The sequence below is a fragment of the Mobula hypostoma genome, chromosome 13 (genome assembly GCF_963921235.1).
Source record: "Mobula hypostoma chromosome 13, sMobHyp1.1, whole genome shotgun sequence".
NCBI classification, from domain to species: domain Eukaryota; kingdom Metazoa; phylum Chordata; class Chondrichthyes; order Myliobatiformes; family Myliobatidae; genus Mobula; species Mobula hypostoma.
In genome coordinates this window covers 1380879-1451686 of record NC_086109.1, presented here as the reverse complement: position 1 = coordinate 1451686, position 70808 = coordinate 1380879, and the positions used below count along the sequence as shown (strand labels likewise).

The 70808-nt window shown below is 47.1% G+C and overlaps 1 protein-coding gene across 1 annotated transcript; it reads right to left on the bottom strand.

The window, feature by feature from the left end:
• Positions 1-12551: 12551 nt before the first annotated feature.
• On the bottom strand, positions 12552-54012 carry LOC134355868 (T-lymphocyte surface antigen Ly-9-like). The gene is made up of 5 exons (XM_063066372.1): positions 53891-54012; positions 49738-49831; positions 34661-34981; positions 32027-32317; positions 12552-12822 (listed from the first exon to the last, which is right to left on the bottom strand). The coding sequence occupies exons 2-5, from the start codon at positions 49802-49804 to the stop codon at positions 12623-12625; spliced, it is 879 nt and encodes a 292-aa protein (XP_062922442.1). The 5' UTR covers positions 49805-49831; positions 53891-54012; the 3' UTR covers positions 12552-12622.
• Positions 54013-70808: the final 16796 nt, after the last annotated feature.

Sequence of the window (70808 nt, the reverse complement as noted above, 5' to 3'; positions counted from 1 at the left end):
GACTTGGACAGGTTGGGTGAGTGGGCAGATGCAGTTTAATGAGGTTATCCACTTTGGTTGCAAGAACAGGAAGGCAGATTACTATCTGAATGGTGTCAAGTTAGGAAAAGGGGAAGTACAACGAGATCTAGGTATCCTTGTTCATCAGTCACTGAAAGTAAGCATACAGGTACAGCAAGCAGTGAAGAAAGCTAATGGCATGTTGGTCTTCATAACAAGGGGAGTTGAGTATAGGAGCAAAGAGGTCCTTCTACAGTTGTACAAGGCCCTAGTGAGACCCCACCTGGAGTATTGTGTGCAGTTTCGGTCTCCAAATTTGAGGAAGGACATTCTTGCTATTGAGGGAGTGCAGCGTAGGTTCATGAGGTTAATTCCAGGGATGGTGGGAATGTCATACATTGAAAGATTGGAGTGACTGGGCTTGTATACACTGGAATTTAGAAGGAGAGGGGATCTGATTGAAACATATAAGATTATTAAGGGATTGGACACGCTAGAGGCAAGATACATGTTCCCGATGTTAGGTGAGTCCAGAACCAGAGGCCACAGTTTAAGAATAAGGGGCAAGTCATTTAGAACAGAGTTGAGGAAAAACTTTTTCACACAGAGGGTTGTGGTTCTGTGGATTGCTCTGCCTCAGAAGGCAGTGGAGGCCAATTCTCTGGATTCTTTCGAGAGAGTTAGATAAAGCTCTTAAAGATAGCGGAGTCAAGCGATATGGGGAGAAAGCAGGTACAGGGTACTGATTGGAGATGATCAGCCATGATTGCAGTGAATGGCGATGCTGGCTCGAAGGGCCGAATAGCCTACTCCTGCTCCTATTGTCTATTTTAACACCAAAGCCTCCAAGATGCATTTGTTTCTTGATGATGTGGTTGGTGCTCTCCGAACTGGACGTGAAAGCCCTGCCCTTTTGGTGCGGTTGGTGCGGCTGCCGTGAGCATCATGAGGCGCCGCTGAGGCTGGCCGTGCGCATGCGTCGGGCTGTGGCTTCCCGATGTCCATGATGGCCGATGGGGTCTCGGGTGAAAGGCAGCCTGTTGATTTTTGGCGAGTGAGCAATTTTATACGAATATATAACCCTGAATTTTGCCTGCATTCTGTAAGTTAGCGCATTTTAATTAGACTTAGCCAAAAAAAAGTGCCACTGTCATGCACTGTTTGCGCCACAAACAGACAGACAGACAGCATCAGAGTTTTAGCAGTATATAGATACAGATGTTAATTGGTCCTTGTAAGTTGTCCCGTGATTAGTTTAGGGTTAAACCGGGGTTGTCGGGGGTTGCTGAGGCGGCGCATCCTTGTTCCACCTTGTATCGCTAAACAAAAAAAAGTTGAGGCAAATGGATAGACAATCTATGTCCAGGGCTGAGTGAATAAAAGGGTGAGCAAATTAATTGACAACAAAGCAGCCCCCGAAACTCTGCGGGCAGTCAGAACAATAAAGCCTCCCTACCAGCAGGACCCCAGACCTTATAACAATCCTTTACAACCTACCACCTGCTAGCCTCCGCGTCCACCACGTAATTCTCCAGAATCGGCCACCTCCAACGCGATCCCGTCACCAAGCACATCTTTCCCTCTTCCCTCACTTTATGCTTTCCGCCGGGATCGCTTCCTACGCGACTCCCTTGTCCATTCGTTCCTCCCCGCTGAACTCCCTCCTGGCAGTTATCCTTCTAAGCGGAACAAGTGCTACACCTGTCCCTTCAACTCCTTCCTCACTACCAGTCAAGGCCCCAAACAGTCCTTCCAGGTGAGATGACACTTCACTTGTGAGGCTGTTGTGGTCATATACTGTGTCCGGTGCTCCTGTATATGGGCGAGACCCGATGTAGATTAGGATACCGCCGCCAGAACAAGCGGGATCAGTGGCCATCCATATTAATTCCACTTCCCATTCCCATTCTGATATGTCCATCCACGGCCTCCTCCATTGTCGTGATGAGGCCACACTTAGGTTGGAGGAGCAACGCCTTATATTCCGTCTGGGTAGCCTCCAACCTGATGGCATGAGCATCGATTCTCGAACTTCCGGTAATGCCCTCCCACCCCACCCCACCCCACCCCACCTCACCCCCCTTCACCATTCCCCATCCCCTTTTCCCCCTCTCACCGTATCTCCTTCCCGTCCATCGCCTCCCTCTGGTGTTCCTCCCCCTTTTTTCCTTCCTTCCATGGCCTCTGCTTCTTTCGCCAATCAGCTTCCCAGCTCTTTATTACATCCTCCCCCTCCAGGTTTCACCTATCACCTTGTTCCCTCCCCTCCCACCCCGACCTTTTAAATCCATTCCTCAGCTTTTTTTCTCCAGTCCTGCCGTGGGGTATCGTCCCGACACGTCGACTGTACTCTTCCTAGATGCTGCCTGTCCTATTGAGTTAGAAACATAGAAACATAGAAACATAGGTGCAGGAGTAGGCCATTCGGTCCTTCGAGCCTGCACCGCCATTCAGTATGATCATGGCTGATCATCCAACTCAGAACCCTGTACCAGCCTTCCCTCCATACCCCCTGATCCCTTTAGCCACAAGGGCTATATCTAACTCCCTCTTAAATATAGCAAATGAACTGGCCTCAACTGTTTCCTGTGGCAGAGAATTCCACAGATTCACCACTCTCTGTGTGAAGAAGCTTTTCCTCATCTCGGTCCTAAAAGGCTTCCTCTTTATCCTCAAACTGTGACCCCTCGTTCTGGACTTCCCCAACATCGGGAACAATCTTCCTGCATCTAGCCTGTCCAATCCCTTTAGGATTTTATACGATTCAATCAGATCTCCCCTCAATCTTCTGAATTCCCAACGAGTATAAGCCTAGTTCATCCAGTCTTTCATCATATGAAAGTCCTGCCATCCCAGGAATCAATCTGGTGAACCTTCTTTGTACTCCCTCTATGGCAAGGATGTCTTTCCTCAGATTAGGGGACCAAAACTGCACACTCCAGGTGTGGTCTCACCAAGGCCTTGTACAACTGCAGTAGTACCTCCCTGCTCCTGTACTCGAATCCTCTTGCTATAAATGCCAGCATACCATTCGCCTTTTTCACCGCCTGCTGTACCTGCATGCCCACTTTCAATGACTGCTGTACAATGGCACCCAGGTCTCGTTGCACCTCCCCTTTTTCTAATCGCCACCATGAGTTCCTCCAGCATTTTGTGTGTGTTGCTCGGATTTCCAGGATCTTCAGATTTTCTCATGTTTTTAATCATTTTAAGATGATGGGGTAGGAGCAGTCCGTTAGACAGGGGCGGTGAACACCCGGTTATCAGTGGAAACCCCGACCAGCATTCCAGACCCCTGATGCCGGTTATGCGGGTCTATAATGAAGGCATGAGAAACAACGTTGCCTAGGAAGGGATCGCTGACGGAAGCCGAACATTGTTAGCCTCATCTCTTGGAACAAACGGTGCACAGTAAATTGGCGAAATGAAGAGTTGTCATTCTAAAGGAAACTGTTTTAGCGGGATTAGCAAAATGCGAGCTCCTCGTCATGCTCCTTCCCATTCCACCTCTGCACCGTGGAATATGGAGCAGTATAGGATACCGGAAGGACACTCGAATGTCTCTGGAACCAGAGTGCAGCCAGTAAAACAAGATATGATCAGTTTATAACCTCAGTGCATAACCATCTTGTCTGGCCACCGAAGAAATCAGACTGCAACTCAGGAATGAGAGTTAATGATCACAAAAGAATAAACGCGCCCTTTCATTGTCTGCTGCCGCCCGGGATATAGCGGCTTTGGTGTAAAGGATTTCACCGGGAGACAACGAGTGACATGCTGTGATAGATGTGGTCAGTGCATCTTTCTCCATTTCCCGTGTCGACATAATTACAGAGTCAACTTCTCTTTACTTGGGAGGAGAGGCGGTACAACTTCGCCGCATTGCCTCCGGTGCATATGCTCAGCCCTGTTCCGTGTCAAGGACCGAACGCGTGCGGCCTTGATGTATGTACTCCCTCACCTGATGTACAGGTAGCCCACCTTATCGATGACGTTTGCTAAGAAATTCCACTGAAGAGGGGGAATTGGAAGCGCTGTAAGTCACATGAAGGGCAGAGGATGGATGGGCAAGGGCCAAGTCAGACAATACAATATTTGAGTACGCAAACACGAGGAATTCTGCAGATGCTGGAAATTCAAGCAACACACATCAAAGTTGCTGGTGAACGCAGCAGGCCAGGCAGCATCTCTAGGAAGAGGCACAGTCGACGTTTCAGGTCGAGACCCTTCGAGACAATATTTGAGTATCTGGGAACATCAAGCGATCCTGGGTAAAGTACAAAACAAGATAGCTGAACTAGCTACCGCCACCAATAAGCAAGAAACAGAAAGGTTTGTGAGGTTATTTGGCTATGGGAGGATGCAGATGCCACAGAGAACGTCCCTGCTAAAAACCTCTATACAAAGCGACTGGAAAAATGGCGACCTTTGAATGGAGCCCAGAAATGGAACAAACATTTGAGGCTGCGAAGCTATATATTTCACTTAAGGTTGAATTTCATTTGAGAAATGTATTTCATTTGCAGTACATTGCAATCAATACCACGAGAACAAGATACTGTTGTAAAAGTGTCTACCAATTCTAAAAAGGCAGTCACTGTATAAAGTCCATATTGCCATGTTCCTTCCTGGTCCGCCTCAACTTCATTCTGCAGATGGCCCACCCTTGTCCTTTGTTGAGTATCGCCACTGTCTGCGACCGCTGCCCTCTAATCAATTTTTCTCGTACTGCTTCTGTCTTCACGGTCAATTCCGGCCTCCCAGTTCCTCACGTTGCCAGATGCAACACATCTGCCTGTCTTCCTTCGCCATGCACGGCTCTCCCTTCCCCACTCCGCGGGTCCGGGTTACTCGCTGCTCATGTTTCACCCCGGGGGCCATTTTTATCCTTGCTTTGCCGCAATTTCGCCCCGACGCCTGGCAGCAGCAGTGGGATGGGCAAGGGGAGCAGGAATGGGATGGGCAAGGTGAGAAGGAATGGGATGGGCAGGCAGCAGCAGCACGGAAGAGAGCGTTGCGAGAGCAGACCAGCGATCCATTCACAGCGCAGCGATGACGGGCAGAGCACAGCGCCGCAGAGGCTGCGACGTCGCAAGGCTGAAGTTGAAGCGGAACCGGATACAGGGCTCGTCCTTTTATGTTCACCTGAGAGGTTGCTGTGGGCTGACAAGAGGTTTTAATGATTAATATGCACATCCATTTTAATTTCAAAATTTAATTTATTAGTATTATATTACAGCAATACTGAGACATCACGGCACTTTGTTAATTATGGCCAGCACTGAATATTTGTTGGTATTTTAACACAACTAGCACTAACTCGTGAGGCCTTGCTGCCGGCCATCGATTCCTTAGTTCTGTCAATTCGCTCGGCCCAAGTTGTCTATTTCATCACGATGCGCTACCAGATCTCTTTTCACATGATCTTATTCTGATTCCGGTGCAACATCCGGCTCCGCGTGCTCTTCATATCAGGCTTGTCAATTCCTTGCATTATTTTTCGCTCTGCTCTCTTGGCACCTTCAATCACCTCGCTCTCTCGGTGCTTCCAATTTTAGGCTGTCCTCACTCGCAAATTCTCGCAGTACAGTATCGATCCGTTTTGTTCGCCGCTCGCGTTCTTGCCAATTCTATAAACCCAGACCTGCTCTTAATTTATCCTACAGGGTCCGCATTGCCGTGCTCCCCCCAGGTCCGCTTCAGCCTATGTCTTCAATGGAGAAACCGATTATGAATCTGAACTGGCAGCTCAGAGTAAAAATTGACTTTATTGTAATTTGCAGAAGTGCATTTATGCACAGAAGCAATGAAAAACATTTGTAGCAGCATCACTGGGGCATATACAGCTTCATATTCACAAGATTTACAAGAAAACATATGCAAGTTATAAAAATAACCCATTTAGACAAAGCAAAAAAAACTGAATGAAGTCCATTCTGGTACAAAGTAATTGTTGTGTTGCCTTTGTGTGGTTGTGCACGTTGGTTCAAGAACCAAATGGCTGAAGTGAAGTGACTGTTCTTGAACCTGATGGTAAGGTTCTTCCATTATGAATGTTGCCTTCTTGAGGCAGTACCTTGTGTAGATGCCACCGGTGGTGGGGAGGGGTGAGCCACTCTCTGCAACTTCTTACATTGCTGGGCATTCTGCTATCTCAGACCATGACACCATCAGTTCAAAAACTCTCAAAAATACACCCAAAGGGGTTTATTTGGGTGTCCTTAACCTTTTGAGAAAATAGAGGGGGAGGTGCTCCTTCTTGGTGATTGCATTTCTGTGTTGGCCCAGGACAGTTCATCCAGTGTACTAATAACCGAGAACTTAAAGCTGTTCACTCTATTCAAAGCCGAGCCACCAATGTATTCTAGCACATGGTCAGCCTCCTTCCAGCTCGTGAATCAGTTTGTTAGTTTTATTCATGTTGAATGAGAGGTTGCTGTATCGGGTATCCTATCTCACTCTGGTAAACTGACTCACTGTCACCTGTGATTTTTGAAACAATGGTGTCATCAGTCAATGGAGTTTGTGCTTCAACACACTGAGAGTAGAACAGGGGGCTCAGCATGCAGCCTTGAGGTGATAAACGATCACTGTGTCAGTACTTACCAAGGAGAAGCGTGTGGAGGACAGGGAGAGGATGTTACAATGGGGCGCTGGGGAGTGAACCCAAGTGCAGGACACAGACCCCGGGGTAACATTAACAGGTGTGTGTTTATTAATAGTTGCAAGGAAAGCCAGAGAGCAAGGATTAGATGCTTACGTGGACGTGAACATTGGACAACAAACCAGAGGAGCCTGGACTTGGACTCGGAACCTAGATTGGACACAGATACAGAACCTGGACTTGGACTTGGACTTGACTTGGACACGGTGCCTGGACTTGGACTGGACTTGGACCATGACGACAAAACCAAACAAATACAGACAATTTGTATCTTGGCTGAGAGCAGCAGCAAACGGCTTGCAAACTCAGCTGGACACAAGACGACAAAACCAACAATGACAGACAATTCATATTTTGATACGGAATAGCACATGAAGCGGCATATGGCCGGTAATCAGTCAGCTGAACACAAAGAGACAGAATTCCCGAGCAACCCCAGGCACCGAAGCAACTTAGAGTCCACTATTCTCGGCAGCCCAGAATGTGCATTGCTTCACTGGCTGAGGAGTCCATTCTTGGTGGCCCGGAACGCGCATTGCCGCACGGGCTGCGGTGTGATGGCCAGCCCCGAGTAGATGTAAGCTGGAGTTTTTATGCTGCTGGTTCAGATGAGGATCAGGTGCCCTAATCAAGGAGTTCGGTAGAACATGAGGAAAAGGAAATTAACTGAAATGAGGAGTCAATGGACCGGACCGTGACAGAGGGTAGTGGAGAGGTGTTATTGTATCGGGGCATTTTTATTTCATGAAGGAAGTAGTACTGAGGCTCTTGAAGAACATTAAGGCACTTCTTTAGTTCCCCAGAGCATGATAAGATATATCCCAAATTATGGAAAGGGGCGATGATATTGTGGGGCTGTTATGAAGATCCTTTATCCCCAACAGCAAAATTCAAGTAACCAGAAGAATAAAGATTAGCCAATACTGTCCTTTGTTTAAGAAGGACAAGAGGGATAATACAGGAAATTATAAGCCAGTAGCCGCACGTCAGTGGTAGGGAATTAACAAAAGGCTAACGGCATTAAATTGTAGGCCACCGGATAGTATTATAGAAAAGCATTTTTGTAGAAAGACCATATGACCAAAAGACATAGGAGTAGAATTAGGCCATTTGGCCCATTGAGCCTGCTCTACCATTTCATCATCTCTGATCCAATTCCCCCTCAGCACTGGCCTCCTGCCTTCTCCCTGTAACCCTTCATGCCCTGACTAATCAAGAATTTATTAGCTTCTACCTTTAATATACCCGGTGATATGGCCTCCAAAGCCACCTGTGGCAATAAATTCCACTGACTCATGACTTCTGACTCAAGAAATTCCTCCCCATTTTGGTTCTAAGTGGAGATCACTCTATTCTGAGGCAAGCAATTGCAAGACACGTAAGGTTGTTATAGTAGGCAATTTTTAACTTTCCACATGTTGACTCCGACTCCCATACTGTAAAATTGATGGATGCAATAGAGTCTCTTAAAAGTTTTCAGTAATGTTTCCTTAATCAATATATGTTTCAGCCTGGAAAGAGTCTCATCTGTGTTGAAAACATCATGCGTGGTCCCAGTACTGTACCCAAGAAGGGCCGACAGAAAGACTCAAATGAGTGCCGTCCAGTGGCCTGACTTCACACATCATGAAAATGCTAGAGAAGCTGGTCCTGACTCACCTCTGACCTCTGGTCAGATCAGCCTTCGATCCCTTACAGTTTGCTTACCAGGAGCACATTGAAGTCGATGATGCTGTCATCTACCTGCTGAGCAGAGCCTACTCCCATTTGGATAAGCAGGGAAGCACTGTGACAATCATGTTTTTTGCTTTGTCAAGTGCCTTCAATACCATACAGCCCTCATTGTTGGGGGGAGAGCTCCGTTCAGTGCAGGTTGGCACTTCCATTGTATCCTAGATAATGGGCTACCTGACTGGAAGACCATCATTTGTGCGGCTTCAGAGCTGTGTCAGACATGGGACTGTATTGGCTCCCTTCCTGTTTACCCTCAAGCCATGTCATCTGCAGAAACTCTCTGATGACTCAGCAATAGTTGGGTGTATAAAGGAAGGACAGGAAAATGAACACAGAGCCCTAAGAGAACTTTGCCAAATGGTGCAAGCTGAATCATCTGCAGCTCAGCATCAGTAGGACAAAGAAGATGGTGAGAGACTTTAGGAAAACCAAGCTGCATTGCTTCCTGTTACTATTGATGGTGAGGATGTGGATGTGGTGAGGACCTACAAGTACCTGGGGGTGCACATGGATGACAGACTTGAATGGAGCAGAGGCTGTGTATAAGAAGGTCCAGTGTTACCTCTACTTCCTGAGGAGAATGAGGTCCTTTGGTGTATGCAGGCCTCTTTTTCACATGTTCCACCAACCTGTTGTCACCAGTACAACCTTCTATGCGGTGGTGTGCTGGGGCAATGGCATCAACACGGGTGATGCCAACAGGCTCAATAAACTGATCAGAAAGGCTGGCTCTGTTATAGGAATCAAACTTGACACACTGGAGGCTGTGGCAGAACCAAAGACCCTTCAGAAAATCCCAGCAATTCTGGACATTGTTTCTCACCTTGGCTGAACAGAGGAGCACTTTCAGTAATAGACTAAGACAACTGCTGCTCCAGAGAGCGCTATATGAGGTCATTCTTACCCTTGTCCATTAGGCTCTATAATGAGTCAACCTATAGCTGGAGAAATGATGACTCCCTCCTATTAGACTGTTATTAACCACTGTTTGCCAGAGCTCTGCTTAAATTCTTTTTAGTTCTGTTTACCACACACTGCTATCGCAGACACCCTGTGCAATACTGTGCAGTACTACCATCAGTTCTTATCTGGACAGTGTGAATGCGCACCGTTACTGTATAATATTACAGTAATTCTTGCACTGCCATCTTATCAGTGTGAGCTTGGAAACCTTGCAAATCTTGTAATCTTTGATTAGTAAATCTTGTACATCATATTTTTAAGGTGACTTATCTTTTTATTCTTTCTCACTTCTCTTCTATGCACACATAATGCTACTGTGACACTGCAATTTCCTTTGGGATCAATAAAGCATCTATATTTCTAAAGGTCTCAACTAGAGAGGATGTGATACTGGATCTCCAATGAGGGAATGAGACAGGGGAGGTGCTAAGGCAAGGAAACCCATTTGGATCTTGAGATCACAATTCCATTAGCTTCAAGTTAATGATGGAAAAGGTTAGGTGTCACCCCCACATTGAGGTTATAAATTGGATAAAGGCCAGTTTTATTGCTATCAGGATGAATATAGAAAGTGCAGATTGGGGCAGGTTGTTTTCTGGCAAAGGCAAGCATGGTTAGTGGGAGGATTTCTAAATGGGAAGTTGGAGAGCAGAGTTTGTATGTTCTTGTCAGGATAAAAGGCAAAGCTGACAGTTTTAGGGAACCATGTTGTTGAAGGATATTCAGGCCCTGATGAAGCAAGAAGAAAGTGCATAGCTGGTTCTGGTAACAAGGAACAAATGAGGTCTGTACCAGAAAACCAGGTATGACTTGTAAAGGGCAATTTCAAGGGTGAAGAGACAATTTCAAACCAGGTTGGAGGTGACATCAGATGTACGACACCTCTGGCAGGGACTGCAAGACTTTACTTCCTACAAAGTGAAACCCAACAGCATGAATGGCAGCGATGCTTCACTACCAGATGAACTCAATGCCTTCTATGCCCGCTTTGAAAGGGAGAATATAACTACAGCTGTGAAGATCCCTTCTGCACTTGAAGACCCTGTGATCTCCATCTCAGAGGCCAACGTTAGGCTGCCTTTAAAGAGAGTGAACCCTCATAAGGTGTAAGGTCCCGAGGGAGTACCTAGTAAGGCTCTGAAAACCTGTGCCAACCAACTAGTGGGAGTATTCAAGGGCTACTGGTTCAAAAAGGCAACAATTGTACCAGTGCTTAAGAAGAATAACGTGAGCTGCCTTAACGACTATTGCCTGGTAGCACTCACATCGACAGTGATGAAATGCTTTGAGAGGTTGGTCATGACTAGACTGAACTCCTGCCTCAGCAAGGACCTGGACCCATTGCAATTTGCCTATTGCCACTAGGTCAATGGCAGATGCATCCTCAATGGCTCTCCACATGGCTTTAGACCACCTAGACAACACAAACACCTATGTCAGGATGCTGTTCATTGACAATGGCTCAGCATTTAATACCATCATTCCCACACTCTTACTTGTTAAGTTACAGAACCTGGGGCTCTGTATCTTCCTCTGCAATTGGATCCTCGATTTCCTAACTGGAAAACCACAATCTGTGCTGATTGGTGATATTACCTCCTCCTCATACTGGTGCACCTCAGGGGTGTGTGCTTAGCCCACTGCTCTACTCTCTCTATACCTATGACTGTGTGGCTAGGCATAGCTCAAATACCATCTATAAATTTGCTGATGATACAGCCATTGTTGGTAGATTCTCAGATGGAGAAGAGAGGACGTACAAGAGCGAGATATACGAAATAGTGGAGTGGTGTCACAACATCAGCCTGGCACTCAACGTCAGTAAAGACAAAAGAGCTGATTGTGGACTTCAAGAAGGGTAAGACAAAGGAACACATACCGATCCTCATAGAGGGATCAGAAGTGGAGAGAGTGAGCAGTTTCAAGTTCCTGGCTGTCAAGATCTTTGCGGACCTAACCTGGTCCCAAGATATCGATCGGCTATAAAGAAGGCAAGACAGTTAATATACTTCATTAGGAGTTTGAAGAGATTTGGTATGTCAACAAAAATACACAAAAACTTCTATAAATGTACTGTGGAGAGCATTCTGATGACTGCATCACTGTCTAGCACGGGGGGGGGGGTTGGTGGTGGGGCTACTGAACAAGACAGAAAGAAGCTGCAGAGGGTCATATATTTAGTCGGCTCCATCTTGGGTACTAGCCTACAAAGTACCCTGGACACCTTCAAGGACTGGTGTCTCAGAAAGGCAGCATCCATTATTAAGGACCTCCAGCACCCAGGGCATGCCCTTTTCTCACTGTTACCATCAGGTAGGAGATACAGAAACCTGAAGGCACACAGTCAGCGATTCAGGAACAGCTTCTTCCCCTCTGCCATCCGATTCCTAAATAGACATTGAACCCCTGAACACTACCTCAGTCCTTATTCCATGGAGTGTAGGTGAATGAGGGGAGATTTGATAGAGGTAGACAAAATTATAAGGGATATAGTAGGCTTTTCCTACTGAGGTTAGACGAGACTAGAACTAGATATCATGGGTTAAATGTGAAAGTTGAAATGTTTAATGGAAACGTAGGGGGAAACTTTTTATTCAGAGTGTGGTGTGAGGGTAGAAAGGGCTGTCAACGGAAATCCTCTCAATAATCCTGCTGACTATGGCAAGTTGTTCAACCTGGAGATAATGGTGTCCATAACGTTCTTTGAAAGTCAAGACTGAGGTGGAAATCTTTCGTTAGTCACTTTACACTTTATTAGATGCTGATCATAGTACATGTCAGAAATGTTCAGCCTGTAGCAGCAAGCAAGGCAAGGCTCCAAAGAAATGAGAACATGTCCTCATGATCTGAAAATTGGTGTCACAGGTTCGAAAAGGGAATCTTCTCATAATAACCTGTGAACAGGTGCTCTCTGAGTTACACTTCAAGTTTTTAGACCAGGTATACAGGAAAAGCCAAATATACTACAAGTTACTAAAAGTTTACAAACCAACAAGCGATTTTAAAAAATGGAAGTAAATACAAAGAAAGTTGAACAACAACAGTCCAACAGTCATGAACCCTTCCCCAATCAGTCCCCATCTAAACCCTCCCTCCATTCCCCAATGTCACCATCCTCCCAATCCTACCCTGCCCCACCCTCTCCCCCCCCACCTCCACCAACCACCACCCACACGGACTGTGTGTCAGATCTAGTCATCCTCGGTGCCTGAAGACGGTTCCCTTCCTGCAGCTCTTCTTTCTTCTGCAGGACGAAGCTAATCACAGCGAGAGGGAAATCAGGAGGGTTACCATCACTGCCAGTCCGACCAGTAGACTCATTTTCTGAGGTACCAATGGCATTGCTGTATTCCGCTCTCTTACCTTTGAACCGTCTCCTGACATATTATTTATTTTCCCATCTGTTTTCGTTGTACTGTGTGCTGCTGTGCATGGTGTTGTTATTTTATCAGGTACTGTATCTGGAAAGAGAGAAGATTCCATGATTAATACCATCCTCACACTCCCCAAGACATGGGATTAGTGTCTCCATCCCACCTCAGGCTGGGGAAATCTCCCTGTCACACCAACTCAGTGCCTCAGTCCCCTCAAATCACTCCTCCTATCACTCTCCGACATCGCTTTCCTTCCAATACCATTGAGACCCCTCTAGTCACCCCTCACAAACTCTGCTCCATCCAGTACAACTTTGCTGCACAGGAGACAGAACTTTGCTGAGACCTGTGGAGATCTTTGTCTACACCACACATGGAACAGTACAGCACAGGACCAAACCCTTGAGATCACAATATCTGCACCAAACTCAATGCTGAATTAATTACTCCATTTGCAGACTTCCCACTGACACACCGACATGTCTAACCATGGCCTCTTCTGCTGCCTCATTTAGGCAAAAGTCAGGTTGAAGGAGCAACACTTCATATTCCATCTGAGTAGTCTCCAACCTGATGGCATGAACACTGACTCCTGTCTGTATTCCGACCCTCACTATTTTTGCTCCACCCCCCTCAGCCTTTCTCTTCACCTCCCCGTCCTCATGTGAGAGAGGACCTGGCCAAAGTTAAGTGGAAGGCGATCCCAACAGAGATCATGGCAGAGCAGCAGTGGCTTTAGTTTCTGAAAGCAATTTGGAAGGCTTGCAATTGACACATCCCAAAGATGAAGAAGTGTTCTAAAGGTAGAATCATGCAACCATGGCTGACAAGAGAAGTCAAAGCCAACATAAATGCGAAAGAGAGAGCATATAATAGAGCAACAATTGGTGGGAAGTTAGAGGATTGGGAAGCTTTTATCAACCAACAGAATGTAATTAAGAAAGCCATAAGGATGAAAAAGATGAAATAAAAAAGTAAGCTAGCCAATAATATAAAAGAGAATCCCTAAAGTTTTTTTTTCAAGATATAAAGAGTAAAAGAGGGGCGAGAGTGGATATAGGACTGCTGGAAAATGATGCTGGAGAGGTAGTAACGGAGGCCAAGGAAATGGCAGATGAACTGAATAAGTATTTTGCATCAAACTTCACTGTGGAAGACACTACTGGTATGCTGGAAGTTCGAGAATGTCAGGGGCAGAGGTGAGTGTAGTTGCTACTATTAGGGGTAAGGTGCTTGCAACACTGAAATATCTGAGGTAAATAGGACATATGGACCATTTAGACTACACACCAGGATTTGAAAGAGGTAGCTGAAGAGATTGAGGAGGTATTGGAATCACTAGATTCTAACATAATTCCAGACGACTGGAAAGTTGCAAATGTTACTCCATTCTTTAGGAAGGGAGGGTGGAAATTGTAAGCCAGATAGCCTGACCATGGTGATTGTGATAATACTGGAGTCCATTGCTAAGGATAAGTTTTCAGGGTAACTGGAGGCAGCATGGTTTCCTTCCTGGGAAATGGTACCTGACAAATTTGTTGAAATTCTTTGAGGAAATATCAAGTAGATAAAAGAGAGTCTGTGGATATTGTGTACTTGGATTTTCAGAAGGCGGTTGAGAAGGTGCCACACATAAGACTGTTTAACAAGATAAGAGCTTATGGTATTCCAGGAAAGATACTAATATGGATAAGCCATTGACTGTTTCACAGGCGGCAATGAATGAGTGGGAATAAAGGGAGTCTTTTACTGTTTGAATGCTGGTGACTAGTGGTGTTCTGCAGGGGACTGTGTTGGGACCACTTATTTTTATGTTGTATGTCAATGATTTGGAAGACAGAATTGATGCCAGGTTTATGGACATTATGAAGATAATCATATGATGGAAGGGTAGGTAGTTTGAGGAAGCCGGGAGACTGCAAAAGGACTTATGCTGCTGAGGAGAATCAGCAAAGAGGTGGCAGATAGAATACAGTGTCAGAAAGTCTATGGTCATGCTCTTTGGTGGAAGAATACAAGTATTTTCTAAATGGGGAGAAAATTCAAAAATCTGAAGTGCATTGGGCTTTGGGAGTCCTCGTGCAGGGTTCCCTAAAGGTTAACTTGCAGGTTGAGCCAGTGGTGAGGAAGGCAAATGCAATGTTAGCATTCATTTTGAGAGGACTAGAATATAAAAACACAGATGTAATGTTGAGGCTTTATAAGGCACCGGGCAAGGCCACATTTGCAATATCGAAAGCAGTTTTAGAAACATAGAAACATAGAAAATAGGTGCAGGAGTAGGCCATTCGGCCCTTCGAGCCTGCACCACCATTTATTATGATCATGGCTGATCCTCCAACTCAGAACCCCGCCCCAGCCTTCCCTCCATACCCCCTGACCCTCGTAGCCACAAGGGCCATATCTAACTCCCTCTTAAATAAAGCCAATGAACTGGCCTCAACTGTTACCTGTGGCAGAGAATTCCACAGATTCACCACTCTCTGTGTGAAGAAGTTACTACTAATCTCGGTCCTAAAAGGCTTCCCCTCTATCCTCAAACTGTGGCCCCTCGTTCTGGACTTCCCCAACATCGGGAACAATCTTCCTGCATCTAGCCTGTCCAATCCCTTTAGGATTTTATACGTTTCAATCAGATCCCCCCTCAATCTTCTAAATTCCAATGAGTACAAGCCCAGTTCATCCAGTCGTTCTTCTTATGAAAGTCCTGCCATCCCAGGAATCAATCTGGTGAACCTTCTTTGTACTCCCTCTATGGCAAGGATGTCTTTCCTCAGATTAGGGGACCAAAACTGCACACAATACTCCAGGTGTGGTCTCACCAAGGCCTTGTACAACCGCAGTAGTACCTCCCTGCTCCTGTACTCAAATCCTCTCGCTATAAATGCCAGCATACCATTCGCCTTTTTCGCCGCCTGCTGTACCTGCATGCCCACTTTCAATGACTGGTGTATAATGACACCCAGGTCTCGTTGCACCTCCCCTTTTCCTAATCGGCCACCATTCAGATAATAATCTGTTTTCCTATTTTTGCCACCAAAGTGGATAACTTCACATTTATCCACATTAAATTGCATCTGCCATGAATTTGCCCACTCACCCAACCTATCCAAGTCACCCTGTATCCTCTCAGCATCTTCCTCACAGCTAACACTGCCACCCAGCTTCGTGTCATCCGTAAACTTGGAGATGCTGCATTTAATTCCCTCATCCAAGTCATTAATATATATTGTAAACAACTGGGGTCCCAGCACTGAGCCTTGCGGTACCCCACTAGTCACCGCCTGCCATTCTGAAAAGGTCCCGTTTATTCCCAATCTTTGCTTCCTGTCTGCTAACCAATTCTCCACCCACATCAATACCTTACCCCCAATACCGTGTGCTTTAAGTTTGCACACTAATCTCCTGTGCGGGACCTTGTCAAAAGCCTTTTGAAAATCCAAATATACCATATCCACCGGTTCTCCCCTATCCACCCTACTAGTTACATCTTCAAAAAATTCTGTGAGATTCATCAGACATGATTTTCCTTTCACAAATCCATGCTGACTTTGTCCGATCATTTCACCGCTTTCCAAATGTGCTGTTATCACATCCTTGATAACTGACTCCAGCAGCTTCCCCACCACCGATGTTAGGCTAACCGGTCTATAATTCCCCAGTTTCTCTCTCCCTCCTTTTTTAAAAAGTGGAGTTACATTAGCCACCCTCCAATCCTCAGGAACTAGTCCAGAATCTAACGAGTTTTGAAAAATTATCACTAATGCATCCACTATTTCTTGGGCTACTTCCTTAAGCACTCTAGGATGCAGACCATCTGGCCCTGGGGATTTATCTGCCTTCAATCCCTTCAATTTACCTAACACCACTTCCCTACTAACATGTATTTCGCTCAGTTCCTCCATATCACTGGACCCTCTGTCCCCTACTATTTCTGGAAGATTATTTATGTCCTCCTTAGTGAAGACAGAACCAAAGTAATTATTCAATTGGTCTGCCATGTCCTTGATCCCCATAATCAATTCACCTGTTTCTGTCTGCAGGGGACCTACATTTGTCTTTACCAGTCTTTTCCTTTTTACATATCTATAAAAGCTTTTACAGTCCGTTTTTATGTTCCCTGCCAGTTTTCTCTCATAATTTTTTTTCCCTTCCTAATTAAGCCCTTTGTCCTCCTCTGCTGAACTCTGAATTTCTCCCAGTCCTCAGGTGAGCCACTTTCTCTGGCTAATTTGTATGCTGCTTCTTTGGAATTGATACTATCCCTAATTTCTCTTGTCAGCCACGGGTGCACTACCTTCCTTGATTTATTCTTTTGCCAAACTGGGATGAACAATTGTTGTAGTTCATCCATGCAACCTTTAAATGCTTGCCATTGCATATCCACCGTCAATCCTTTAAGTGTCATTTGCCAGTCTATCTTAGCTAATTCACGTCTCATACCTTCAAAGTTACCCCTCTTTAAGTTCAGAACCTTTGTTTCTGAATTAACTATGTCACTCTCCATCTTAATGAAGAATTCCACCATATTATGGTCACTCTTACCCAAGGGGCCTCTCACGACAAGATTGCTAATTAACCCTTCCTCATTGCTCAAAACCCAGTCCAGAATAGCCTGCTCTCTAGTTGGTTCCTCGACATGTTGGTTCAAAAAACCATCCCGCATACATTCCAAGAAATCTTCTTCCTCAGCACCTTTACCAATTTGGTTCACCCAATCTACATGTAGATTGAAGTCACCCATTATAACTGCTGTTCCTTTATTGCACACATTTCTAATTTCCTGTTTAATACCATCTCCGACCTCACTACTACTGTTAGGTGGCCTGTACACAACTCCCACCAGCGTCTTCTGCCCCTTAGTGTTACGCAGCTCTACCCATATCGATTCCACATCTTCCCGGCTTATGTCCTTCCTTTCTATTGCGTTAATCTCTTCTTTAACAAGCAACGCCACCCCACCTCCCCTTCCTTCATGTCTATCCCTCCTGAATATTGAATATCCCTGAACGTTGAGCTCCCATCCCTGGTCACCCTGGAGCCATATCTCTGTGATCCCAACTATATCATAATCATTAATAACAATCTGCACTTTCAATTCATCCACCTTATTACGAATGCTCCTTGCATTGACACATAAAGCCTTCAGGCGCTCTTTTACAACTCTCTTAGCCCTTATACAATTATGTTGAAAAGTGGCCCTTTTTGATGCTTGCCCTGGATTTGTCGGCCTGCCACTTCTACTTTTCTCCTTTGTACTTTTTGCTTCTACCCTCACTTTACACCCCTTTGTCTCTCTGCACTGGTTCCCATCCCTCTGTTGTGAACTAACCTCCTCACGCCTAGCCTCTTTGATTTGATTCCCACCCCCCAACCATTCTAGTTTAAAGTCACCTCAGTAGCCTCTGCTAATCTCCCTGCCAGGATATTGGTCCCCCTAGGATTCAAGTGTAACCCGTCCTTTTTGTACAGGTCACGCCTGCGCCAAAAGAGGTCCCAATGATCCAAAAACTTGAATCCCTGCTCCCTGCTCCAATCCCTCAGCCACGCATTTATCCTCCACCTCATCGCATTCCTACTCTCACTGTTGCGTGGCACAGGCAGTAATCCCGAAATTACTACCTATGCGGTCCTTTTTCTCAACTCCCTTCCTAGCTCCCTATATTCTCCTTTCAGGACCTCATCCCTTTTCCTACCTATGTCATTGGTACCTATATGTACCACGACCTCTGGCTCCTCACCCTTCCACTTCAGGATATCTTGGACACGATCAGAAATATCCCGGACCCTGGCACCAGGGAGGCAAACTACCATCCGGGTCTCTGGACTGCGTCCACAGAATCGCCTATCTGACCCCCTTACTATCGAGTCCCCTATCACAACTGCCCTCCTCTTCCTTGCCCTACCCTTCTGAGCTACAGGGCCAGACTCTGTGCCGGAGGCACGGCCACTGTCGCTTTCCCTGGGTAAGCTGTCCCCCCCAACAGTACTCAAACAGGAGTACCTGTTGTTAAGGGGCACAGCCACCGGGGTACTCCCTATTACCTGACTCTTCCCCTTCCCCCTCCTAACCGTGACCCACTTGTCTGCCTCCCGTGGCCCCAGTGTGACCACCTGCCTTCCACTCCTCTCTATCACCTCCTCACTCTCCCTGACCAGACGAAGGTCATCGAGCTGCAGCTCCAGTTCCGTAACGCGGTCCCTTAGGAGCTGCAACTTGATGCACTTGGCGCAGATGTAGACGTCCGGGAGGCTTGGAGACTCCAGGGCCTCCCACATCCGACACCAAGAACAGCAAACTGCCCTCACGCTCATTCTGCCCCTCTCCTCAAATAACAACAGAAAATGAATGCCAATCCTTCCTCGCCTCGCCCGTTTCCGCCTAAGCCCATTGAGCCGAAGCCCTTAAGTCTTCACTCTGCTCCCGGCTCACTCTGCAGCCCGCAAACTACGCTGCCCGCTCTATGAGGCTCTGTTCCTTTTGCGCCCCTTATCTACAAAAGTATGCACTGACATCAGAGAAGGTTCCAAGGCCGTTCACAAAAACGATTCCTGTAATGAAAACCTTATCATATGAGGATCGCATGAGGGCTTTGTGACTGTACTTGCTGGAATTTAAACAATGGGGGGGGGGGAATCTCATTGAAACCTATCGAATCTTGAAAGGTTTAAGTAGTGTGGATTTGGAGAGTATGTTTCCTATAGTGGGGAAATCTGGGATCAGAGGGCATATCCTCAGAATAGAGGGACATCTAAGAACGAAGATGAAGCGGATTTTTTGTTAGCCAGAGGGTCATAAATTTATTGCCACCAGCAGCTGTGGAGGCCAGGTGATTGGGTGTATTTATGGTGGAGTTTGTTAGATTCTTGATAAATCAGGGTATGAGAGGTTACAAGAAGACAAGAGAATGGAATTGTATTGTGTTGTGGTCTTTTATCCTGCTCGTCGCCTCCTATACTTCCCCCACCTTCTTCCAGTTACTCCATTGTGCAGTCATCTCCTATTAGGTGCCTACTTTGTTTGCCCTTTGTCTCTTGCATCTATCACCCCATAGCTTCTCTCATTATCATCCACTACCTATCACCCGCCACCTTGTACTCCTTCCACTCCTGACTCTTTTCTAGTCTTGGTACAGGGTCTCAGCCCAAAATGTTCATCGCTTATTCTTGAGCTGCTGAGTTCTTCCAGCATTTTGTGTGTATTGCTCAGAAGTTCCAGCATCTCTGCAATCTCTTCTCTCTGAACTAAATTAAATCTTTTCCCCCTGTGCTATATCAATTTTCTTCCATTCATACAAGGAATGAATACAGTCTCTCTAGCACCTGACACCTATTGCACAAGGCAGTCATAATCCCAGAGGGCTGATCTGTCAGTCACTATTTTTTCAGTACTCTGTACATATGGCGACACCACGGTGGTTGGCCTGATCAGAGGGGATGACGAGACAGCCTACAGGGACGAGGTCCAGCACTTGGCCGCATGGTGTGCTGACAACAACCTGACCCTTAACACCCAGAAGACCAAGGAGATCATTGTGGACTTCAGGTATGCAAGGAGCCACACTCTCGTCCCCATCTACATCAACGAAGCTGTAGTGGAGCGTGTATCAAGCTTCAAATTCCCTGATGTCCACATATCCGAGGATCTCACCTGGTCCCTGAACTCCTCCATCCTGATCAAAAAGGTGCAACAGCACCTTTATTTCCTGCGGAGCATCAGGAAAGTTCACCTCTGTCCCAGGATACTGATGGACTTTTACTGCTGTACCATTGAGAGCATACTCACCAACTGCATCTCAGTGTGGTATGGCAATTGTCCCATATCGGACCGCAAAGCACTCCAGCGTGTGGTGAAAACTGCCCAGTGGATTATCGGCACCCAATTGCCCACCATTGAGAACATCTACCATAAATGCTGCCTGGGAAAGGTGAAAAGCATTATCAGGGATGTATCTCACCCTAGCCATGGACTTTTCACTCTCCTCCCAGCCGGTAGGCACTACAGGAGCCTCCACTCCCGCACCAGCAGGCACAGGAAGAGCTTCTTCCCTGAGGCTGTGACCCTGCTGAACCTCACATCACAGCGCTAAGCAGTATTGCATCCGTATTGTACTATCTCAGTACTTTTATATTTGTGTGCTGTAGCACTTTTTTTATTCACAGTTATTTTGTAAATAACACTATTTGCATTTATGGTTAGATGCTAACTGCATTTCATTGGCTTTGTATCTGCAATGGTAAGGGGCAGGTCATTTAACACTGCAGAATATTAGGATTGTAGAAACATAGAAAACCTACAGCACAATACAGGCCCTTCGGCCCACAAAGCTGTGCCAAACATGTCCTTACTTTAGAAATTACCTCGGGTTACCCATAGCCCTCTATTTTTCAAAGCTCCATGTACCTATCCAGGAGACTTTTAAAATACCCTATCGTATCCACCTCCATCACCGTTGCTGGCAGCCCATTCCACGCACTCACCACTCTCTGAGTAACAAACTTACCCCTGTCATCTCCTCTGTACCTACTTTCTAGCACCTTAAAACTGTGTCCCCTTGTGCTAGCCATTTCAGCCCTGGGAAAAAGCCTCTGACAATCCACATGATCAATGCCTCTCATCATCTTATACACCTCTATCAGGTCACCTCTCATCCTCCGTCGCTCCAAGGAGAAAAGGCCAAGTTCACTCAACCTATTCTCATAAGGCATGCTCCCCAATCCAGTCAACATCCTTGTAAATATCCTCTGCACCCTTTCAATGGTTTCCACATCCTTCCTGTAGTTAGGCAATCAGAACTGAGCACAGTACTCTAAGTGGGGTCTGACCAGGGTCCTATATAGCTGCAACATTACCTCTCAGCTCCTAAATTCAGTTCCATGATTGATGAAGGACAATGCACAATACGCCGTCTTAACCACAGAGTCAACCTGCGCAGCAGCTTTGAGTGTCCTATCAACTCAGAACCCAAAATCTCTCTGATCCTCCACATTGCCAAAAGTGTTCTCATTAATACTATATTCTGCCATCATATTTGACCTATCAAAATGAACCACCTCACAGTAATCTGGGTTGAACTCCATCTGCCACTTCTCAGCCCAATTTTGCATCCTATCGATATCCCGCTGTAACCTCTGACAGCCCTCCACACCATCCACAACACTTCCAACCTTTGTCTCATCAGCAAATTTACTAACCCATCCCTCCACTTCCTCATCCAGGTCATTTATAAAAATCACAAAGAGTAGGGGTCCCAGAACAGATCCCCGAGGCACACCACTGGTGACCGGCCTCCATGCAGAATATGACCCGCCTACAACCACTCTTTGCCTTCTGTGGGCAAGCCAGTTCTGGATCCACAAAGCAATGTCCCCTTGGATCCCATGCCTCCTTACTTTCTCAATAAGCCTTGCGTGCAGTACCTTATCAAATATAACCATATAACAATTACAGCACGGAAACAGGCCATCTCGGCCCTTCTAGTCCATGCCTAACTCTTACTCTCACCTAGTCCCACCGACCTGCACTCAGCCCATAACCCTCCATTCCTTTCCTGTCCATATGTCTAACCAATTTAACTTTAAATGACCACATCGAAACTGTCTCAACCACTTCTGCTGGAAGCTCGTTCCACACAGCTACCACTCTCTGAGTAAAGAATTTCCCCCTTATGTTACCCCTAAACATTTGCCCTTTAACTCTCAACTCATGTCCTCTTGTTTGAATCTCCCTCACTCTCAATGGAAAAAGCCTATCCACGTCAACTCTATCTATCACCCTCATAATTTTAGATACCTCTATCAAGTCCCCCCTCAACCTTCTACGCTCCAAAGAATAAAGACCCAACTTGTTCAACCTTTCTCGGTAACTTAGGAGATGAAACCCAGGCAACATTTTCGTAAGTCTCCCCTGTACTCTCAATTTTATTGACATGTTTCCTATAAATCGGTGACCAGAACTGTACACAATACTCCAAATTTGGACTCACCAATGCCTTATACAATTTCAACATTACATCCCAACTCCTAAACTCAATGCTCTGATTTATAAAGGCCAGCATACCAAAAGCTTTCTTCACCACCCTATCCACATGAGATTCCACCTTCAGGGAACTATGCACCATTATTCCTAGATCCCTCTGTACTACTGCATTCTTCAATGCCCTACCATTTACCATGTATGTTCTATTTTGATTAGTCCTACCAAAATGTAGCACCTCATATTTATCAGCATTAAACTCTGTCTGCCATCTTTCAGCCCACTCTTCTAACTGGTCTAAATCTCTCTGCAAGCTTTGAAAACCTACTTCATTATCCACAACGCCACCTATCTTATTATCATCTGCATACTTACTAATCCAATTTACCACCCCATCATCCAGATTATTAATATATATGACAAACAACATTGGGCCCAGTACAGATCCCTGAGGCACACCACTAGTCACCGGCCTCCAATCTGATAAACAGTTATCCACCACTACTCTCTGATGTCTCCCATTCAGCCACTGCTGAATCCATTTTACTACTTCAATATTAATACCTAACGATTGAACCTTCCTAACTAACCTTCCATGTGGAACCTTGTCAAAGGCCTTACTGAAGTCCATATAGACAACATCCACTAATTTACCCTCGTCGACTTTCCTAGTAACCTCATCAAAAAATTCAATAAGATTTGTCTAACGTGACCTTCCACGCACAAATCCATGTTGAATGTTCCTAATCAGACCCTGTCTATCCAGATAATTATATATACCATCTCTAAAAATGGTTTCCATCAATTTACCCACCACTGACGTCAAACTCACAGGCTGATAATTGCTAGGTTTACTCTTAGAACCCTTTTTAAACAATGGAATAACATGAGCAATACGCCAATCCTCTGGCACCATCCCCGTTTCTAATGACATTCGAAATATTTCTGTCAGAGCCCCTGCTATTTCCACACTAACTTCCCTCAAGGTCCTGGGGAATATCTTGTCTGGACCCAGAGACTTATCCACTTTTATATTTCTTAAAAGTGCCAGTACTTTCTCTTCTTTAATCATCATACTTTCCATAACTACCCTTCTTGTTTCCCTTACCTTACACAATTCAGTATCCTTCTCCTTAGTGAATCCCGAAGAAAAGAAATTGTTCAAAATCTCCCCCACTCTGCACATAGCCGTCCACTCTGATTCTCTAAGGGACCCTCACTATCCCTCACTATCCTTTTGCTATTAATATAACAGTAGAAACCCTTTGGATTTATTTTCCCCTTGCTTGCTAAAGCAGCCTCATATCTTCTTTTAGCTTTTCTAATTTATTTAAGATTCTTTTTACATTCTTTATTTTCCTCAAACACCACATTTACTCCATGCTGCCTATATTTATTGTAAATCCCTCTCTTTTTCCAAACTAAGTTTCCAGTATTCCTTCAAAACCATGGCTCTGTCAAACTTCTAACCTTTCCTTTCAACCTAACAGGAACATAAAGATCCTGTACCCTCAAAATTTCACCTTTAAATGACCTCCATTTCTCTACTACATCCTTCCCATAAAACAAATTGTCCCAATCCACTCCTTCTAAATCCTTTCGCATCTCCTCAAAGATAGCCTTTCCCCAATCAGAAATCTCAACCGTGGGTCCAATCCTATCCTTCTCCATAATTATATTGAAACTAATGGCACTGTGATCACTGGACCCGAAGTGATCTCCAACACATACCTCCGTCACCTGCCCTATCTCATTCCCTAACAGGAGATCCAACACTGTCCCTTCTCTAGTTGGTACCTCTATGTATTGCTGCAAAAAACTATCTTGCACACATTTGACAAACTCCAAATGATCCAGCCCTTTTACAGAATGGGCTTCCCAGTCAATGCGTGGAAAATTAAAATCTCCCACAATCACAACCTTGTCCTTACCACAAATATCTGCTATCTCCTTACAAACTTGCTCCTCCAATTCTCGCTCGCCATTAGGTGGTCTATAATACACCCCTATAAGCATCACTACACCTTTCCCATTCCTCAATTCCACCCAAATAGTCTCCCTGGACAAGTCCACTAATCTATCTTGCCAGAGCACCGCTGTTATATATTCTCTGACAAGCAATGCAACACCTCCTCCTCTTGCCCCTCCTGTTCTATCACACCTGAAGCAACGAAATCCAGGAATATTTAGTCACCAATCACACCCCTCCTGCAACCATGTTTCACTAATAGCTACAACATCATATTTCCAGGTATTAATCCATGCTCTAAGCTCATCCACCTTTCTTACAATGCTCCTAGCATTAAAATAGATGCATTTAAGAAACCTTCCACCTCTTACTCTCTGTTTGTCCTTAATGGAGCAAACAACTTTGTTATCTTTTTCTTCCTTCTCCCCTATATCTTCGGTCTGAATGCTCCCGATCTCTGTCCCCTGCCTATGCTCCCTCACACACTGTCTTCTAGCTTTCTCTATTTGGGAACTAACCTCCTCCCACCTAATCTCTTCAATTTGATTCCCACCCCCCAACCATTCTAGTTTAAAGTCACCTCAGTAGCCTTCGCAAATCTCCCTGCCAGGATGTTTGTTCCCCCTAGGATTCAAGTGCAACCCATCGTTTTTGTACAGGTCACACCTGCGCCAAAAGAAGTCCCAATGATCCAAAAACTTGAATCCCTGCCCCCACTCCAATCCCTCAGTCACGCATTTATCCTCCAGCTCATTGCGTTCCTACTCTCACTGTCGCGTGGCACAGGCAGTAATCCCGAGATTACTACCTTTATGGTTCTTTTTCTCAACTCCCTATATTGTCCTTTCAGGACCTCTTCCCTTTCCTACATATGTCATTGGTACCTATATGTACCACGACCTCTGGCCCCTCTCCCTCCCACTTCAGGATATCTTGGACGCGATCAGAAACATCCCGGACCCTGGCACCAGGGAGGCAAACTACCATCTGGGTCTCTGGACTGCGTCCACAGAATCGCCTATCTGACCCCCTTACTATCGAGTCCCCTATCACAACTGCCCTCCTCTTCCTTTCCCTACCCTTCTGAGCTACAGGGCCAGACTCTGTGCCGGAGGCACGGCCACTGTCGCTCTCCCCAGGTAAGCTGTACCCCCCAACAGTACTCAAACAGGAGTACCTGTTGTCAAGGGGCACAGCCACAGGGGTACTCTCTATTACCTGGCTCTTCCCCTTCCCCCTCCTAACCGTGACCCACTTGTCTGCCTCCCGTGGCCCCGGTGCGACCACCTGCCTGTAACTCCTCTCTATCAACTCCTCACTCTCCCTGACCAGACGAAGGTCATCGAGCTGCAGCTCTAGTTCCCTAACGCAGTCCCTTAGGAGCTGCATCTCGGCGCACCTGGCGCAGATGTGGACATCTGGGAGGCCTGGAGACTCCAGGACCTCCCACATCCAGCACCGAGAACAACAAGCTGCTGTCACACTCATACTTCCCCCTCACCTCAAATAACAGGAAAAAATGAAAGCCAAACCTACTTCACCTCACTCATTTCCACCTGAGCCCGTTCAGCCAAAACCCTTAAGCCTTCACTCTGCTCCCGGCTCACTCCGCAGCCCACAAACGATGCTGCCTTGCTGAAATCTATATGCACTACACCTGCTGCTCTACTTTCATCAATGTGTCTAGTCACATCCTCAAAAAATTCAATCAGGCTCATAAGGCACGACCTGCCTTTGACAAAGCCATGCTAACTAGTCCTAATCATATCATACCTCTCCAAATGTTCATAAATCCTGCCTCTCAGGATGTTTTCCATCAACTTACTAACCACTGAATTAAGACTCACTGGTCTATAATTTCCTGGGCTACCTCTGCTCCCTTCCTTGATTAGGGGAACAACATCTGCAAACCTCCAGTCCTCTGGAACCTCTCCTGTCCCCATTGATGATTCAAAGATCATCGCCAGAGGCTCAGTAATCTCCTCCCTCACCTCCCACAGTAGAGTGGGGTACATTTCATCCTGTCCTGGTGACTTATCCAACTTAATGCTTTCCAAAAGCTCCAATACATCTTTTTTCTTAATATCTGTACGTTCAAGTTTTTCAGTCTGCTGTAAATCATCTCTTCAATCGCCAAGATCGTTTTGCATAGTGAATACTGAAGCAAAGTACTCATTAATACCTCTGCTGTCTCCTCCGGTTCCATACACACTTTTCCACTGTCACACTTGATTGGTCCTATTCTCTCACATTTTATCCTCTTGCTTTTCACATACTTGTAGAATGCCTTGGGATTTTCTTTAATCCTGCTCCCAATGGCCTTCTCATGGCCCCTTCTGGCTCTCCTAATTTCTTTCTTAAGCTCCTTGCTGCTAGCCTTATAATCTTCTAGATCTCTATCATTAACTAGTTTTTTGAACCTTTCGTAAGCTTTTCTTTTCTTCTTGGCTATATTTACAACAGCCTTTGTACATCACGGTTCCTGTACCCTATCATCCATTCAGTGTCTCATTGGAACGTACCTATGCAGAACTCCACACAAATATCCCCTGAACATTTGCCACATTTCTGCCATACATTTGCCTGAGAACATCTGTTCCAATTTATCCTTCCAAGTTCCTGCCTAATAGCCTCATATTTCCCCTTACTCTAATTAAACGCTTGTTGAGGTGTTGAAATATCTTCTGGTAGAAGATGGTGAATCTCGGGAATTCTCTCTCCCGGTGCATGGTGGAAGTAATTATACTTTATACTTTATTGTCGCCAAACTATTGATAGTAGAACGTACAATTATCACAGCGATATTTGATTCTGTGCTTCCCACTCCCTGGATTACAAATATTAAAATATTAAAGATATTAAAATTAGTAAAAACTAGTAAATATTAAAAATGTAACTTATAAATCATAAATAGAAAATAGAAGAATGGAAAGTAAGGTAGCGCAAAAAAAAACCGAGAGGCAGGTCCAGGTATTTGGAGGGTATGGCCCAGATCCAGGTCAGGATCTGTTCAGCAGTCTTATCACAGTTGGAAAGAAGCTGTTCCCACATCTGGCCATATGAGTCTTCAAGCTCTTGAGCCTTCTCCCGGAGTGAAGAGGGACGAAAAGTGTGTTGGCTGGATGGGTCATGTCCTCGATTATCCTGGCAGCCCTGCTCTGACAGCGTGCGGTGTAAAGTGAGTCCAAGGACAGAAGATTGGTTTCTGTGATGTGCTGTGCTGTGTTCACAATCTTCTGCAGCTTCTTTCCGTCTTGGACAGGACAACTTCCATACCAGGTTGTGATGCACCCTGAAAGAATGCTTTCTACGGTGCATCTATAAAAATTAGTGAGGGTTTTAGGGGACAGGCCAAATTTCTTTAATTTTCTCAGGAAGTAAAGGTGCTGGTGGGCCTTCTTGGCAGTGAACTCTGCTTGGTTGGACCAAGTCAGGTCATTTGTGATATTAACCCCGAGGAACTTAAAGCTTTTGACCTGTTCCACTTGCGCACCACCGATGTAAATTGGGTCTTGTGGTCCGCGACTCCTTCTGAAGTCAACAACCAATTCCTTCGTCTTGCTGACGTTGAGGGATAGGTTATTGTCTTCGCACCATGCCACCAGGTTCTTAATTTCCTCTCTGTACTCAAACTCATCATTACCCGAGATACGGCCTACAATTGTTGTGGCATCAGCAAACTTATATATTGAGTTTGATGGAAACTTGGCTGCACAATCATGGGTGTACAGTGAGTACAGCAGGGGGCTGAGTACACAGCCTTGTGGGGCACCGGTGCTCAGAGTGATTGTAGAGGAGAGCTTGTCCCCTTTTTTTTTTTTACAGCCTGGGTCCTGTCTGTGAGGAAGTTGAAGATCCAGCTGCAGATCTGAGTGCTAAGACTCAGGTTCCAGAGCTTAGGAATCAGTTTATTTGGAATGATGGTATTAAAGGCAGAGCTGTAGTCAATGAAAAGGAGCCTTACGTCTGCATCTTTATTCTCCAGGTGTTCTAAGGAGGAATGTAGGGCCAGAGAGATGGCATCTGCCATTGACCTGTTGCTCCGGTTGGTGAATTGCAAAGCGTCGAGGTTGACCGGTAGGCTGTGGTTGATGTGTGCATTAACCAATCTCTCGAAGCACTTCATAGCAATTGATGTCAGAGCCACAGGTCGATAGTCATTCAGGCATGCCACCTTGCTCTTCTTCGGCACTGGGATAATCGTTGCCTTCTTAAAACATGAGGGGATCTTAGACTAAAGCAAGGAGCAGTTGAAGATGTCAGCAAACACTCCAGCTAGATCGCCTGCACAGGCCCAGAGAACCCGTCCCGGGACGCCATCTGGGCCCGTCGCCTTCCTTGGATTTATCTTCAGGAGGGCCCTTTTAACGTCCTCCTCGGTGATGATGAATCTTAATGCCACCAGGTCCGGTTCATCCGGAGGGAGCAGGACGCTCCTCTTTTGTTTGAATCTTGCGTAGAATATGTGAAGTTCATCAGGAAGAGAAGCGCCACAGTTATTGATATTCCCAGCCTTTCCTCTGCGCCCAGTGATCTCATTTAGACCCTGCCATAGTCTACTGGCATCCCTCTGGTTAGCCTGGGTTTCCAACTTGGCTCGATATTGCCTCTTGGCGCCCTTAATGGCTTTCCGGAGTTCACGCCTGGATTCCGTGTAGTGACTAGTATCCCCGGACCTAAAAGCCTCAGCTCTAGCCTTTAAAAGGGACTTGACCTCACAATTCATCCAAGGTTTCCCGTTAGCGAATACCCGGATCGTCTTGCGAGACACACAGTCCTCCGTGCATTTCCAAATAAAGTCCGTGACAGCTGAGGCATACTCATCGAGGTTAGCTGCTGAGTCCTTGAATACTAACCAGTCCACCGATTCAAAGCAGTCACGGAGGACCTCATCCGTTTTCTCTGTCCAACGCGACACTACTTTTATCACCGTGACCTCCCGCTTCAGTTTCTGTTTGTAAGCCGGGAGGAGGAGTACGGCCTGATGGTCCAATTTTCCGAAGTGAGGTTGTGGGATGGAACGGTAGGCATCCTTGACTGCTGTGTAGCAATGGTCAAGTATATTCGGGCCTCTAGTGGGGGCAGGAGACATGTTGGTATAACTTTGGCAGCGCCTTTCTGAGGTTGGCCCGGTTAAAGTCCCCGGCTGTAATGAGCAAAGCCTCCGGCTGCCTGGTCTCAAGTTCACTGATGTTGGCATACAGTATGTTCAGGGCACACTACACGTCCACCTGGGGGGGAATGTAGACTGCTGTCAGTATGACCCAGGTGAATTCCCGTGGCAGATAGTAGGGACGACACTTCACCGACAGGTGTTCCAGGTTCGGGCTGCAGGAGCTTGTCAGTGCCACCGTGTCCGAGCACCACGTAGTAGCAGGCAGACAGCACCTCCCCTCGTCTTGCCTGAAGACGCCGTGCGGTCCATCTGATGGATCGAAAATCCCTCCGGTCGGATGGCACAGTCGGGGGTGGCAGAGGAGAGTCAGGTCTCGGTGAAACAGAATACACAGCAGTTCTGCATCTCCCTGCAGTAGGGAGTCTCCCTTTAAGATCATCCACCTTGTTCTCTATGGTTTGCATATTAGCTAGTAGGATGGTGGGCATAGGGACCCTGAAGCCCCTCAGCTTCAATCTGACCATCAGCCCAGCTCTTTTCCTTTCTTTTTAAATCTTTTTATTAATTATTATTGAAAATCAACAAATGACAAAAATACATCAAAATAATCAAGACAACATATCCATATGTAGAGTAAAAGTTAAACTATCAACCAGGCTGAACAGTCTATCAATAATAATCTAAAAACAAAGTATTAAAGCTTTTTTTTAATGGAAATTGGGAAGAAAGAACCGCTACTAACTAAAACAGAGAAAACCCCTAAGAACTAAAAAAAAACGGGAAAAACCCCCATTTGGAGCACAAACCCGGAACTATGCGCATACAAGCTTCCATAAAAAAAAGACATTGATCCGCCAACCAAATCCATATACCCAAGCATCAGAAAAGGACCATCTTTATTAACTCAAGTCAAATGATAATAACGGCAAAAGAACCCCACCTTTTCTCCGTCAAATTTAGGATCAGAAGTTCGACTTCTAATTTTTTCCAAACTAAGACATAACATCACCTGAGAGAACCACTGTATCAAAGTGGAAGCAGAGGCATCTTTCCGTTTTAATAAAATAGCCCTTCTAGCCAATAATGTGACAAATGCAATTTGGTCTGATATAGAAATACCGTGAATATATTGGGGAATTATAACAAACAAAACTGTCAATTTATTAGCTCTTTTCCCACGTTTCCTCGGTAAATAGTGCATCTTTCCAGGTTTCCATCGATGCAGTGTGTTGTTGTCAGCTCTTTGAGGTTGGTGGACGCATCCCGTGGGGATCGATCAGCCGGTCGCGTCGTCGGACGCTCTGGGTCGGGCCGAGTAACAGGGGAGGCTCCGCTGCCACTTCCAGCTGCCGGGGGCCCGGGCTGTCGATTGGGTCGGACCCCGAAGCTGACACTGAATCCCGGAGGGCTCCTGGCTGAAACAAGTCCGTAAGCCAAGTCATGGTTGCGGAGGCCTCCGCTCCAGCCGAGCCTCGGGCTCGATTTCTGAGGTCGGTGGCGGAGGCCTCACTTCCGGCAGCTGTGGATGGCCACCAACGGGGCTTTACGGTGGTCGCTCCAGGGAAGCGTCTGGGGCACCTTGAGGTCTCCGCCGTCACTTCAGTGTGGCCGTCTGCTCCGGAGAGGTGCTGGTCGGAATGGGCTGTGTCTCCAAGCGTTCTGGCACGGTAGCAGGCCGCGGGTCTCCGGGAACGTGGTGGGCCTCGCTGGTCGGGTCCTGGTGCGGTCCAGAGTTTAAGAAGCAGTTCTGGCGCGGTGGTCTCCAGCTGGGTCAGTAGCTTCGCCGGGATGTTGTTGATCTTGATCTTGCTAGATTGGAGGTTTAGAAGGGTTTCTCGGGTTTAGGATAGTGGAGAGGACAGTGTGCTCGGGACAGCACACGCAAAGTCGCCAGTTACCGGCACCATCTTTAATGGAAACGATTAAAGTAGAGCTGGATAAATATTTGACCAGTCGAGGGGAAGAGGGAAATGAGACCCGCCCAAACAGGAGCTCTCCCATCCCCGCTGCGGAGTGGTTGCGGAATCTGCAGGGATGGTGTTGCTAATCGCAGTGCGGGAGGACCCTTGGTGAACCGTCACCCACCTAACTACCACTCACTGCAGTCTCACTCCCGCTGACAGATTGTCCCAGGCACAGAATCAAACCAGAGTATAGCTGCGTCTAAAACTCTGCTGGGGCAAGGGGACTGCCACAATCTGTGCGTCGCACTTGTTGCTCTGACACTCACCGGATGAGCGCAGTTTACAGGCGTGCCGCTCCAGTTTGATACCTGCCACCACTGTGTTGAGAGGGTTTCCGACCTCACAGTTGTACGGAACGTCCTTAGCCTCTGCTGTCTGACGAACCAGTAGCGTCTCTCCGAGTCCCCCGAGCTGATGGGTGCTGTCATTCCCCACAATTTCTCCTTCCCTCTGCCACGTGAAGCTGATGGCGTCGCCCGAAGTCACGGAGCAGGTCAGCTTAAGGTTACAAGTCCCAGTGCAGTTCTGAACCACGATGTTTGCTCCTGACACCAGCTCTGAGACGGAGAAGATGCAACTTTAATCTCTGCATGTTCCATTTCTCCCACCTCTGCCCTTACCGCCACCAACCGTTCCCCACCAGAAGAAGGGGATAATTTCACGGTTTCACCCCACCAACCACCACGTCCACTGGATCGTACCCTGACAACTCCACTAACATCAACGAGGTCCCATCACTGAACACATCTGACTTCACACTCGTACCAACGTCCTTAAGCTCTGCTGTTTGATGAACCAGGACCATCTTCCCTTTCCGAGCAGTCTGGGAGTACAGTGCTCCACTCCTCCGTCTCCACCCCCACACTGCTCCTACACCACCTTCTCCTGTAACCACAAGAGGGGCAACACCTGACTTTTCACCTCTTCCTTCCCCTAAATGCAGGGACAGGGGTCCTATCAGGTGAAGCACTGATTCAATCGCCCTCTTCCAGCCTGGGTAACCACATCGGGTTACCTCCTCACTGGAGAAACCAGACATTGATAAAATGAACACCTTGCAGAACACTTCCATTAAGGTGCTAGGATCAACCTGACAACGCAGACGCTCTGACTTTAATTCTCCATCCCACTCCCACTCTAGCCTCTGTGCCTTTGGCTTCCAACCATCTTTCTTTGAAGATCAATTATCAGACCAGACCACACCTTCCACCGAGACCCCACGCAGTCGACTGAAATGTCACACTCTCACAGTATCAGATGATCCCAGAACTGTGCGGAATATTATAGTGTGGTCACAGCAGGAAGGCCATTCAGCCCATCGGCTGGACTGGGTCTACGAAGGAGAAATCCATCCCATTGCCCTGTCCCTTATTCTCCACACAGACCTACCCTCACAATTATGTCATCTCTTATTCCGCCAAACTGAATGCATCTCTTCTCACCGCCCTATTGCGCACTCCATTTAATCTCTCCTGAACCCCATTGTCTGCTCCCTTTAATCTCACCTGAAACCTATTGCCCACTCCCTTTAATCTTATTGGAACCCTATTACTCACTCCGTTTAATCTCATCTCAACCCCATTGCCCACTCCCTTTAATCACACTTGAACCCCATTGCCCACTCCCTTTCATCTTACCTGAACCCCATTACCCATTTCATTTAATCTTACCTGAACCCCATTACCCCTTCCCTTAACCTCACCTGAAACCCATTGCCCACTCCCTTTAATCTCTCCTGAACCTTATTAACAACTCCCTTTCATCTCACCGGAACTCCATTACCCGCTCCCTTTAATCTCTCTTGAACCCCATTATCCACTCCCTTTAATCTCACCTGAACCACATTACCCACTCCCTTTAACCTCACCCAAATCCTGCTGCCCACTCCCTTTTACCCCACCTCAACCCTATTACCCGTTTCATTTAATCTTACCTGACCCCATTACCCATTTCATTTCATTTTACCTGAACTCTGTTTGCCCGCTCCCTTTAATCTTACTCAGCCCTATTGCCTGCTCCATTTCATCTTAGCCGAACCCCGTTGCCCACTCCCTTTAATCTCATCTGAATCCCATTACCCACTCCCTTTAATCTCACCCAAACCCTGCTGCCCACTGCCTTTAATCTCACCTGAACCGCGTTGTCCACTCCATTTAATCTTACCCAAACCCTAATGCCCACTCCGTTTAATTTTACCTGAACCCGTTGCCCACTCCCTTTAATCTCACCCGAATCCCATTGTCTGCTCCCTTTAATCTCATGAAACCCCATTTCCCAATCCCTTTAATCTCACTTGAACCCCATTCCCACTCTGTTTAATCTCACCACAAATACGTTCCCCTCTCAGTTTAAACTCAGCAAGCTAATGTTTCCTTCTCCCTTTAAATTCACCACTGATTTTGGCTCCATTTTACCTCACTGGTTCGTGCTTTCCTGCCTCACTTTTAATCTGTGGCTCCTGTTAATCACCCCATTAATAGTAGAGAGCCAGGAGAACAGCAATCCAGGTCTTCACAGTCCCACTTGAATTTCTAGGAACAGTCTTCAGCAAGCCTTCCTCTGTCACCCACAGATATAAACCATGCGGCCAGCCACACTGGCTTCACCCAACCCATCGAGCTATCCCTTCATCCCAGTCTCCTGTGAGCTCAGCTCCTCAGGCCTTGGAGCAATGTTGATGTTTCTCAGCCTGTAGCCCAGACCCTGGGGATGTGGTAGACGTATTTACCTGCCTCCTACTGCTTCAGCCTCACTGCATCAGGAACCTGAGCTCAGCTCTCGACACAGGCAGTCTGTGTGTTTCAGCAAACAGGGAAACTTACAGGATCTGCCCTCACTCATGATTTAGGGAAGTTTCAGGAACGGGTGAAACCCAGGCCTGTTGGCGATGTCTCACTTACCGTACACCTCCAGTCGGATTAGCTTTCTGTTTTCAAGTCCTGAATTATCTTTTGTAAAAATAACCTCAAAATCACCAGTATCATTTTTCCATAGATCCAGGATTTCCAGATTGAAGTTACTGAGATTAAGCTTAATCCGTCCCGTGTAAATGGATTCAAAATATTTAGTGTTGGTTTTCGAGTATCGCACTAACGTGGTTCTGGGCGATGACCGTTTCCACTCAACCTCAGCAATGTGCGGTCCGGCTGTGATCCCAGACAGCAAGGTGACACGTTTCCCAGGGATTGTGTACACAGTGGTACCGGAAGCCCCAGTCCCAGCTGAGGAGACAAGACGAGACAGTCAGCAGGTGAGCTCAGTGACCAGAGGAAGTATCGGAGCTCAGAGAGTCACAGACACACAGCACGCCATGCGGCCCATTGTCTGAACTCTACCCATTTGAGAGATCCAGCTCTCAGTTCCTAAATCACACAGCGAGGCCAAGGGTGAACAGACTGTTTACTATCTGTAGCCGTCTCCGAAGACGGAAGTTGAAGTCTGCAACCAGATTTCGGTGGACAAGTCTGAGACGGGGAGGGTGAACATGGTGAGGGAAGACAAGGTAGCTGCATCTACATAGTCCCACCATGCAGATTACACACATAATGAAGCTGCTCTGAACCATGTCATGGGGGTGTGAGGGGACAGTGTAGAGAGAGCTTCACTCTGTGTCTAAACCGTGCCTTGGGAAAATGTAGTGGGTCAATGCAGAGGGAGCTTCACTCTGATCTAACCTCTGCCCTGGCAGTGTATGATAGGCCACTGTAGAGGGAACTTCACTCTGTTTCTAACCCGTGTCCTGCGAGTGTGTGATGGGACAGTGTAGAGGGAATTTCACTCTGTGTCTGACCCGTGTCCTGGGAGTGTGTGATGGGACAGTGTAGAGGGAGTTTCACTCTGTATCTGACCCGTGTCCTGGGAGTGTGTGATGGGACAGTGTAGAGGGAACTTCACTCTGTTTCTAACCCGTGTCCTGCGAGTGTGTGATGGGACAGTGCAGAGGGAGCTTCACTCTGTGTCTGACCCGTGTCCTGGGAGTGTGTGATGAGATAGTGGAGAGGGAGTTTCATTCTGTGTCTGACCCTGGGAGTGTGTGATGGGAGAGTCTAGAGGGAGTTTCACTCTGTGTCTGACCCGTGTCCTGGGAGTCTGTGATGGGACAGTATAGAGGGAGTTTCACTCTGTGTCTGACCCGCGTCCTGGGAGTGTGTGATGGGACAGTGTAGAGGGAGCTTCGCTCTGTGTCTGACCCGTGCCCTGGGAGTGTGTGATGGGACAGTGTAGAGGGAGCTTCACTCTGTGTCTGACCCGTGTCCTTGGAGTGTGTGATGGGACAGTGTAGAGGGAGCTTCGCTCTGTGTCTGACCCGTGCCCTGGGAGTGTGTGATGGGTCAGTGTAGAGGGAGCTTCACTCTGTGTCTGTCCCGTGTCCTGGGAGTGTGTGATGGGACAGTGTAGCGGGAGCTTCACTCTGCGTCTGACCCCTGTCCTGGGAGTGTGTGATGGGAGAGTGTAGAGGGAGCTTCATTCTGTGTCTGACCCGTTTCCTGGGAGTGTGTGATGGGACAATGTAGAGGGAGTTTCACTCTGTGTCTGACCCGTGTCCTTGCAGTGTGTGATCTGACAGTTAAAAGGGAGTTTCACTCTGTGTCTGACCCATGTCCTGGGAGTGTGTGATGGGACACTGTAGAGGGAGTTTCACTCTGTGTCTGACCTGTGTCCTGGGAGTGTGTGATGGGACAGTGTAAAGGGAGCTTCATTCTATGTCTGACCCGTGTCCTGGGAGTGTGTGATGGGACACTGTAGGGGGAGCTTCTCTCTGTGTCTGACCCGTTTCCTGGGAGTGTGTGATGGGACAATGTAGAGGGAGTTTCACTCTGTGTCTGACCCGTGTCCCGGGAGTGTGTGATGAGATAGTGTAGAGGGAGTTTCATTCTGTGTCTGACCCTGGGAGTGTGTGATGGGAGAGTCTAGAGGGAGTTTCACTCTGCGTCTGACCCGTGTCCTGGGAGTCTGTGATGGGACAGTATAGAGGGAGTTTCACTCTGTGTCTGACCCGTGTCCTGGGAGTGTGTGATGGGACCGTGTTATGGGAGCTTCACTGTGTGTCTGACCCGTGTCCTGGGAGTGTGTGATTGGGCAGTGTAGATGGAGCTTCACTCTGTGTCTGACCCGTGTCCTGGGAGTGTGTGATGGGACAGTGTGGAGGGAGTTTCACTCTGTGTCTGACCCGTACCCTGGGAATGTGTGATAGGACACTGTAGAGGGAGTTTCACTCTGTGCCTGACCCGTGTCCTTGCAGTGTGTGATCGGACAGTGTAGAGGGAGCTTCACTCTGTGTCTGACCCGCGTCCTGGGAGTGTGTGATGGGACAGTGCAGAGGGAGCTTCGCTCTGTGTCTGACCCGTGCCCTGGGAGTGTGTGATGGGACAGTGTAGAGGGAGCTTCACTCTGTGTCTGACCCGTGTCCTTGGAGTGTGTGATGGGACAGTGTAGAGGGAGCTTCGCTCTGTGTCTGACCCGTGCCCTGGGAGTGTGTGATGGGTCAGTGTAGAGGGAGCTTCACTCTGTGTCTGTCCCGTGTCCTGGGAGTGTGTGATGGGACAGTGTAGCGGGAGCTTCACTCTGCGTCTGACCCCTGTCCTGGGAGTGTGTGATGGGACAGTGTAGAGGGAGCTTCATTCTGTGTCTGACCCGTGTCCTGGGAGTGTGTGATAGGACAGTGTAGAGCGAGCTTCACTCTGTGTCTGACCCGTGTCCTGGGAGTGTGTGATGGGACAGTGTAGAGCGAGCTTCACTCTGTGTCTGACCCGTGTCCTGGGAGTGTGTGATGGGACACTGTCGAGGGAGCTTCGCTCTGTGTCTGACCCGTTTCCTGGGAGTGTGTGATGGGACAATGTAGAGGGAGTTTCACTCTGTGTCTGACCCGTTTCCTGGGAGTGTGTGATGGGACAATGTAGAGGGAGTTTTACTCTGTGTCTAACCCGTGTCCTGGGAGTGTGTGATGGGACAGTGTAGAGGGAGCTTCATTCTGTGTCTGACCCGTGTCCTGGGAGTGTGTGATAGGACAGTGTAGAGCGAGCTTCACTCTGTGTCTGACCCGTGTCCTGGGAGTGTGTGATGGGACAGTGTAGAGGGAGTTTCACTCTGTGTCTGACCCATGTCCTGGGAGTGTGTGATGGGACACTGTAGGGGGAGCTTCGCTCTGTGTCTCACCCGTTTCCTGGGAGTGTGTGATGGGACAATGTAGAGGGAGTTTCACTCTGTGTCTGACCCGTTTCCTGGGAGTGTGTGATGGGACAATGTAGAGGGAGTTTCACTCTGTGTCTGACCCGTTTCCTGGGAGTGTGTGATGGGAGAATGTAGAGGGAGTTTCACTCTGTGTCTGACCCGTGTCCTGGGAGTGTGTGATGGGACAGTGCAGAGGGAGCTTCACTCTGTGTCTGACCCGTGTCCTGGGAGTGTGTGATGCGATAGTGTAGAGGGAGTTTCATTCTGTGTCTGACCCTGGGAGTGTGTGATGGGAGAGTCTTGAGGGAGTTTCACTCTGTGTCTGACCCGTGTCCTGGGAGTCTGTGATGGGACAGTGTAGAGGGAGCTTCGCTCTGTGTCTGACCCGTGCCCTGGGAGTGTGTGATGGGTCAGTGTAGAGGGAGCTTCACTCTGTGTCTGTCCCGTGTCCTGGGAGTGTGTGATGGGACAGTGTAGCGGGAGCTTCACTCTGCGTCTGACCCCTGTCCTGGGAGTGTGTGATGGGACAGTGTAGAGGGAGCTTCTTTCTGTGTCTGACCCGTGTCCTGGGAGTGTGTGATAGGACAGTGTAGAGCGAGCTTCACTCTGTGTCTGACCCGTGTCCTGGGAGTGTGTGATGGGACAGTGTAGAGCGAGCTTCACTCTGTGTCTGACCCGTGTCCTGGGAGTGTGTGATGGGACACTGTAGAGGGAGCTTCGCTCTGTGTCTGACCCGTTTCCTGGGAGTGTGTGATGGGACAATGTAGAGGGAGTTTCACTCTGTGTCTGACCCGTTTCCTGGGAGTGTGTGATGGGACAATGTAGAGGGAGTTTTACTCTGTGTCTAACCCGTGTCCTGGGAGTGTGTGATGGGACAGTGTAGAGGGAGCTTCATTCTGTGTCTGACCCGTGTCCTGGGAGTGTGTGATAGGACAGTGTAGAGCGAGCTTCACTCTGTGTCTGACCCGTGTCCTGGGAGTGTGTGATGGGACAGTGTAGAGGGAGTTTCACTCTGTGTCTGACCCATGTCCTGGGAGTGTGTGATGGGACACTGTAGGGGGAGCTTCGCTCTGTGTCTCACCCGTTTCCTGGGAGTGTGTGATGGGACAATGTAGAGGGAGTTTCACTCTGTGTCTGACCCGTTTCCTGGGAGTGTGTGATGGGACAATGTAGAGGGAGTTTCACTCTGTGTCTGACCCGTTTCCTGGGAGTGTGTGATGGGACAATGTAGGGGGAGTTTCACTCTGTGTCTGACCCGTGTCCTGGGAGTGTGTGATGGGACAGTGCAGAGGGAGCTTCACTCTGTGTCTGACCCGTGTCCTGGGAGTGTGTGATGAGATAGTGTAGAGGGAGTTTCATTCTGTGTCTGACCCTGGGAGTGTGTGATGGGAGAGTCTAGAGGGAGTTTCACTCTGTGTCTGACCCGTGTCCTGGGAGTCTGTGATGGGACAGTATAGAGGGAGTTTCACTCTGTGTCTGACCCGTGTCCTGGGAGTGTGTGATGGGACCGTGTTATGGGAGCTTCACTGTGTGTCTGACCCGTTTCCTGGGAGTGTGTGATGGGACAATGTAGAGGGAGTTTCACTCTGTGTCTGACCCGTTTCCTGGGAGTGTGTGATGGGACAATGTAGAGGGAGTTTCACTCTGTGTCTGACCCGTGTCCTGGGAGTGTGTGATGGGACAGTGTAGAGGGAGCTTCACTCTGTGTCTGACCCGTGTCCTGGGAGTGTGTGATGGGACAGTGTAGAGGGAGCTTCACTCTGTGTCTGACCCGTGTCCTGGGAGTGTCTGATGGGACACTGTAGAGGGAGCTTCGCTCTGTGTCTGACCCGTTTCCTGGGAGTGTGTGATGGGACAATGTAGAGGGAGTTTCACTCTGTGTCTGACCCGTTTCCTGGGAGTGTGTGATGGGACAATGTAGAGGGAGTTTCACTCTGTGTCTGACCCGTGTCCTGGGAGTGTGTGATGGGACAGTGTAGAGGGAGCTTCATTCTGTGTCTGACCCGTGTCCTGGGAGTGTGTGATAGGACAGTGTAGAGCGAGCTTCACTCTGTGTCTCACCCGTGTCCTGGGAGTGTGTGATGGGACAGTGTAGAGGGAGTTTCACTCTGTGTCTGACCCATGTCCTGGGAGTGTGTGATGGGACACTGTAGGGGGAGCTTCTCTCTGTGTCTGACCCGTTTCCTGGGAGTGTGTGATGGGACAATGTGGAGGGAGTTTCACTCTGTGTCTGACCCATTTCCTGGGAGTGTGTGATGGGACAATGTAGAGGGAGTTTCACTCTGTGTCTGACCCGTGTCCTGGGAGTGTGTGATGGGACAGTGCAGTGGGAGCTTCACTCTGTGTCTGACCCATGTCCTGGGAGTGTGTGATGAGATAGTGTAGAGGGAGTTTCATTCTGTGTCTGACCCTGGGAGTGTGTGATGGGAGAGTCTAGAGGGAGTTTCACTCTGCGTCTGACCCGTGTCCTGGGAGTCTGTGATGGGACAGTATAGAGGGAGTTTCACTCTGTGTCTGACCCGTGTCCTGGGAGTGTGTGATGGGACCGTGTTATGGGAGCTTCACTGTGTGTCTGACCCGTGTCCTGGGAGTGTGTGATTGGGCAGTGTAGATGGAGCTTCACTCTGTGTCTGACCTGTGTCCTGGGAGTGTGTGATGGGACAGTGTAGAGGGTGTTTCACTCTGTGTCTGACCCGTACCCTGGGAATGTGTGATAGGACACTGTAGAGGGAGTTTCACTCTGTGCCTGACCCGTGTCCTTGCAGTGTGTGATCGGACAGTGTAGAGGGAGCTTCACTCTGTGTCTGACCCGCGTCCTGGGAGTGTGTGATGGGACAGTGTAGAGGGAGCTTCGCTCTGTGTCTGACCCGTGCCCTGGGAGTGTGTGATGGGACAGTGTAGAGGGAGCTTCACTCTGTGTCTGACCCGTGTCCTTGGAGTGTGTGATGGGACAGTGTAGAGGGAGCTTCACTCTGTGTCTGTCCCGTGTCCTGGGAGTGTGTGATGGGACAGTGTAGCGGGAGCTTCACTCTGCGTCTGACCCCTGTCCTGGGAGTGTGTGATGGGACAGTGTAGAGGGAGCTTCATTCTGTGTCTGACCCGTGTCCTGGGAGTGTGTGATAGGACAGTGTAGAGCGAGCTTCACTCTGTGTCTGACCCGTGTCCTGGGAGTGTGTGATGGGACAGTGTAGAGCGAGCTTCACTCTGTGTCTGACCCGTGTCCTGGGAGTGTGTGATGGGACACTGTAGAGGGAGCTTCGCTCTGTGTCTGACCCGTTTCCTGGGAGTGTGTGATGGGACAATGTAGAGGGAGTTTCACTCTGTGTCTGACCCGTTTCCTGGGAGTGTGTGATGGGACAATGTAGAGGGAGTTTCACTCTGTGTCTGACCCGTGTCCTGGGAGTGTGTGATGGGACAGTGCAGTGGGAGCTTCACTCTGTGTCTGACCCGTGTCCTGGGAGTGTGTGATGAGATAGTGTAGAGGGAGTTTCATTCTGTGTCTGACCCTGGGAGTGTGTGATGGGAGAGTCTAGACGGAGTTTCACTCTGCGTCTGACCCGTGTCCTGGGAGTCTGTGATGGGACAGTATAGAGGGAGTTTCACTCTGTGTCTGACCCGTGTCCTGGGAGTGTGTGATGGGACCGTGTTATGGGAGCTTCACTGTGTGTCTGACCCGTGTCCTGGGAGTGTGTGATTGGGCAGTGTAGAGGGAGCTTCACTCTGTGTCTGACCCGCGTCCTGGGAGTGTGTGATGGGACAGTGTAGAGGGAGCTTCGCTCTGTGTCTGACCCGTGCCCTGGGAGTGTGTGATGGGACAGTGTAGAGGGAGCTTCACTCTGTGTCTGACCCGTGTCCTTGGAGTGTGTGATGGGACAGTGTAGAGGGAGCTTCGCTCTGTGTCTGACCCGTGCCCTGGGAGTGTGTGATGGGTCAGTGTAGAGGGAGCTTCACTCTGTGTCTGTCCCGTGTCCTGGGAGTGTGTGATGGGACACTGTAGAGGGAGCTTCGCTCTGTGTCTGACCCGTTTCCTGGGAGTGTGTGATGGGACAATGTAGAGGGAGTTTCACTCTGTGTCTGACCCGTTTCCTGGGAGTGTGTGATGGGACAATGTAGAGGGAGTTTCACTCTGTGTCTGACCCGTTTCCTGGGAGTGTGTGATGGGACAATGTAGAGGGAGTTTCACTCTGTGTCTGACCCGTGTCCTGGGAGTGTGTGATGGGACAGTGTAGAGGGAGTTTCACTCTGTGTCTGACCCGTGTCCTGGGAGTGTGTGATGGGACACTGTAGAGGGAGCTTCGCTCTGTGTCTGACCCGTTTCCTGGGAGTGTGTGATGGGACAATGTAGAGGGAGTTTCACTCTGTGTCTGACCCGTTTCCTGGGAGTGTGTGATGGGACAATGTAGAGGGAGTTTCACTCTGTGTCTGACCCGTGTCCTGGGAGTGTGTGATGGGACAGTGTAGAGGGAGCTTCATTCTGTGTCTGACCCGTGTCCTGGGAGTGTGTGATAGGACAGTGTAGAGCGAGCTTCACTCTGTGTCTGACCCGTGTCCTGGGAGTGTGTGATGGGACAGTGTAGAGGGAGTTTCACTCTGTCTCTGACCCATGTCCTGGGAGTGTGTGATGGGACACTGTAGGGGGAGCTTCTCTCTGTGTCTGACCCGTTTCCTGGGAGTGTGTGATGGGACAATGTAGAGGGAGTTTCACTCTGTGTCTGACCCGTTTCCTGGGAGTGTGTGATTGGACAATGTAGAGGGAGTTTCACTCTGTGTCTGACCCGTGTCCTGGGAGTGTGTGATGGGACAGTGCAGTGGGAGCTTCACTCTGTGTCTGACCCGTGTCCTGGGAGTGTGTGATGAGATAGTGTAGAGGGAGTTTCATTCTGTGTCTGACCCTGGGAGTGTGTGATGGGAGAGTCTAGAGGGAGTTTCACTCTGCGTCTGACCCGTGTCCTGGGAGTCTGTGATGGGACAGTATAGAGGGAGTTTCACTCTGTGTCTGACCCGTGTCCTGGGAGTGTGTGATGGGACCGTGTTATGGGAGCTTCACTGTGTGTCTGACCCGTGTCCTGGGAGTGTGTGATTGGGCAGTGTAGATGGAGCTTCACTCTGTGTCTGACCCGTGTCCTGGGAGTGTGTGATGGGACAGTGTAGAGGGAGTTTCACTCTGTGTCTGACCAGTACCCTGGGAATGTGTGATAGGACACTGTAGAGGGAGTTTCACTCTGTGCCTGACCCGTGTCCTTGCAGTGTGTGATCGGACAGTGTAGAGGGAGCTTCACTCTGTGTCTGACCCGTGCCCTGGGAGTGTGTGATGGGACAGTGTAGAGGGAGCTTCACTCTGTGTCTGACCCGTGTCCTTGGAGTGTGTGATGGGACAGTGTAGAGGGAGCTTCGCTCTGTGTCTGACCCGTGCCCTGGGAGTGTGTGATGGGTCAGTGTAGAGGGAGCTTCACTCTGTGTCTGTCCCGTGTCCTGGGAGTGTGTGATGGGACAGTGTAGCGGGAGCTTCACTCTGCGTCTGACCCCTGTCCTGGGAGTGTGTGATGGGACAGTGTAGAGGGAGCTTCATTCTGTGTCTGACCCGTTTCCTGGGAGTGTGTGATGGGACAATGTAGAGGGAGTTTCACTCTGTGTCTGACCCGTTTCCTGGGAGTGTGTGATGGGACAATGTAGAGGGAGTTTCACTCTGTGTCTGTCCCGTGTCCTGGGAGTGTGTGATGGGACAGTGTAGAGGGAGCTTCACTCTGTGTCTGACCCGTGTCCTGGGAGTGTGTGATGGGACAGTGTAGAGGGAGCTTCACTCTGTGTCTGACCCGTGTCCTGGGAGTGTGTGATGGGACACTGTAGAGGGAGCTTCACTCTGTGTCTGACCCGTGTCCTGGTAGTGTGTGACGGGACAGTGTAGAGGGAGGGTGTGATGGGACAGTGTAGAGGGAGTGTGTGATGGGACAGTGTAGAGGGAGTGTGTGATGGGACAGTGTAGAGGCAGTGACACTTAGTCCTTGTTTTTCAGGATAGTTGAGGTTTTGGGCTTTTCAGCTATTGCACTGCACAGGCTACATCTCACCGGCCCGGAGCACCCTATTTACACCTACAGTACTTCTCTGTTTCCTGTTCACCAACCAAACATTGATCCACACCAACATGATACATCTGTGTTATGTGCTTTTTTTCAACAATAAACTTTGATGATTCTCCTTGTAACAGGCCCTCTAGAAACGTCGTCATTTCTGGTCCTTCTTTAACTGTTGCCATGTTACTTGTACAACGGACTCCAATAAATCAGTGAAACACTGTTGCTGTGCCATGAAGCAGACTGACCAATCCTCATAGAGGGATCAGAAGTGGAGAGAGTGAGCAGCTTCAAGTTCCAGGGCATCAAGATCTCTGAGGATCTAATCTGGTCCCAACATATTGATCTAGTCATAAAGAAGGCAAGACAGCGGCAAAACTTTATTAGTATTTTATTGGGAAAATATTGGAAGGAAGTAGTCCAAACTTTTTCTGTACTATTCAAAGTAAATTTTAATCCTGATCCTTTGACTGCCCTATTTGGTATTGTTGGAAGGGAAGATATCATTTTGAAGAATCTCATCTGCACATTCTGTCTTTTATCTCTGTTATGGCTAGGAGGACGCTTTTGTTTAAATGGAAGGGTGCTGTTCCGCCTAATCATGCTCAGTGGTTACGGGATGTTATGGCATGCCTAAATTTAGAAATTGTTCAATTTCTGAATCTAACCAAGATTTGCAAAATTTGTGAGGGCTGTTTTTAAATTATTTTCATGCTCTTTGACTTCTTGTTAAAATACAGAAGTTGGTTAATAGCATATTTTATTATCTGATAAGTTTTTTTTCCCAAACAGCTTTGACTTTGGCAGTGTGTGTAGATCTCTTTTTTTTTTAAATAAAATTGTTTATATTCTAATACACAAATTAATCTAATCTATATGAATTTAGAGTAAGGAGTTCATTAATTTAATTCATTATACTGTAATCGGTATTATATTTTTTCTTTTGTTTTATAATATGTATTCTCTTGGACTCTGTGTTCTTCAACATAGAAATCAATAAAAGATATTGGAAAAGAAAAGGAGTTTGAAGACATTTGGCATGTCAACAAATACACTCAAAATCTTTTATAGTTGTACCGTGGAGAGCATTCTGACAGGCTGCATCACTGTCTGGTATGGAGGGGCCACTGCACAGGACCGAAAGAAGCTGCAGATGGTTGTAAATCTAGTCAGCTCCATCTTGGGTACAAAGTACCCAGGACATCTTCAGGGAGCGGTGTCTCAGAAAGGCAGTGTCCATTATTAAGGACCTCCAGCACCCAGGGCATGCCCTTTTCTCACTGTTACCATCAGGTGGGAGGTACAGAAGCCTGAAGGCACACACTCAGTGATTCAGGAACAGCTTCTTCCTCTCTGCCATCCAATTCCTAAATGGACATCGAAGCTTTTTTAATATACGGTATTTCTGTTTTTGCACATTTAAAAAAATCTATTCAATATACTTAATTGATTTACTTGTTTATTTATTATGTTTTATTTTATTATTATTATTATTATTTTCTCTCTCTGCTAGATTATGTAGTGCATTGAACTGCTGCTCCTAAGTTAACAAATTTCCCGTCACATGCCGGTGACAATAAACCCAATTCTGATTCTGACTTCAATGGATCACAGTGTCAGACCTCTGCTGGAACGCTGTTGAGTATGGTCGCTGTTTAAGCAGGAGGCATGTGTCCATGGCATCCCAAGTCACTCTAAACCTGCCCTATTGATTTACTGCTCCAATTGTTATTTCAACATTGTATGTGTACTAGCTCTTCACTTCACTAGACCTACAGAAGGATCTAAACAGATTAGGAAGAGGCAGATGGAATACAGTGTCAGGAAGCGTATGGTCATGCACCCTAGTAGAAGAAATTAAAGGGTAGGAGGCAGCAGAAAGGAAACTATAGACCTGTGAGCCTGACATCAGCGGTTGTGAAGTTGTTGGAATCGATTGTTTGGGATGAGATTATGGCGTACCTGGAGACACATGACAGAATAGGCTGAAGCCAGTATGGTTTCCAGAAAGGAAACTCCTGTCTGACTAACCTACTGCAATTCTTTGAGGAAATTACAAGCAGGGTAGACAAAGGAGATGCAGTAGATGTGGTGTACTTGAATTTTCAGAAGGCTTTGACAAGGTGCTGCACATGAGGCTGCTTAGCAAGATAAGAGCACATGGAATTACAGGGAAGTTACTAGCGTGGGTGGAGCATTGGCTGGTTGGCAGAAAACAGAGAGTGGGAATAAAGGGATCCTATTCTGGCTGGCTGCTGGTTGCCAGTGGAGTTCCACAGGGGTTGGTGTTGGGACTGCTGTTTTTTTCGATGTATGTCAATGATTTGGACTATGGGTTTAATGGACTTGTGGCTAAATTTGCTGATGATACAAAGATAGGTGGAGGAGTGGGTAGTGTTGAGGAAACAGAGAGACTTAGATAGTTTAGGGGAATGGGCAAAGATGTGGCAAATGAAATACAATGTTGGAAAATGTATGATCATGCATTTTGGTGGAAGAAATAAATGGGCAGACTATTATTTGGATGGGGAGGGAATTGAAAATGCAGAGATTCAAAGGGACTTGGGAGTCCTTGTGCAGGATACCCTAAAGGTTAACCTCTAGGTTGAGTCGCTTATGAAGAAGGCAAATGCAATGTTGGCATTTATTTCTAGAGGGATAGAATATAAGAGCAGGAATGTGATGTTGAGGCTCTATAAGGCACTCGTGTGACCACACTTGGAGTACTGTGTGCAGTTTTGGGCTCCTTATTTTAGAAGGGATATACTGACATTGGAGAGGGTTCAGAGAAGATTCACAAGAATGATCCTGGGAATGAAAGGGTTACCATATGAGGAACATCTGGCATCTCCTGGGCTGTATTCCTTGAAGTTCAGGAGAATGAGGGGGGAATCTCATAGAGACATTCCAAATGTTAAAAGGCCTGAACAGATTAGATATGGCAAAGTTATTTCCCACGGTAGGGGATTCTAGGACAAGAGGACACGACTTCAGGGTTGAAGGACGTCCTCTTAGAACTGAGATGCGGAAAAATTACTTTAGTCAGAGGGTGGTAAATCTGTGGAATTTTTTGCCACGAGTGGCTGTGGAGGCCAAGTCATCTAGGTGTATTTAAGACCGAGATAGGTAGGTTCTTGATTAGCCAGGGCATCAAAGGGTATGGGGTGAAAACAGGAGAATAGAGATGACTGGAAGAATTAGATCAGCCCATGATTGAATGGTGGAGCAGACTGATGAGCTGAATGGCCTACTTCTGCTCCTATATCTTATGGTCTTATGGTTGACTATTTTCTAAATGGAGAGAAAATACAAAAAACTGTGGTGCAAAAGGACCTAGGAGTGTTTGTGCAGGATTCCCTAAAGGTTAATTTGCAAGTTGTGTCTGTGGTGTGGAAGGCAAATGTGGTTAGCATTCATTTCAAGAAGACAAGAATATATTGTAAAAGCAAGGATGTATTGTTGAGGCTTTATAAAGTACTGGTGATGCCTCACTTGGAGTACTGTGAGCAGTTTTGGGCTCCTTATCTTCGAAAGGATGTGCTGAAACTGGAGCGGGTTCAAAGGAGATTCACAAAAATGATTCCAGGTTTGAACAGTCTGTCTGATGAGTGGTGCTTGATGGCTCTGGGCCTGTATTCACTAGAATTCAGAAGAATGAGGGGTGACCTCGTTGAAACCTGTCGAATGGTGAAAGGCCTTGACAGAGTGGATGTGGAGAGGATGTTTTCTATGGTGGGAGAGTCTAAGACCAGAGGACACAGCCTCAGAGGGGCGTCCTTTTAGAATCAGGTGAGGAGGAATTCCTTTAGCCAGAGAGTGGGAACCTGTGGAATTTGTTGCCACAGGCAGCTGTGGAGGCCATTTCTGTGTGTTTATTTAAGGCAGAGGTGGATACATTCTTGGTTGGTTAGGGCGTGAAGGGATACGGGGAGAACTCAGTAGATTGGGGCTGAGAAGGAAAATGGATCAGCATGATTGAATGGCAGAGAGACTTGATGGGCAATGGCCTAATTCCGCTCCTATGTCTTATGGTCTTGTGAAATATTTTCCTTGTGCTTTTGTGAATTTGGACTTGCCCTGCACTAATCGGGGGACTGTTTGATCCCAGTTGCTTACACTTGGCATACACTCGTCCCTGAGCTGAGTCCCCATATCTCTCCAGGATTCTTTAATCCTGCAAGACTTGCCTTTCAGTAGAACAGGAACATGTTGGCCCTGAACACCCCCTGTCTCCTGTTAACAGTCTCTTACTTGCCAGACAACCGCACGCTCACTAAAAGTCTTTGCTAATTAACCTTCCCATTAACAAATTCTGCTCCTTTTAATTTCTTACTGCTGTGGCATTCCCAGTCAAAATTAGAGAAGATTAAATCGCCCATTAATACTGGTGTTGCAGCTATTGTACCTACAGTCTCCCTACCTATTTGGTCCTCTAATTCCTGCTGACTGTAAGGGGACCTATCACACAGTATAATCCCTGCTGAGCAATTAACTGCTTCTCATTTCTAAAATTGATCCATACAGCCTTGGTGGATGGTCTCCTGGAATATCCTCTTTAAGTACTGCTGTGGTGTTCTCCCACAACGGTACTGTAACACCCACTCTTCTCTTGTCCCCTCTTTGACCATGCTGGAAGTCCCTGTACTCCAGAACATTGAGCTTCCAGTCTTGCTCGTCTTTCAGGCATATTTCAGTAATAGATAAAATATCAGGCCCACACAGTGTGCACCATCTACAAAACAACTACACCGACAGCCCATCACAAACTGAGTTAATCATCCCATCTTCTCCGACAGCCAATCACAAACTAAGTTACTCACCCTGGCTACTCCGACAACCAATCACAAACTCTTACTCATCCCGTCTACTCCGACAGCCAATCACAAACTGAGTTACTCATCCCGTCTTCTCCGACAGTCAATCACAAACTCAGTTACTCACCCAGACTACTCCTGTAGCATGGCCCAAACTCACCACTCTCTCACGGGGATCAATAAGAGCAGCAGGGACAGGGGAGTAGTGCAGGTTCCCCTCGTTTCCTTGACTACCTGACCACACCATCTCCATTCCATCTCTCTGCTACCTGGGCAACTCTCACCTGCTCACTGCCATGCACAGAGACAAGTTCTGAGCAAACATCTCCACATTCAGCTCTAAACCATTGCTGTCTGCAACAGGTGACTGATGGGGCTCAACACTGTAGACCCCTCTCCAGTCATACAAACACCCATCCACCCAACCCCGTTTGTCCAATCTCCCTACCCCTCGGTCCCAGGGGGCTTTACTTTCTTCACCAGCCTGACATGGGACCGAGTCCATCACTTCACTGTAACCCACAAGTACTTTCAAACTGTGCTAAGTGGACTGTTGTGAGTGTCGTGTCTCATCCTGAGCACAAATGGGAATTGCAGTTAATTTTAATTTTATCCCTCAGAGGGCTGATGTGTCTGAACACTCAGAGACCCTGTGGTTTGGGGAGCTGGTGTCAGGGTGCAGTGAGGTGGGTCTCAAAGGGTGAGGGGTGAGTGAAACATTTGATGGAAGGGAGTGTGTTGAATGGAGGAAGAGAAGGAGCTAGAGTGGGATTGATGGAGGAGGGAGGAATGGAGAGGACAGTAATTTCTCTCGCAGAGTCAAATAGTGACAACAGTTGTTTGGAAGACATTTGTGTGAACCAAGCCCCAGAGGAGCCTCACACATGTATCCCTGTTAATCCTCATAGTCTGAACTTACCCACATAGATGGCGCAGATGACAACACTAAGTAGGGAGGGGACCATCCTAATGGAGAACTTCCACATCTTGAAGCTCTTCTGGCAGTCTGGAGGCTTAGATATTATTGGAAAGAGTCAGGAAATGAGCAGGAAGAGAATTCCCATGATAGCCACCCAGCTCCCGTTCTGTCACCTCGCCACTCACTCCCTCCTCATCTACATCTCCCGCTCTCTCAACCCCCAAAGGCCACCCTCTCTGCTGTACCACACTGCCTGCCCCACAGTATGACCCCACTCCAACATACCTTCATCAGCCTCTCTCTCTCTATCCGGTTATCCACCTCCCTTCTTCATCTTGCTCACCCTCCCATCTTCTCTCTGCCACACTCTATCCTGGTATTCTTCCCTCTTATTTCTCCAACTCTACTTTCTAGCCTGCTCTCCTCCACACTCTTCCCTTCTTCCTCTACTGTCTTCCTCCCACTCCATTACAAACCTCCCTCCTCCTCTCTATCTCTCCTACCTCCTACTCAGTTCTCTGTTCCCATCTCACTTCCTCTCTTTCACTCTCTCTGCTCCATCTCTCCAACCCATCTGACTCCCGTTCCTCTTGGTCTTTCACTGCTCATCACCACTCCTCTCTATCCCACTTCTTCATCTCATCTCTCAGCATGGCTACTCTCCATTTTCATCCTTTCTCCCTTCACAACTTCTATCCTATCTCTTTCCACTACCTCTCCCTCTGCTTTCCTCTATCCCCCCATCTTCCTTCTCTCTGTCTCTCCCTCCCACTATCTCCAGCCCTCTCCATGCCCCCCTCTCTACTCCTTCCCCTCCATCTCCAGGCCATCACTGTCTGCTTCCCTCCCTTTCTCTTGTCCACCTCTTTCAGCCTCCTCTATCCCATTTACCAATTCTCTTTCATCTATCTGTCCCACTCAATTCCAAACTCCCCATCGCTTACCCCCTCTTTCCCCTCGTCTCCCCTTCCTCCTTGCCTGCCTTTCCCCTCCTATTTCTTCCATATTTAATCTCCACCCCCTGCTCTCTCCACGCTTTTGATCCCTCTACATTTCAGAATATTCTTTCTCCTTCCATATACACCCGTCTTCTCACCTTCTCTCTTACCCATCCTTCCTTCCCCATCTTTCCCATCCGTTCACCACCTCCTCTTTCTCCTGCTCTCGCCGCTACACTCTCTCCCTCCACTCTATCTCCGCTACACTCTCTCCCTCCACTCTCTCTCCACTACACTCTCTCCCTCCACTCTTTCGCCGCTGCACTCTCTCCCTCCACTCTCTCTCCATCTGCTATCTCCGCTCTCTCCCTATATGCTATCTTCCTCCATTCTCTGGAGGTGAGTACACTGACCCCTTCACCCTCCCCACTGTCCCGTGCTGTGTCTCCGGTGCTCCCGATGCGGCCTTCTATATATTGGCGAGACCCGACGCAGGCTGGGAGACCGTTTTGCTGAACACCTATGCTCTGTCCGCCAGAGAAAGCAGGATCTCCCAGTGGCCACACATTTTAATTCCACATCCCATTCCCATTCTGACATGTCTATCCACGGCCTCCTCTACTGTAAAGATGAAGCCACACTCAGGTTGGAGGAACAACACCTTATATTCCATCTGGGTAGCCTCCAACCTGATGGCATGAACATTGACTTCTCTAACTTCCGCTTATGCCCCACCTCCCCTTCTTACCCCATCCCTTATTTATTTATTTGTTTGTTTGTTTGTTTATTTATCTATCTATCTATCTGTTTATTTATTTATTTATCTCTCTCTCCTACCCTCTCACAATAACTCCTTACCTGTTCTCCATCTTCCTCTGGTGCTCCCCTCCCCCTTTCTTTCTCTTTTGGCCTCCCGTCCCGTGATCCTCTCCTTTCTCCTGCCTCGTATCCCTTTTGCCAATCAACTTCCCAGCTCTTAGCTCCATCCCTCCCCCACCTGCCTTCTCCTATCATTTCGGGTCTCCCCTCCCCCTCCCACTTTCAAATCTCTTACTATCTCCTCTTTCAGTTAGTCTTGACGAAGGGTCTCGGCCCGAAACATCAACTATACCTCTTCCTATAGATGCTGCCTAGCCTGCTGCGTTCACCAGCATTTTAGGAACACAGAAACATCGAAAATAGGTCCAGGAGTAGGCCATTCGGCCCCTCGAGCCTGCACCACCATTCAGTATGATCATGGCTGATCATCCAACTCAGAACCCTGTACCAGCCTTCCCTCCATACCCCCTGATCCCTTTAGCCACAAGGGCCATATCTAACTCCCTCTTAAATATAGCCAATGAACTGGCCTCAACTGTTTCCTGTGGCAGAGAATTCCACAGATTCACCACTCTCTGTGTGAAGAAGTTTTTCCTAATCTCGGTCGTAAAAGGCTTCCACTTTATCCTCGAACTGTGACCCCTCGTTCTGGACTTCCCCAACATCGGGAGCAATCTTCCTGCATCTAGCCTGTCCAATCCCTTTACGATTTTATACGTTTCAATAAGATCCCCCCTCAATCTTCTAAATTCCAGAGTATAAGCTTAGTTGATCCAGTATTTCATCATATGAAAGTCCTGCCATCCCAGGAATCAATCTGGTGAACCTTCTTTGTACTCCCTCTATGGCAAAAATGTCTTTCCTCAGATTAGGGGACCAGAACTGCACACAATACTCCAGGTGTGGTCTCACCAAGGCCTTGTACAACTGCAGTAGTACCTCCCTGCTCCTGTACTCGAATCCTCTTGCTATGAATGCCAGAATACCATTCACCTTTTTCACCGCCTGCTGTACCTGCATGCCCACTTTCAATGACTGGTGTATAATGACACCCAGGTCTCGTTGCACCTCCCCTTTTCCTAATCGGCCACCATTCAGATAATAATCTGTTTTCCTATTTTTGCCACCAAAGTGGATAACTTCACATTTATCCACATTAAATTGCATCTGCCATGAATTTGGCCACTCACCCAACCTATCCAAGTCACCCTGCATCCTCTTAGCATCCTCCTCACAGCTAACACTGCCACCCAGCTTCATGTCATCCGTAAACTTGGAGATGCTGCATTTAATTCCCTCATCCAAGTCATTAATATATATTGTAAACAACTGGGGTCCCAGCACTGAGCCTTGCGGTACCCCACTAGTCAACGCCTGTCATTCTGAAAAGGTCCCGTTTATTCCCACTCTTTGCTTCCTGTCTGCTAACCAATTCTCCACCCACACCAATACCTTACCCCCAATACCGTGTGCTTTAAGTTTGCACACTAATCTCCTGTGTGGGACCTTGTCAAAAGCCTTTTGAAAATCCAAATATACCACATCCACTGGTTCTCCCCTATCCACTCTACTAGTTACATCCTCAAAAAATTCTATGAGATTCGTCAGACATGATTTTCCTTTCACAAATCCATGCTGACTTTGTGAGCGTTGCTCTGATTTTAAACCTCCGCTGCCTTGGAGCCATACCCACCCATGGGAAAGGCTTCGGGAGCAAAATCCGAGGAAGAAATCCGGAGCCGGTTTGATGTTGTTTACAATTTCACTCTGGTGACCTCTGCTACGACCCTGGTTCCAAGCTGTATCGGCGCTCGGACTATATCAGTGACGCGGAGACGGGGAACCCGATGCAGGGACAACAGCCGGTTCTTCAAATCTTCCTACCCAGGCTTGCGCCCACACGCCACCAGAGGCGTAAACCACGATCCCTATGTGTGTGTCCACATTCAAAAATTATCCCCTTCCACAACGCCAGATCACAAAGGTTTTAACAGTCCCCAACTCCCGGGTTAGCGCGACCTCAGTTAAATGTTGAACAAACGGCAGATTGAAGGGGCGCGGAACGAACAGAAACGGCTCCAACCGACAAAGGGAAGGGCAGAGAAAGGGGCAATGTGATTAAATCAGGGGAATCATCAAACACCAGGACTGAGCTTTCCCTCTTCAGGCGTGCCCGTGAAACATGTTAGCTCCCGATATAACTTCAACTCAGAAACTGGGGAACGGATACCAGGAGTAGTGACTGAGTCTTCTCTGGATCTGGGCGTTTCAGAGACCCTGTCCCATCCTAATCTGTCAGTGACCCTCCACTTCAACCACACCGCCTCTTTTTACCGGGTCTAGAGGGTCTCAGAGTGGGCCACGAGTGGTTAAAAAAAAACGATCCCCACCCTTACCTGCAAACGACTGTCGAAGCAGAGATTACCGGCGTCCCTGGACCGCGCTGTGAATTTATCGCACGATCAGGAGGGGAAATGCCTCACTCTTTCACTCCCTCCCTCATCCACTCTCTCTCATTCCCTCAGTCGCATACTCACTCAATCTCACACGCTTTCTCTCCACACAATCACGTGCCTCTCGGTGACTCATTCTCACACACTGACTGACACATACTTTCTCTCTCTCTCTCTGACACGCTAATTTACTCACCCCCTTCTCGCCCTTTCTTTCTTCCTCGTCTCTGCTCCCAGTTAGTTTTGTTTGCCTTTTCTCTTTTGATTTTACTCCGATTCCTACTCTGCCCCTCTTTTGTGCGTCCTCTCTCCGTCTCTCTGTCTCTCTCTCACACACACACACACACACACACACACACACACACACAGTGAGACACACACACAGACACACAGACAGACACACACAGTGAGACACACACACACACACACACACACACAGTGAGACACACACACAGACACACAGACAGACACACACACACACACACACAGTGAGACACACAGACACACACACACAGACACACACACACAGTGAGACACACAGACAGACACAGACACACACACACACACACACAGTGAGACACACACACACACACAGTGAGATACACAGACACACAGACACACACAGACACACAGACAGACACACACACACAGACACACAGACAGACAGACACACACACACAGTGAGACACACAGACACACACACACACAGACACGCACACACAGACACACACACACACACACACACCTGTTTCCTGTCTACCACACGCTCTCTCCTAATCCCCTTCCCCTCTGCCTGGCAGATAATTATTAGTTACCCTCTGGCCGGGGGAAGCTCAGCTCAAAGTTCACAGGAGTTACTCTACACCTGAAAAGTTGCCGTTCCACCACTGGCTGTCTCAGGTTCCTGGCCAACACGCGATCAGACCAGGAATGACCAGCATCTCTGCCTGGAAGTGTGGTGGTGCAATAGGTAGAATTCCAGAAGATTCTGACAGGGAAGCAAAGAGGGTTTGAGGGATGTGCCAAGACTAAAAGGAATGTTGAGGGAAGGAAGGGGTCTGGGGATAGCGGCGGGAATTAGCCCTGAAGTAGAAGTGCAGCTGGGACCTTGATCAATGGGTAGAATGTGGGGAGATCAAATAGCTGTTTCCTCTCCACCTTCTGACATCGCACCATTCCATGTGTTCTGCGTGATGGGACTTCCCCAGCCCCCTGGGACAGTTTAATTCCCAAAATCCCGCAGATTCAAGGCATAAGATAAAAGCCACGCGTGAGCTGAATCACGGTGGGGTGAGTGATGTGTAGAGAATGGACGGTGCACAGTGACTGTGGCTGGGAATGAATGCCACTCTAGGATATCAACCAAAATTGGGACAAATCTCAATGTCACATCTCTGAATGATGGGCTCAATGCCTTCTATGTCAGTTACATTCACCCAGAAAACACCCTTCCACCTCAGCCCTCGCTCTTCCATACAGAAGCTGATTTTGAATCTAAACTGCAGATCAAAGTCAAAACTGACTTATCGTCAATGAGAGGCTGCGTGTGAAGTACATTTTCAGAGGTTTGAAACTGTTCACAGTTTCTGCTGTTTTGTCAGCAGTGTAAAGGGAAGGATGGGGCGAGTGGGGCAAGCTCTAATCATCTCCATCGCTTTGTTGAGAAAGAGGTTATTTTCCTGGCACCAGGCCTCGAGTTCCTGCAACCCCTGTTGGTGATGAGCAGCGCCACTGTAGTGTCATCGGGAAATTACATCGTGTGAGCAGAGCGTACAGGTGTGAGTTCACATTGTGTACAAGTGTGAGCAGCGTGTACAAGTGTGAGTTCACAGTGTGTGAGCAGGGTGTACAGGTGTGAGCAGGGTGCACAAGTGTGAGCTCACAATGTGTGAGCAGAGTGTACAGGTGTGAGCTCACAGTGTGTGAGCAGAGTGTACAGGTGTGAGCTCACACACAGCACCGTGGGCACTGGTTGGGAGGGGAAGATGTGCCCATGCTGAGCTCTGTCAGTTAGGAACAACACCCACATGCACAGTGCTGGCTTTAGGCCAAGAAGTAGGAGGTTGTTCATCAAGATCAGAGGGACAATGGTGCTGAATGCCGACCTGAACTACAGAACTGCAGCATTCTGACATTCTGTCTTTGTTTTCTAGGTGTGTTAGTGCCAGGAGCATAACAGATGTTATGGTATCTATCATAGAGGGCTCTGTCTGTAAACATATTGGCTGTTCCTCAGGCCTCCCTGAATCTTCTTCCTTCGGACTTTGAACCTATGCCCTCTAGTGTTCGATTACACTACCTTGGTCAACTTTATCTATGACCTTCATGATCTCGAAGCCCACCCCTCAGCTTGCTGCACTCTGAGTAAGATAGTCGCAACCGCTCCTTATAATTCAGTCCCGGTAGCATCCTCATGAATCTTTTCTATGCCCTTACTTGCTTAATGGCATCCTTCTTTTGTACAGAACTGCACACAGTTCTCTATCCTGATGAAGGATCTCGGCCCGAAACATCAATTGTACTCTTTTCCATAGATGCTGCCTGGCCTGCTGAGTTCCTCCAGCATTTTGTGTGTGTTGCACAGTTCTCCAAGTGCGGTCACACCAACATCTTGTACAGCTGTAACATGATGTCCCATCTCCTCTACTCAATTCTCGGACTGATGAAGGCCAGCATATGTCAAACACCTCCTTCACCTCCCTGTGTACTTGTGTCAACATTTTCAGAAGTTGAAAGTTCAAAGTACACCCCTAATTTTTCCTCAAAGTTGTCAATCTAGTTAACCACATTATCATTCAGGACAACCCATACGGGACCTTGACAAGTCCACATAGACAACTTTCACTGACTAAGCTTCATCAATTTTCCTGGTAATACCCTCAAAAAAATCTGTAGCTGGTTAGACATGAAACAGCAATGATGAATCCCCCAACAGTACATCTGAGTGTGACGGTATTCCTGAGCGTCCACCTGGGACTTGCATGACTCACAGTAGTGAAATCTGAAAGGCAGCTACTGACAGCGATGAAAGAAGCCCTGAACACCGCCAAAATAGAAGGCCCTCCTTGCTGCCTTTAACACTGGCGGTGTAATGGGGAGTAAGTAAGCAAGTATCTGTAGAAGGCCTATGGTTTCTCTGTCACCTTGCCTGCTAGAGCAATCTCATGCCTTCTTTTAGTCCCCAGATCAAGTTCTTACGTGTTCTCTTGCATTTCGGATACTCCTGAAGTATCTTATTTAATCCTACCTGCCTAGACCTGTTATGCACCTCTTTCCTTCGAGTCTTCTGACTTGAAAACCAAGTTCCCTAATGCTTTTTTTTTTGCCTTTTATTCTGACAGGCACATACAAGCCTTGTACACCCTTTGCCAGAAAACAACTTGTCCCAATCTATACTTTCCAGATCATTTCTCCAATTAATAATCTCAACCTGAGGAACATGCTGAAACATTTCCATAATTACCTTGAAACTAATGGCATTATGTTCTCTAGTCCAACCTCTCCATATAGCTCAGTTCCTCAAGTGCTGAAACAGTCTGGTAAACTATTTCCGCACTCTGTACAGTTTGATAACACATACTTAAATCTAGAGGAGCTCAGCAGGTCAGGCAGCATGTATGGAAAGGAATAAATAGTTGGTGTTCCGGGACTCTTCATCGGGACTGGAAAGGAAGGGGGAAGATGCCAGAATAAGAAGTTGGAGGTGGGGTGGAGTGGAAGGTGTACAAAACTGGAGAGTGATAGCTGAAGGCAGGTGGGCTGGGGGGGCTGGTGGTTGGTGAAACGAGAAGCTGGGAGGTGGTAAAGGTAAGGGCTAAAGAAGAAGGAATCGAATACAAGAGAAGAGTGGAGCATAGGAGAAAAGATGGATGTAGCAGGGGGATCCTGGCAGGAACTGTGATGGAAATGGAGGTACTGAGAAAGGGGAATAGTACTCATAAAAGTGATAGGGCGGGATAAACTTTACTGACATATTTCAGGTCACAGGGAATAAAAGTGAATGCAATAGTTCAGCATGTGAGAATATGACATTGTAGCCGTTAGTCAGATGTGGCAGGACAGGCACTCCAAGGTTCGGGGTGGCACTAATTCAGACATGCTGGAAGTGGAAGTGGTGGCATTACTAGTCCAGAAAATCTCATTGATGTGCACGAACCGGACAGACTGGTTAGCTTGTCCACTTCAACAACATGGGGGAAACGGAAGAAAAAAAAGAGATGTCCATGATGAAGCAAAATAATCATGGTGAGAGATAGTCCTGCTAACCTGGCTGAGATTCTATACTGGAGAAAGGCCACAAGTGAAATGTGACAGGTTGCTTTCTGGCAATGATGTGCTTGCTAATTGGGTGGTGTTCAAAACTGATATTTCGAGAGGACAGGGCTTGTATGTTCCTGTCAGAGTAAATCACAAGGTATACAGGTGCAGGGAACCTTGTTTTTTTTTCAGAGATATTGAAGACTTGGTTGAGGAAGAAGTTGTTGTATAGCAGGTATAGGCAACAAGGCACAAATCACCTACTTCAGAATGATAAGAATTGCAAGAGGGAAATCAGGAGGACAAAAAAAAGGTATAAGTTGCAATCAAGGGGAAGGAAAATCCCAAAGGACATCTACAGGCACATGAAGAGCTAAAGGATCATAAGAGTCAAAATTGGTCCTTTTGAAGATCAGCATGGTCACCTATGTATGAATACAAAAGACATGGGGGAAAACTTAAGTAGATAATTTATTGCTTCTGCATTTTTCAAGAGAAGGACACAGAGTCTAGGAACTGAGGCAAACAGCAGCAAGGTCATAGGCCCTATACAGATTACAGAGGAGGAGGTGCTTGCTATCTTAGGGCAAATTATCATGGATGAATCTGCAGGACCTGACAAGATGTTCTGTCAGAGTGATGATTAGAATACACCAACCCACCTCATTTTTAAATCCAAGGTTTGCGGAGCCCTATAAAATTATAAACAAAGCAAGCCCTTCAGTGTACAAAATGCTGACTTTTCAAGATAAAAGTATGTGTTACGATATCAACCAGCTGGAATTGATGGGGAAGAAACAGGAATGTTATCGCCATTGGCACATAACAATTGATGTACATGATGGCCCTGATTTGGGAGACTTGACGATGGAAGAACTATTCCAAGAAGATGGGGACAGATCCTTTCAAGGGGGTAATTTTCAGTTCCCTCATCCTGAGAACCAGAGGAGTTTTTGTCAAAAAATAAATCAAAGGAAAAGGAAAATATGGCAGCGCTTGTTTCTCCTAACCCAAAACAAAACTGGATGAGGAAAAATGGACGCCTTGAGCCCAAAGACATTTAGGAGTTTGGATTGGATGGACTAGAAAAACAAATAGAAAATACGGACTTAAAATAATTTAAGATTTAAACTGGAAATAAGAGAAAAAATTACCCTTGCTTGTTACAGGTTTAATTCAACATGAAGAGAATAATGTGTTTTGTTGTGATGTAATTAACCATGACTGGGGCCATGGTCAGTCTTGTTCCAGAGCCACTACAGCAGACAAACGTGTCAACAGTGGTGGTGTTCCTTGGAAAGCACTCGATGAACAAACCAGATCTTCTGTGCTTGGTGGTAGGATCCCACTGGAGATGGAGGAAGTTATGAAGAATTATGTGCTAGATGCGGAGGCTGGTGGGGTGTTAGGTGAGGATAAGAAGAACCCTATCCCTGGTAAGGTGGCAGAGGATGGAGTGAGGGCAGATGTGCACGAAATGGAAGAGACGCAGTTGAGGACAGCATTGATGGTGGAGGAAGAAAAGCCCCTTTCTTTGAAGAAGGAGGACATCTCATTTGTTTTAGAATGAAAAGCCTCATCTTGAGAGCAGATGCAACAAAGGTGGAGGAACTGAGAGAAAGGGATAGCATCTTTACAAGTGACAGGTTGGGAAGAGGTATAGTCCAGGTAGTTGCGAGAATGGGTAGGTTTATAAATGATATCAGTAGATAGCCTATCTCCAGAGAAAGAGACAGGGAGATCGAGAAAGGGGAGGGAGGAATCGGAAATGGACCAGGTAAATTTGAGGGTAGGGTGGAAGTTGGAGGCAAAGCTGATGAAGTCGATGAGCTCAGCATGGGTACAGGAAGCAGCCCCAATGCGGTTGTTGATGTAGCGCAGGAAGAGTTGGGGAGCAATGCCAGTGTAGGCTAGGAACATAGACTGTTCCACATAGCTGGCAAAAAGTCAGGTAAAGCTGGGACCCATGCGGGTGCCCATTGATACAACCTTTGTTTGAAGGTAGTGGGAGTAGCTGAAAAAGAAATTATTGAGAGTGAGGACCAGTTCCTCCAGACTGAGGAGAGTGACGGTGGAGGGAAACTGGTTTGGTCTCATGCCTAGAAAGAAGTGGAGAGCTTTAAGGCCCTCTTGATGGAAGATAGAATTGTATAGGGACTGGGCAGCCATGGTGAAAATGAGACGACTGGGGTCAGGGAACTTAAAATTGATTGATGATTAAAGAAGAGGAAGTACTGGCACTTTTAAGGAATATAAAAGTGGATAAGTCTCTGGGTCCTGACAGGATATTCCCTAGGACCTTGAGGGAAGTTAGTGTGGAAATAGCAGGGGCTCTGACAGAAGTATTTCAAATATCATTACAAACGGGGATGGTGCTGGAGGATTGGCGTATTGCTCATGTTGTTCCATTGTTTAAAAAGGGTTCTAAGAGTAAACTTAGCAATTATCGGCCTGTGAGTTTGATGTCAGTGGTGGGTAAATTGATGGAAAGTATTCTTAGAGACGGTATTTATAATCAGCTGGATAGACAGGGTCTGATTAGGAACAGTCAACATGGATTTGTGCGTGGAAGGTCACGTTAGACAAATCTTACTGAATTTTTTGATGAGGTTACTAGGAAAGTTGACGAGGGTAAAGCGGTGGATGTTGTCTATATGGACTTCAGTAAGTATATTGACAAGGTTCCACATGGAAGGTTAGTTAGGAAGGTTCAATCATTAGGCATTAATATGGAAGTAGTAAAATGGATTCAGCAGTGGCTGGATGGGAGACGCCAGAGAGTAGTGGTGGATAACTGTTTGTCAGATTGGAGGCCGGTGTCTAGTGGTGTGCCTCAGGGATCTGTACTGGGTCCAATGTTGTTTGTCATATATATTAATGATCTGGATGATGGGGTGATAAATTGAATTAGTAAGTATGCAGATGATACTAAGATGGATGGAGTTGTGGATAATGAAGTAGGTTTTCTAAGCTTGCAGAGAGATTTAGGCCAGTTAGAAGAGTCAGCTGAAAGATTGCAGATGGAGTTTAATGCTGATAAATGTGAGGTGCTACATTTTGGTAGGACTAATCAAAATAGGACATACATGGTAAATGGTAGGGCATTGAAGAATGCAGTAGAACAGAGGGATCTAGGAATAATGGTGCTTAGTTCCCTGAAGGTGGAATCTCATGTGGATAGAGTGGTGAAGAAAGCTTTTGGTATGCTGGTCTTTAAAAATCAGAGCATTGAGTATAGGAGTTGGGACGTAATGTTGAAATTGTACAAAGCATTGGTAAGGCCAAATTTGGAGTGTTGTGTACAGTTCTGGTCACCGAATTATAGGAAAGATGTCAATAAAATTGAGAGAGTACAGAGAAGGTTTACTAAAATGTTACCTGGGTTTCATCTCCTAAGTTACAGAAAAAGGTTGAACAAGTTGGGTCTTTATTCTTTGGAGCGTAGAAGGCTGAGGGGGGACTTAATAGAGGTGTTTAAAATTATGAGGGGGATTGATAGAGTTGACGTGGATAGACCTTTTCCATTGAGAGTGGGGGAGGTTCAAACAAGAGGACATGAGTTGAGAGTTAAAGGGCAAAAGTTTAGGGGTAACATGAGGGGGAACTTCTTTACTCAGAGAGTGGTAGCTATGTGGAACGAGCTTCCGGCAGAAGTGGTTGAGGCAGGTTCGATGTTGTCGTTTAAAGTCAAATTGGATAGATATATGGACAGGAAAGGAATGGAGGGTTATGGGCTGAGTGCAAGTTGGTGGGACTAGGTGAGAGTAATTGTTCGATACAGACTAGAAGTACCGAGATGACCTGTTTCTGTGCTGTAATTGTTATATGTGTAGCCCCCCCCGGCCACCCTCAGGGTCGCTCAGCTCGCTGTCGTCTAGGGAAACAGCTTCGGCCCCGCCAAACTGGATAATTTGTTTGTGTGGATGCTGTGTGATGTACCCCACACCGCCCAAATAACAGACAATACACCAGATGCAATTAACTGATTTACAGTTTATAGATATTACTGGAACTATATAATTAAGAGAGAATAAAATATAAAAGGAAAATAAAAGGCGCCACACTTATCGAAGTTCAATCTTTTCGTGCACAAAACAGTTGAAGCTCAAGGACCTTCTTCTTCACCCTGCGACCCCTCGGACCACCTCGACCGGCCGCCTGGGACCAACAACGGTGGTCGACCAGACGCTCCACATGAGTCCGTCTCCGTCTCCTCGCCGAATGCCCTCCTCGGGGTCCGACCCCGTTAGCGGACATCACAGCGCCTCGTCCATCCTCTGTCTCGCTCTCCCGTCTTCTGCCCCAAAACCCCGCGCATACAGTATCTTCAAATACACCAAAAAACCATAACAACTATCCCAATCGGTTAACAGCATCCTCTTATCACCCTCTAAACAGAAACAAGCTGCTAGCGCAAACTTTCTCAGCATTTAACACAACAAAGCTGCATTCCCCAGATTAACATAACAAAGACGCCATTTTAATTAGTCTCCGCAGTAACATAAAAGTCGAAATCCCTTTACATATGATTATATGGTTATAAATCATTGAAAAGATCCAGAGCATGTGAGGTGCCATAGATGTAGGTAGGAAGGGATGGAATCGAGGCCTGTAGATATATGTTCGGTGGGGCAGGACGGGCAGAAACAATGGGTCTTGCTGGACAGGCAGTTTATGGACTTGGGTAGGAGGTAGAAATGGAAGGCGTGGGGTAAAGGGACTATGAGGTTGGCAGTGTATAAGGTCAGTGATTATGCGGGTGACGATGGCTAGGTACTTCTTAGTGAGGTCCTTTTCAAGGGGTAAGCAAGAGGCTGTGTCTGAGAGTTGTTACCTGGCCTCAGCAAGGTAGAAGTCAGTCCACCAGACTACAGAAACACCCCCCTTACCTGAGGGTTTGATGGTGAGTTTCAGATTAGTGCGGAGAGAGTGGAGAGCAGTGCGTTCGGAAGGAGTGAGGTTAGAATTGGAGAGGGGCAAAGTTGAGACGGTTGATATCTCATTGGCAATTAGCAATGAAAAGGTCCAGAGCAGGCAGAAGACCAGAGTGGGTGCCCAGGAAGAGGAGGAGGGTTGAAGATGGGAGAAGGGGTCATCGGTGCAGGGTGGGGAGTCCTTGCCAAAGAAGTAGGCTTGGAGACAGAGGCGGCAGTGGAAGAGCTTGGTGTCATGACGGGCGCGGAACTTACTGAGGTGTGGGCACAGGGGTACAAAGATGAAGCCCTTAGTGAGAACAGGATGTTTTGGCTCAGAAAGGGAAAGGTCGGAAGGAATTGTGAAGACCTGGCACAGATGAGAGCAGCGATCAGAGCTGGGAAGCGTGTTGGCAGGGTCTGAGGAGAGGGGAGAGAGGGGGTTTCCAGTGAAGGCAGGAGGGAGAAAGATGGAGTCTGTGAGGACTCAAAAGCTCACTAGAGGTCATGTGTTAAGTTTGAAAGATAAAATTGTGAGAAAGAAATTCTTCTCTCAGAGCGTGGAACAAGATTCCAGCGGAAATCCTGTCAACAATCCTGCTGTCAGGCGAGTTGTTAGGTATGTCCAGAAAAGAAGTCAAGAATAAGGGGAAATTCTCTGGTTACTGTAACTTTATTAGACGTTCATTGTCGTACTTGTCAGACAAGTTCAGCCCATGGCAGCAAGCAAGGCAAGGAGAACAAAATAACAAAGGAACAGGTCCTGATGATGTCTCTTTGTACTGCAAATTGGTCTCACAGCTTCGATAAGGGAATATACTCATAACAACCTGTGGCCACATGCTGACTGAGCTCATTTCAGCTTTATAGAGATACCACTGAAGTAAACACCAAATATACTAGGTTACTAAAAGTTTACAAACTAACAGGAGATTTTACAAAAAGAAAGCAAGTGCAAAGAAAGCTGAGCAACAAAATTAAAGGCAAGAGAAACAACTATTTGCAGCCTTATGCAAAAGTTATAAATCGTTCCCTAATCAGATCCCTATCTAAACCCTCCCTCCATTCCCCGATATAACCATCCTTCTACTCCTACCCTGCCCCACCCGTCTCCTGCCCTCCACCAACCACCACCCACACGGACTGTGTGTCAGATCTAGTCATCTTCGGTGCCTGAAGACGGTTCCCTTCCTGCAGCTCTTCTTTCCTCTGCAGGATGAAGCTAATCACAGCGAGAGGGAAATCAGGAGGGTTACCATCACTGCCAGTCCGAACAGTAGACTCATTTTCTGAGGTACCAATGGGATTGCTGTATTCCGCATTTTTTCCTTTGAACCGTCTCCTGACATATTATTTATTTTCCCATCTGTTTTCGTTGTACTGTGTGCTGCTGTGCATGGTGTTGTTATTTTATCAGGTACTGTATCTGGAACGAGAGAAGATTCCGTGATTAATACCGTCCTCACGCTCCCCGAGAAATGGAATTAACGTATCCATCCCACCTCAGGCTGGAGTAATCTCCCTATCACACCAACTCAGTGCGTCAGTCCCCTCAAATCACACCTTCTATCACTCTCCGACATCGCTTTCCTTCCAATACCACTTAGACCCCTCTGGTCACCCCTTACAGACTCTGCTCCATCCAGTACAACTCTGCTGCACAGGAGAGACAGGACTTAGGTGAGACCTGTGTAAATCTTTGTCTACACCACACATGGAACAGTACAGCACAGTACCAAACCCTTCAGATCACAATATGTGCACCAAACACAATGCTGAATTAATTAACCCATCGCAGACTTCCAGTTCCCACACCGACAAGATATTCCATGGTGTCCACTGGCACAATGAGGTAAAACCCTTGTTGGAGAAGCAACGTGTCATATTCCATCTGGTCCTTCCCATCAGCTCTTACCCGTTCCATTTATTCTTCACCCCTGTCCGTCTTACAACTCTCACACCACACCTCCTTAGATCATTCCCCTAACCCCCATGTTCCTTACCAACCTATTGTCCCTCTCACCTAGTCTCACCAATCACCAGCCAGCTTGTACTCCTTTCCCTCTCCCGATCTTTTTATCGGACCTCTGACTCCTTCATTTCCAGTCCTCATTAAGAGTCTTTGCCTAAAATGTCGAGTGTTTATTCCCCTGCCTGACCTGCTGAATTCCTGCAGCAGTTTGTATCTGTTGCTCAAAATTTCCAATACCTCCATAATCTCCAGTATCTCTGAATTAACTTAAATCCGTTCTCCAGAGGACCATAAGACATAGGAGCCAAATTAGGCCATTCAGCCCATCGAGTCTGCTTCGCCATTCCATCGTGGCTGATCCTGGATCACACTCAACCCCAGACTCCTGCCTCATTGCCATATCCTTTGATACCCTGACCAATCAGGAAACTATCGACTTCCGCATTAAATATACCCATGGATTTGGCTGCAGTCGTTCCACAGATTTACTACCCTATGGCTAAAAAATTCCTCCTTAACTCTGTTATAAGGGTCACCCCTCAATTTAAGGCTGCGGACTCTAGTTCTGGACACCCTCACCTTAGGAAACATCCTCTTCACATCCACCGTATCTAGTGCTTTCAACATTCGGTAGGTTTCAATTAGATCCTCACATATTCTTCTAAATTCCAGAGAGTACAGACCCAAAGCTGCCAAACTCTCCTTATATATTAGCCCCGTCCTTCCTGGAATTATCCTCGTGAACCTCCTCTGGACTCTCTCCAATGACAATACATCCTTCCTGAGATATGAAGCACAAAACTGTCGACAATATTCCAAGTGCGGTTTGACTAGTGTCTTACAAAGGCTCAGCATTATCTCCTCGCTTTTATATTCTATTCCCCTTGAAATAAATGCCAACATTGCATTTGCCTTCTTTACCACAGACTCAACCTGTAAATTAACCTTCTGGGAGTCTTACACGAGGACTCCTTATTCACTTTTCACCTCTGATGTTTGAATTTTCTCCCCATTTAAATAAAAGCTGCACTATTGTTCCTGTTACCAAAATGCATTATCATACATTTCCCAACACTGTATTCCATCTTCCACTTTATTGCCCATTCTTCCAATTTGTCTAAGTCCTGCTGCAATCTCATTGCCTCCTCAACACTGCCTACCCCTCCACCTATCTTCGTATCATCCACAAACTTTACCACAAAGCTATTAATTCCATTATCTAAATCATTGACAAACAATGTGAAAAGTAGCGGTCCTAATACTGACCCCTGAGGAACACCACTAGTCACAGGCAGCCAGCCAGAAAAGACCCCTTTATAGCCTCCTGCCTGTCAGCCATTCCTCTACCCATGCCAGTATCTTTCCTGTAAGGCCATGGGATTTTATCTTGTTAAGCAGCCTCATGTGTGGCACCTTATCAAATACCTTCTGAAAATCCAAGTTAGTGACATCCACTGCCTCTCCTTTGTCCACCCTGCCTGTTATTTCCCTGGAGAACTCTAATAGATTTGTCAGGCAAGGTTTCCCTTATAGAAACCATGCCGACTTTGACATATTTTATCATTAGTCTCACTACAGGAAAGATGTGGAAACCATAGAAAGGGTGCAGAGGATATTTACAAGGGTGTTGCCTGGATTGGGGAGCATGCCTTATGAGAATAGTTTGAGTGAACTCGGCCTTTTCTCCTTGGAGCAACGGAAGATGAGCGGTGACCTGATAGAGGTGTTCAAGATAATGAGAGGTATTGATCGTGTGGATAGTCAGAGGATCTTACCCAGGGCTGAAATGGCTAACACGAGAGGGCAAAGTTTTAGTGTCTGGAAGTAGGTACAGAGGAGATGTCAGGGGTAAGTTTTTATGCAGAGAGTGGTGAGTGTGTGGAATGAGCTGCAGGTGACGGTGGTGGAGTGGATACGATAGGGTCTTTTAAGAGGCCCCTGGATAGGTACATGGAGCTTAGAAAAATAGAGGGCTATGGGTAAAGCCTAAGTAGTTCTAAGGTAGGGACATGTTCAGCACAGCTTTGTGGGCCGAAGGGCCTGTATTGTGCTGTATGTTTTCGATGTTTCTATGTTTCTATCCCTTATCTCTTTAGCAACATCTCTCAGGACTCCGGGATGTAGTCCAACTGTTCCAGGTGGCTTATCCACTTTAAGACCCTTGAGCTTGCCCTGCACTTCTTCCTTTGTAATAGCAATGGCTCTCACACCTGCTCTCTGATACTCACTGACCCAATATCAACTCTCAAGTCCCTTTTATTCTTTATATAACCGTAAAAGTTTTTAGTTCCTGCTTTATATTATTGGCTTGTTTGTCCTCAGATTTCATCTTTTCCCCTCTTATTGCTTTTTTAGGTGCCTTTTGTTAGATTTTAAAAGTGATCACCGAACTTCCCACTCACTTTTTCAAACTTAAGTGCCCTTTCCTCGGCTTTTATGCAGTCCTTAAGTTCCCTTGTCAGCCTACCCCTGCCATTTCAGAGCTGCTTCTACTGTGGGACATATCTGTCCTGCGCCTTGTGAACTATTCCCAGAAACTTCAGCCAGCTCTTCTCTGCCGCCATCCCCCTAGTACCCTCCTCCAGTCAGCCTGGGCAAGCTCCTCTCTCATGCCTCAACAGCTCCTAGTAAACCTGCCCACAAGAATATTTGTCCCCCTCTGTTTCAAGTGTAACCCGTTCCTTTTGTACAGGTCACACCGGCTCCAGAAGAAGTTCCAATGATCCAGAAATCTGAATCCCTGCCCACTGCTCCAATTCTTCAACCATGCATTTATCTGTCGTCTCATTCTATTCCTATCCTCACTGTCGCGTGGCACAGGCAGCAATCCCGAGATTACTACTCTTGAGTTCCTGCTTCCTAGCTTCCTTCCTAACTCCCTCAGGACTTCCTCCCTTTTTCTACCTATGTTGTTGGTACCAATATGTACCACTACCTCCGGCTATTCAGGATATGCCGGACGCATTCAGAAACATCGTGGACCCTGGCACCTGGGAGGCAAACTACCATCTGTGATTCTTTTTTGAGTCCACCAACTGCCTATCTGTCCCCCTAACAATAGAGTCCCCCATGACTGCTGCCATCCTGCTGAGCTCCCTACCCTTCTGAGGCACAGGGCCAGACTCAGTGCCAGAGGCACGGCTGCTGTTGCTTCCCCCTGGTAGGTTGTTCCTACCTGATACAAGATCTATTTTCTTCCATACCCTGTGTATTCATATGTCTTACAGTCTTTTAAACAGCTGATGACCACCTTATGGCACTGGAGAGTCATAACCCCAGAGGTCTAATTTCTCAGTTCATTTTCCATCTGTTGTGCAGGGAAGGCTTTTGCAAGGACGGATCATCAATATCTTTTCAGGGCTCTACACACATTTGGACTTGGACTGCTATTGTGGCCCATGTTCAAATTACGTCTGCTGTGGAGTGCCTTGTAAAAGTAAAAATGTCCTGTACCATGATGTGTGTACCTCACATGGGCTTTGAGTTTGGGCATTGAGAAAGAAAGGTGAGCAGAGAAGATGAGCAAAGTGCAAAGTTGAGTATAATACGGGGAATGGAGAGGCTGTGCACCAGTTAGAGGAATGAAAAGGCAGGTTATCTTTGAATGGAGCGAGACTGCAAGTGAGTGAATTGCAGACCAATTGAGTGATTCAAGTGCAGGAGTCCTTAAAAAGTGCCAGCAGACAGGTCCACCAAACAGTTAGGAAAGAAAACTGTATTTTGGCGAATGTGAATGGACTGGAGTTTAAAAATGAGGAATTTTATTGCAATTGTACTCTGTGTTGGTGAGATCACACTTGTCTCAGAGTGACAGTGGACCACTGGAGATTCACTTGGGTAATTCCTGCAGAGGTTCATCCTACCAAAAGTGGTTACGTAGTTTGTTTCTGAATTCCAGGGTGTTCAGGAGGAGAAGGGATGGTGTATTCATTGATATGTCTCCAATGGGCTGTAACAGAGTTAATGTGCTGTTTACACCAGTGACAGACTCCAGCCCATACATAATGTTTGGGTCAAATTTGACCCGTTTTGACATTTGACAGCAATAAAGACATCCTAAGTGCCATTTTTTTAGCTGAAATTTGATGACTATTCCTAAAGTGACCCAAAATGCGCAAATATGAAAATATTTTAAAATTTTATACTTTTGTACAGGTGCTACAAATTTTTGTACATTGAGGTTGTTCCGGGTCAAATTTGACCCATATCTATTGAAATGGATTTTAGATTTCTGAAACATTAATTAAGGATTAATCACCCATTTATTAATGTCAGATAGGCTACTTATACATTCTAAATAGATCTGTGGTTCAAAAATTTGGTATAGACACTTGTTATGAGGGGATTCTTGGGCCGGGTCAAAACTGACCCGGACCATACTGTGAAGGTATAGAATATGAATAGTATGTAAGGGCTAGAACAATGGGACATAACTGTAAGCTAAGGGGCTGGTCATTTAACATTGCAGTATGTTGGAATTTATTCTAGCATTAGGTAGTGTATATCTGGTATTCCTGGAGACAGTGGGTGGTGGAAGCCAGATCTAACATACAGAGAGGCTTTGAGGAAAGAGAAGCAGAATAAACGGTGCAAAGACAGTAAGGTAGAAGGGCTGAAATGTGTGTACCTCAATGCAAGAAGCATCAGGAACAAAGGTGATGAACTGAGAGCTTGGATACATACATGGAATTATGATGTAGTGGCCATTACAGAGACTTGGATGGCACCAGGGCAGGAATGGATTCTCAATATTCCTGGATTTCAGTGCTTTAAAAGGGATAGAGAGGGTGGAAAAAGGGGAGGAGGGGTAGCATTACTGGTCAGGGATACTATTACAGCTACAGAAAGGGTGGGTAATGTAGCAGGATCCTCTTTTGAGTCAATATGAGTGGAATTCAGGAACAGGAAGGGAGCAGGTGGATAGGGTAATTAAGAAAGCTTATGGGGTGTTAGCTTTCATAAGTCGAGGGATAGGGTTTAGGAGTCACAATGTAATGATGCAGCTCTATAAAACTCTGGTTAGGCACTTGGAGTACTGTGTCCAGTTCTGGTTGCCTCACTATAGGAAGGATGTGGAAGCATTGGAAAGGGTACAGAGGAGATTTACCAGGATGCTGCCTGGTTTAGAGAGTATGCATTATGATCAGAGATTAAGGGAGCTAGTGCTTTACTCTTTGGAGAGAAGGAGGATGAGAGGATACATGATAGAGGTATTAAGAGGAATAGATAGTGTGGGTAGCCAGTGCCTCTTCCCCAGGGCAGCACTGCTCAATACAAGAGGACATGGCTTTAAGGTAAGGGGTGGGAAGTTCAAGAGGGATATTAGAGGAAGGTTTTTTACTCAGAGAGTGGTTGGTGCGTGGAATGCACTGCCTGAGTCAGTGGTGGAGGCAGATACACTAGTGAAGTTTAAGAGACTACTAGACAGGTATATGGAGGAATTTAAGTTGGAGGCTTATATGGCAGGCAGGGTTTGAGGGTCAGCACAACATTGTGGGCTGAAGGGCCTGTACTGTGCTGTACTGTTCTATGTTCTAAGTGGATCTGGAGAAATGCTTGACCTATTAAGCGGTAGAGGGAGATAGGGAGATGGCAGAGAAGGGGAGCTGTGACTTGTACAGATTAGCCATGATCTATACCGGAATGGTGGAACAGGCCATCTCCTACTGCTGTTGTATTTCTTGTGTGTTCCCGGAGAGACAGCATGTGCTGACAACTG

What these genes read in the sequence shown, in the direction of transcription:
- LOC134355868 (XM_063066372.1), bottom strand. Translation starts at nt 49,804, where the DNA reads ATGTGGAAGTTCTCCATTAGGATGGTCCCCTCCCTACTTAGTGTTGTC. An exon ending in CATCTGCGCCATCTATGTGG is followed by an intron (nt 34,982 to 49,737) that starts GTAAGTTCAGAC and finishes TTGTCTCCTCAG; the next exon opens with CTGGGACTGGGGCTTCCGGT. An exon ending in CTGTAAACTGCGCTCATCCG is followed by an intron (nt 12,823 to 32,026) that starts GTGAGTGTCAGA and finishes CTCTCTTTCCAG; the next exon opens with ATACAGTACCTGATAAAATA.